General features: G+C 47.0%; 1 protein-coding gene across 1 annotated transcript; it reads right to left on the bottom strand.

The window, feature by feature from the left end:
• Positions 1-1,740: 1,740 nt before the first annotated feature.
• On the bottom strand, positions 1,741-12,005 carry upk2 (uroplakin 2). The gene is made up of 5 exons (XM_072593462.1): positions 11,693-12,005; positions 7,716-7,859; positions 7,479-7,620; positions 3,687-3,745; positions 1,741-2,976 (listed from the first exon to the last, which is right to left on the bottom strand). Exons 1-5 carry the CDS (start codon positions 11,988-11,990, stop codon positions 2,843-2,845), a joined length of 777 nt encoding a protein of 258 aa, XP_072449563.1. The 5' UTR covers positions 11,991-12,005; the 3' UTR covers positions 1,741-2,842.
• Positions 12,006-72,089: the final 60,084 nt, after the last annotated feature.

Consider the following 72,089-nt stretch of genomic DNA (forward strand, 5'->3'; position numbering starts at 1 on the left):
CACTATATTTCATTCATCCTCATAATCCTCTGAAACCTCGCAGTCCTGAAATTATTTAAATGGCTAGATTGTCAGAAGCTGTGGCTACCTGACCCCTGTGTTTTCAGTTAAAAATCACACAACACCAGGTTATAGTCCAATACCTAATGATAGCATCACCTGATGAAGGAGAGTCGCTCCGAAAGCTAGTGCTTCCAATTAAACCTATTGGACTATAACCTGGTGTTGTGTGATGTTTAACTTTGTACATCCCAGTCCAACACCGGCATCTCCAAATCATGTGTGTTCAAGTTCCCTCCATAAACCCATCCTCTAAGGATTAGATTAGATTACATTACAGTGTGGAAACAGGCCTTTCAGCCCAACAAGTCCACACCGACCCGTCGAAGCGCAACCCACCCATACCCCTACATTTACCCCTTACCTAACACTACAGACAATTTAGCATGGCCAATTCACCTGACCTGCACATCTTTGGACTATGGGAGGAAACCGGAGCACCCAGAGGAAACCCACGCAGACACGGGGAGAATGTGCAAACTCCACACAGACAGGCGCCTGAGGTGGGAATTGAACCCGGGTCTCAGGCGCTGTGAGGCAGCAGTGCTAACCACTGTTTTGTTTAACTGTCCTGAAAACTGTCCACTGATTCCTTCAATGGTTATAGTCAAATTTTGTTTAGTAATGCTCCTTTGAAGAGGCTTTGGAAGTCTTGTTGTGTTCAATGTGCAATATAAATGCAAGTTATTATTGAATTGAATGAAGTCTTATGTTCCTGAAATGTGATTTGATCGCACTTGTAATCCAAACTGTATCACCCTAATTCAATAGATGATCAGCTTTAACAAGCATCTTTAACAAGTCAGTATGTGGGGTGATGTGAAGAAAATGAGTGAAACAGAGGAATTTTTACAATGGTTTGAATTTTGGCACCAGAATTAAAATGCTCACACACTCTTTGAGTTGTGATACCATTTCAGACGCATGGGGATCTGCACGGTGTACAGACCACTTCACAGAAAATAACAATTGACAAGCGAGGTATGTCCTGTTACAATGAGGATTACATATCAAATACAGTTCAACGTTTGCAAAACTTTAAGACATTGTTAAAATCAAATAGAGAAATGCAGATACTGGAGATGTGATACAAAAACAGAAATTACTGGAGAAACTCAGCAGGTCTGGCAGCATCTGTGGAGACATAGCAGGGACATCTTGAGTCCGTTCCGGAGAAGGGTCACTGGACCTGAAACACTTACTCTGCTTTCTCTTCATATATGCTGCCAGACCTGAATTTCTGTCTTTGTTTCAGATTTTCAGTATCCACAGTTCTGTTTTATTTTAGATATTTATTACAGTAACTATTACATTCGTTATCAACTCTACATTCCACAGGCGCATCAATGTCTGGGCCAGCATTTTACAAAGACCATGCTTCAGTAGAGTGTCATGCTTCAGGAGGTCTAAGGTAAGATGGAGAATGAGATGGTGAGATGGTGAGTGTATCTCTACAAGGTTTATTGATGTACTGACCACACAATGTAACATATTTTATGGATGTTTGCCAACAACACACCACTAATTAATGCATGCACAGAGTACCCGATACACTGTTTCATTAAAATGGTATTGTTTGTAATTTGTGAATATTTGTAACTGGTTTTAGAAGAGATCTCACTGCTAATGTATAGCTATGGTTTGTAGATCATTGGTCAATGCAGAGACAAGACAAGTATCTTTGTGGGCAACAGGTTTATTTACAAGCGTTTTAAAATATCTCAGTAACCTAAAATGTCTTCCCAGGCTCAGGTTCTACAAGTTTCTGTGGTGTCTGTTTATTTTGCTCCGAGTCCACCCGAAGGCTTAAGCAATCAAGTTTGGTGGGCATAGATTAGTTAGCGTATTCACATGATCAAGCACAATACCATTGAGCATTACATATGAACTTTGACTTGCATTGAAAATAAATCATTGGCATTTGAATGAAATACTAGTGTCAGAGAAGTATCTGAGCTGAAAATGTCAAAGCCACATCCCCCTGCTCCCACCTTATCCCAGCACGGTGGCACATCTCATCAATATTTCTGCTCAAACTGATTTAAAGCATCTCCTGTTGTCCGATGGTTTCAATCAATACGAGTTCTCCACCACAAGGTACCCAGCGAGAACTTTTCACACTGGATTCTGCACATGCCACAGTCACACTCACCAAAAATTACACTCACACCAAAACCAGTCCATAGACCAAAACTGGTCATTCACAAAACGTCATGCACCCACTCACAGAAAAACACACATGCAGCAAACAGCCCACACACACACCAAACCCATAGAACTCTCTCCATGGTTTTACTGAGTGACTTGAATGAGACTGGATTATAAATATATATTTTAAATACAAATTGAGAGTACAATATAAGCGTACAGTGTTTTAATCAGGTTCAATGGAAACACAGAACCATCATTTCCACATCTCTGAGGTTCTACAATCACCCCCAGCACCTATTCCCCACAAACAGATCGATCAGAACCAAGAGATCCAGGGAAGGATCCAGTGAGGACTGGAGGATTATTTCAGAAGGGACGGAGGGTTAAAAGATTTTGGGATTATGGGATGAATAACAGATAGAGCTCAGTAAGACTCATGGGACAGAAAGATAAAATTCTCAATAATTAAAACATGGTACAGAACTATTCCATTCATAATTAGTAACTGTCCCTCCAAATTACAAATTAAATACAGAATATTTGAAAGTGCAGAGCACAATTATAAAATGCACAATTAATAAGAAGGTTCATATATAACTGATAGGATTTGATCATCCTTCAAGCCTATTGTTTAAGTTCTGACGAATACAGAAACAATCAGGATGATGATGAGCACAACCATGGCAATAGACAGCAGCACAGTAATCACGACCATCGCCCCACTCCGGCCCGAGAAACCTACATCGATGTTATTGAAATCCATCGCTGTAGAGGGAAAACATGTCAATAAGTTAACAACAGCCTCTTCCTCATGGCATCCACCATTCACACATCCTTTACACACCCATGGTGCACACTCTGATCCATACATCCCTTACACACCCATGGTTCACACTCCAATCCACACATCCCTTACACACCCATGGTTCACTCTCCAATCCACACATCCCTTACACACTCATGGTGCACACTCCGATCCACACATCCCTTACACACTAGCTGTTGACATTCTCTGAGGTCAGGATGCGGGTCAGGGAGGGTACAGATGTGGGTGGGAGAGATGGGGGTGAGGATGTGGGGTGTGGCTGGGCTGTGAGGACAGCTGACCCTCAGCACCTACCAGGACTCAGTGACTTCATGTATCAGCTGAAACCTTACACAGCATGATCCCAGCCGTGTTCACCAAAGCGTGGGGGGAAGCGAAGGAGGGGTCTGGGGTCTTACTGTTGGGAGATTACGGAGTCTGGATGAGTGGATGGAAATGTCAGACACAGCATCAACACGCCAGCCTGGCTCTTGGGCTGTGAAGCTCCCCATAGTCAAACAGCACCCTGGCACACAGTGTTGGGTGGGGGAGGGTGCGGGGAGGGTACAGGGAGATTCCTGGGGTGGGGCAGTGGGTGAACTGGGTAGCTGCTCTCCAGTGTCATGCACACAGTCTCAAATAGAAGGTGACCATTGGGAAGAATACTCACGTGAGGAGGTCATGATGCGGAGGGGGTTACTTTCCTCGCTGCCGATCCGATAAACCACACTGCAGCGAAACAGAACATAGGACAGGGGTTAAACCCAGCCAGGGAGTGAGGGTGAGATACAGAAAACAGAGGGAGACAGACAACGAGACTGACACAAAGAGAGAAAGAGAGAGAGAGAGAGAGAGAGAGAGAGAGAAAGAGACTGACTAAAAGGTAAAGAGAAAGAAAGATAGAAAGAGTGTGAGACAGACAATGACAGATGGAGGGACAGGGAGGAAGTGAGAGGGAGACAGTCAGAGAGAGATGGAGCAAGAGATGAATAAAGAGAAAGTGACAAAGAGACAGAGAAAGAGAGAGATGGTGAGATAGATAGAACAAAACAATCCTGTTGAACCTACCAGGAGAAGTGGTTCAGAGACAGACAGCTAATTCACAAGACATTCAGGGATCGGTCAATGGTCCTGTTTGTGACTAGACCAAGTTGATTGCATTTTGAACCCAGCCAGAGATTTTTGGGATAACTTGCCTGAGGAGCAGTAGCCCTTTGATCTTTCCTTCATTGCAACTTCTGTCAGTAATGTGTGTGAGCTCAAACCCCACTTTTCCACTCAAGGAGGGCTCCTGAAGAGGATTTCAGAATCCACCTCATTGTCTCCTGCAAAGGGGATTCAACCAGCTACAACTGCTCCAGAAAATACCCCAGTACCAACAGCTTATATCTGCACAATAACCTCACGGGGTCCATCTCCAAATACTACAATCATGATTTAGAGTCATAGACTCAGATGTACAGCACGGAAACAGACCCTTTGGTCCAATTCATCCATGCCGACCAGATATCCTAATCTCATCTCGTCCCATTTGCCAGCACTTGGCCCATATTCCGCTAAACCCTTCCTATTCATATACCCGTCCAGATGCCTTTTAAATAATGCAATTGTACCAGCCTCCACCACATCCTCTGGCAGCTCATTCCATACACGTACCACCCTCTGTGTGAAAACGTTGCCCCTTATGTCTCTTTTATAGCTTTCCCCTCTCACCCTAAACCTATGTCCTCTAGTTCTGGACTCCCCGACCCCAGGGAAAAGACTTTGTCTATTTACCCTATCCATGCCCCTCATGATTTTATAAACCTCTATAAGGTCACCCCTCAGCCTCTGACGCTCCAGGGAAAACAGCCCCAGCCTGTTCAGCCTCTCCCTGTAGCTCAGATCCTCCAACCCTGGGAACATCCTTGTAAATCTTTTCTGAACCCTTTCAAGTTTCATGACATCCTTCCGAATCTCCCTTTCTGAGTTTTAACTGTGACCTGACCAAAGTACTTTTACATTAACATTTTGCAGAGTTTTCAGTTTTGCTGTTTATCCTCAGGCTTGTCTTTGTTAGTTTTGGAGGAAGTAATGTTATATTTATTTGCAATTTGTTGATAATCTTTGCACCTTTGTTGAGTAAGTTTTATTTGTAATAAACCAGTTTTTCAATAAACTTCTTTCTTGACTGACTTGTATGGAACCTAGAATCCTTGCAGTGTGGAAGCAGACCATTCAGTCCATCAAGTCCCCATTGACCCTCCAAAAAGCATCCCACGCGCACACACACATACACACCCCACCCTGGACTCTAACCTTTTAACTCTACATTCCCCATGGCTAATTCGCCCTAACCTGCACATCTTTGGATTGTGGGAGGAAACTGGAGCACCCGGAGGAAACCCACGCAGACACGGGGAGAACGTGCAAACTCCACACAGTTACCAGAGGCTGGAATCAAACCTGAGTCTCTAGTGCTGTGAGGCAGTAGTGCTAACCACTGATCCACCTTGTCCACCTCAAAATATGTAAGCCATCATCCCTGGGTGGCGTCGAGCCATCGACCTTCTGGTTAACAGCTGTAAACACTGACCCATTACACCACAGACACTGGCATTAGCTAGATAGTTATGTGGTGTTATGACTCATAAAGGAGTTCTGGGAGCCACTTGATACAGCTAAGCAAGATGAGAGGTCAGGGAAGATCGAGGGCAGTGCTAGCTTGGTGAAGCTAGCTAGCCGTAAAAAAACTGGGACTGTGTCTGTCACGAATTGCTGCAGTGTAGTGTCCAGAGGAGCGTAATCCCAGGAAAGGAAGGGAACCAATCAAACCCGCAACAGCCGTGCAGACAGTCCATGACAGAGTGGAACTTCATGGAATTTTGAATTCAAGTCATCAACAGTAAACAATTGCGAAGTTTTAATGGGATTTGATGACCCACTGTGTCACTAATGTCTGGCAGGATTACTGAGATATTGGTGAGATCTGTCTTGGCTATTTAATGTATTTTGTGGGGTATTTGATCACAGTTTATTACTCATACTTACCTCCCATTGGTTGAGGGTGTTAGAATAGAAGTCATATCCATCTCAAAGGACAAGGGTGGCAGACAAATGGGAACATCACCACCTGCAAGATCCCCTCTGAGTCACTCCCCATCCTGACTTGGAAATATAAGGTTGTTGCTTCACTGTCACTGGGTCAAAATCCTGGAATTCCCTCCCGACTAGCATTGTGGATCTACATTGGTACCAAACACTGCAGCTCATTGAGAAAGCAGCTCACCAACATCCACTCAGGGGGCAACTAGGGATAAGCAATAAATGCTGGGCCCAGTTGGTGACACCCACTTCCCGTAAGTGAATAAAAACATTATATTTACTCATTGTATAGATTGTATTACTGTTCAAACTTTGTAGAATACAGTTTATCGTTGTTTGTTCAAATCTGTGGAATCTTGTGTCTTTATTTTGTCATTAATTCTCCTTACCTTCTGTCTGCTGTCTATTCGTCCCTCGCTAGATCATAACAAATTTGGCAGTGTAATCCACAATGATAACGAGAGAGAGACAACAGAGTGAGAGGACAGAGAAAGAGCAGAATGAGAGAGATGGAGAGCAAGAGGGAGCAGGGAAGAGAAAGAAAACAGAGAGAGAGAGAGAGAGAGAGAAGGAGAAAACAGTAACGGGGGAATGTTTCTGGAGAGGCAGCAGTAAAAGATGAGGGGATGGTGAAAGTGGAGGTTTGTGGGGAGTGGTGAGTATACGCTAGGGAGAGGACAAGGAGGATGTGAAGGAGAGTCGAGTAAGAAAGTTTTAAACTAAGAATTGACTTGTCCCAGGTGGAAATGACAGAACATGTTCGAAACACAAGGTTTTCATTTTGAGGAGTGGTCTGAATGATCTTCAAAATGATGAAAGATTTTGATTTCATGGAGACAAGAAATCCAATAGGGTATTCAGGAAGGGCGAAACCAGAACATGGAAAGCACTACCGCAGGAGTTCGTGAAGCAAGTGATTAGATGTACTTAGGGGGAACACTAGACAGACTAGTGGTGCCATCACTCACCTGTCAATCAAAGACCCATGTTCTGGGGAGCCTGGTTCAAATCCTGCAGTAGCACATGGTGGAATTGTGAATCCAATAAAAATCTGGAATTTGGAATCGATTGGTGATGATTCTTATATAATCCCATCTGGTTCACTAATGTCCCTTAGGGCAAGAAACTACTGGCCTACATGTGACTCCAGACTCTAAACCACCCTCTGAGGGATGAGGAATGGTCATGAGCAAGTATCACCCACATCCAGTGAATGAATTTAAAGGAACAACAGGGAGCTGAGAATGGGGTTAGTGGGGGAGTGGGCAGAGACTGAACGGTCTGTTGCTGAAAGTCTGTCCTGTGTAATCCTGCCCCCTCTGTCTCAGACAGGGGACCGTGTTTGCCCCGTGTTAATGCTGTGGATTCCGATACTCACTCGTATTCTGTGTTCGGTTGGAGATTTGTCAATTTGTAACCCAAGTTCAATGTTTGTCGAACATCATTAGCATTAGACACGATACTGATCAGCCCCCGTTTGAATCGACAGATTGGATTATCAAAACTTTTCTGTTCCGGTCCTGCAGGAGAATATGAACAAATGGTCTGAATGGGAGAGTGAAGCAAGAACACAGTGTGGAGTGTACCTGGAGGATTGAGCAGAGGGCAGACATACCTGGGCCTCCTGTATTGTTTGTAACATTGACCATCACTTCCTGATTCGAGAACCTACATTGTGGCAGGTTCACAATCGCTGACATTGAACGGACGCTTCCAACAATGCCATTGTCAGCTTTGTTCGCCAAAGAAATATTAAAAGCTGTTAATACAAAAAGGCAAAGTGAGTTTCAAAACTACTGAACAAAACTCTGGCTCCTGTGACAGGTCTCATTAAATTGCTCCCGTCTCTGGTCTCCAGACAAACAGGACTGGCTTGTGGAAGGGTTTCTAATCAAATCCTGTGAAGTGATTCAAACCATTTATAAAATTTGGAGGAGGTGTCAATGTCTTGCACGGTGACCTCCTGAGTCACATGCCTATGTAAACATGTCACACTGTAATCACAACCTCCCTGGCACCTCCTGAGCCTGCAGTGCCAGTTTCAAACTTTCCAGAAGGTGGAATGAGGCTGTTCTTTCAAGCTCACTGGCTCAGTAATCCAGGGGTCACAGGTTCAAAGCTCACCGTGTCAGCTGGGTAAATGTGAACTGAATTAAACAATACAGAAAATAAAGATGGCCTCAGCCACGGTGACAATGAAACTAACATCAACTATTATTAAAACCCCATCTAGATTCCCAATGTCCTTTAGGAAATTAAATCTGCCATCCTTACCTGGTCTGGTCTACATGTGACTCCAGACCCACAGCGACGTAGTTGACTCCGAGTTGCCCTACAGAGGCACTCAGTTCAGGGTCAGTCAGAGATGGCCAAAGATTTTGGTCTTGCCAGTGATGCCAAAACCCCACAAAAGAAATCTTTTAAAACTCTCAATCCTTTTTGTAACATTGAGTTACATCAAGGCTGTTGTGTATGTGAACTTCAGAGCCTGATTGACTCCATCACTTCAATCCCTTTCCCCATCAAAATCTCAGAACTCAAATGTTCAGGTATTTCCCCACACCCTCTAAATGTCCAGCAGATGGGCTTTTATGGAGGAGACATTTCATTGCCTGAGGCAGGGACAAATGTAAAGGTTCTTCCCCATTGGTCAGACCTTTAACCACAAACCCCTCCCCACCTCCCACCTTCTCCCGTCCCCTTGCACCAGACAAATCCATCCATCCCAACAATGTAGATAACCAGTTCCAAACTTTCAATTTGAATCTGGTTCCTGAACCAGTTCACTTCTGTGTAATAATACTGTCAAATCCAAGGGTTTTATCAGAATAAAGATGAATTGGACAATGATAGGTACGTTCTATTTAACCTGCTCAGAGATGTTATCACAGCCTCTTGGAGCAGATGGGACTTGAACCCAGGCCTCCTGTATCTGAGGATGTATCTGTCGAGCTGACCGAGTTTATAATGCAGTATGACAGAGCACTCATCCACAATCAGATGCTGTAAAAGCAACGATTAGATTGAGCTGAGGGGATAATTAAAATCCCTGGTAATCCCTGATAATTCCCGGTAATATCTGATCTTTTAGCTCTCTCTTGTGGTAGGACAGGTAAAAAGCACCTGGAAGCTACTAATTTTACAGATTTGGCATTTGTACAGAGTTCCTGAATGTCCTGAAGAATGTTATTACCAAAGGATGCTTTTTGAGCAGCTGTCCTTCAACAGGATCCTGGAACTTCCTTCATGATAACATTGTGGGTGATCCTCCACCACCAATACTCAGTAACAGCAGTGTGTACTATCCACAAGATGCACTGCAGAAATCCTTAGACAGCACCTTCCAAACACACAACCAATTCCATCTAGAAAGACAAGGGCAGCAGGTATGTGGGAACATCAACTCCTGCAAGTTCCTCTCCAAGCCATTCCCCATTCCGACTTGGAAATATATCACTGCCATTCCTTCAGTGTCACTGGGTTCAAATCCTGGGCCTCCCTCCCTAAGGGCATTGAGGGTTTACCTACAGCACATGGACATCAGTGGTCCCAGAAGACAGCTCACCCCATCTTCTCGAGGGGCAACCAAGAATGGGCGATATAATGTAAGTAACAAAGCAGCTAATTTACACACAGCAAGATCCTGATGATTTGTTTTGGTGATGTTGTGGGAGGGACAATTATTAACCAGGACACTGGCCAGGATTTTCTTGTGGGATTGACCATGAGGCCCATGTGACTGCTATTACTGAGCAGTCAGCAGAGGGCGCTCAAACTCCATTCTTTATCCAAACTCATGTTCCTCCCTCAATATCAGAAAGACCAGACAGGGAAGGGGGAGAAAGGGGGAGGGGGAGAGAGAGGGGGGAGAAAGGGGGAGGGGAGAGGGAGGGGGGAGAAAGGGGGAGGGGAGAGGGAGGGGGGAGAAAGGGGGAGGGGAAGGGGGAGAACGGGGGAGGGGGGAGAAAGGGGGAGGGGGAGAGAGAGGGGGTAGGGAGGGGAGGAGGGGGGAGAGGGAGGGGGAGAGGGGGAGGGGGTGAGGGGGGAGAGAGGGAGAGGAGGAGAGGGGGAGGGGGGGAGAGAGGGAGGGAGAGAGGGGAAGGGAGAGGGGAAGAGAGAGGGGGGAGAAAGGGGGAGGGGAAGAGTGGGCTAGAGAAGGAGAGGGGGAGGGGGGGGGGAGAGAGAGGGGGAGTGAGGGGGGAGGGAGGGGGAGAGAAGGGGAGAGAGAGGGGGAGAGAGGGAGGGGGTGAGGGGGGAGAGAGGGAGAGGGGGGAGGGGGTAGAGAGGGAGGGAGAGAGGGCAAGGGAGAGGGGAAGAGAGAGGGGGGAGAAAGGGGGAGGGGAAGAGTGGGAGAGAGGGGGAGGGGAAGAAAGGGAGAGTGGGAGAGATGGGGGGGGAGGGAGGGGGGATGGGGAGAGAGGGGACGGGGAGAGAGGGGGAGGGAAAGGGGAGAGGGAAGGGGAGAGAGGGGGAGGGAGAGGAGGAGAGCGAGGGGGAGAGGGAGGGGGGTAGAGAGAGGGATAGAGAGGGGGGTAGAGAGGGGGAGGGAGGGAGGGGGGAGAGGGAGCGAGGGGGGAGGGAGGGGGAGGGAGGGGGAGGGAGAGGGGGGAGAGAGAGGGGAGAGGGAGGGGTTGGGGGGGAGAGAGGGGGATGGAAAGGGGGAAGGGGAGAGAAGGGGGGAAGAGAGGTATGAGGGGAAGAGAGGGGGAGAGGGGAAGGGAGAGGGGGAGAGAAGGGAGGGGAGGAGGAGATGGGGAAGGGGAGGGGGAGATGGGGAAGGCGGGGGGGAGAGAAGGGAGGGGAGGGGGAGAGAGGGGAGAGAGATCATAGAATCATAGAGTCCCCACAGTGTGGAAACAGGCCCTTCGGCCCAACAGGTCCACACCGACCTGCCAAAGAGTAACCCACCCAAACCCATTCCCCTCCCTTATTATTCCACCTTTACCTCTGGCTAATGCACTAACCTACACATCTCTGAACACTATGGGGTAATTTAGCATGGCCAATTCACCCAACCTACACTTCTTTGGACTGTGGGAGGAAGCCGGAGCACCTGGAGGGAACCCACGCAGACTCCACACAGACTGTCACCCAAGGGTGGGATCGAACCTGGGTCCCTGTCCCTGGGAGTCATCAAAGCGGTGACTTCAAATTTCACCCTCGTACAGAAAAAGTCAAGTAAAACTGAATGGAGTTTCAAACAAATATCAGGAAAATGTCAAGAAGTAACCAGAAAAGATCAGTAAGGTCAAAAAAACACATCTGAATGAAGGGGAAAGGAAAGAGGGAGGGACAGAGAGAGAGAGAGAGAGAGAGAGAGCAAGGAGAGGCGGATATGGGAGCATGAAAGGGAGAGAGGAAAGACAGAGAAAAAATAAATCGAGAGGTGTGAAAGAGAGACCCAGTTGAAACCAGACACACAGAAAAAAAACAGAGGGAGATCGAGAAAGAAACGGTAGAATCAGAGAGATAGAGAAACAAGTGAGAGAACGGGAGGGACAAGATGAAAGACATTTGGACAAACACACAGAGAGAGAGAGAGAGAGATTCTCCTCAGAGTCAGTAAACCTTAGTGACTGTGAGTAAACTTACTTCCAGCGTCGGTGAAGGAGCTGAGCGCCAGGAGGATGAGGAGTTTCATGTTGAGGCTGAACTGAGAGGTCAGTCGGAAGGAGGTTTCTATGGAGGGACACTGACTGTCTCCCAATTCCTGCTTCATCCACACAGTGAGCAGAGAGAGCCTCTGCCAGCAGCTCTCTGCCCAGCTCCAGCCAATCAGCAGGCTGGCCCAAAACAGGGCAAACAGGTTCAACGGGAACTGTTCATCTCCTGAATGAGAGTCCGCACCCAAGCCCCAGGAACCTGCCACAGCCTTCACCAACACTGTCATTCCACACACTGCCCTGGCCCAGAGAAAATCTGCCAGTTACCGACCACCGTTCACATCCTCAGGAGGTTCCCAAACTGTTTCACTGCCAGTGAGCAGCAGATGCTGCAGTGTGGTTAATGTGGTAGTCAATTTGCAAACTCTCTCAAAAAGCACAAGAATGAAAGCCAATAGCTGCAAAACAGAAACAGAAACACAGACTGCTGGAGAAAATCAACAGGTCTGGCAGCTTGTGTACAGTGAGAAACAGAGTTCATCTTTGAACCCAGCGACCTGAGAACTTGCGAGATAATAAGGCCTGGATCTAACAGCAGAGCAGCACTCTCTCAACACTGACCCTCCGACAGTGCGGCACTCCCTCAGCACTGACCCACTGACAGTGCAGCACTCCCTCAGCACTGACCCTCCGACAGTGCGGCACTCCCTCAGCACTGACCCTCTGACAGTGCAGCACTCCCTCAGCACTGACCCTCTGACAGTGCAGCACTCCCTCAGCACTGACCCTCCGACAGTGCGGCGCTCCCTCAGCACTGACCCTCCAACAGTGCGGCACTCCCTCAGCACTGACCCTCTGACAGTGCGGCACTCCCTCAGCACTGACCCTCTGACAGTGCGGCACTCCCTCAGCACTGACCCTCCGTCAGTGCCCACTCCCTCAGCACTGACCCTCTGAAAGTGTGGCACTCCCTCAGTACTGACCCTCCAACAGTGCGGCATTCCCTCAGCACTGACCCTCTGACAGTACGGCACTCCCTCAGCACTGACCCTCCGACAGTGTGGCACTCCCTCAGTACTGACCCTCTGAAAGTGTGGCACTCCCTCAGTACTGACCCTCCAACAGTGCGGCATTCCCTCAGCACTGACCCTCTGACAGTGCGGCACTCCCTTAGCACTGACCCTCCGACAGTGTGGCACTCCCTCAGCACTGACCCTCTGGTGGTTGATGAAATGAAATGGAATTCTGTCATTCCCCTTCCCAAATCCCTCACTCCCTCGATGGTGGCTCTAATTTGAGCTGCTGAAGCTCCAAGTTCTGGATTTTATCCATCAATATCTCTTTGCCTTTCTCTTTCTCTCTCTCTCTCTCTCTCTCTCCAGCTTCAGATTCTCCTTAAAACCAATATTTTTGACCATGTTGTTGCTCATCTCTCTGAGCGAAAGATGGAATTTATTGGAAGAGAGTTGAGGAATTTTCGTCTGGGTGCTGCAGAAACATTACCCCATGACCACTATTTTCGGAAACAGACAATCTGCTTGTTGTCACAACCTTGTTTGTGGGATCTTGCTGTGCACAAATTGGTTTTCCTGTTTTCTTCAGGTACAATACTGACCAGAAACCTCTTCATTGGCTGGAATGTGTTTTGTTGTCAAATTTTCTTTGATATTCTCTTCAAAGAGGCACGCTGGGAGGTTTCACTGTGTCATGTGATCGGTCTCAGCATTTTTTTATCTTTTTGAGGTAAACAAAGAAATCCATCAAGATTCCAAGTTCCCTCCGCTGCTTCACCCAAATGGTCACTCACCAGCTATCGGTGTGTCCAGGCGATTTAACCTCAGTGGTATGACAGTTACAAAGTTGATCCTGGCCTGACCCAGGACACACACAAAACACACACACAACATGCACACACAACACACACACACAACATGCACACACACAGCATGCACACACACAGCATGCACACATAACACGCAACATGCACACACATAACATACACAACATGCACACACACAACATAACAACATGCACACAGACAACACACACAACATGCACACACACAATACGCACACACAAAACACACACACAACATGCACACACACAATACGCACACACAAAACACACACACAACATGCACACACACAATACGCACACACAAAACACACACACAACATGCACACACAACATACACAACATACACACACACAACACACACACACAAAAAACACACAACATGTACACACAACACACACAAAACACACACACAACATGCACACACAACATACACAACATGCACACACAACACACACACACAACATGCACACACAACATACACAACATGCACACACAACATGCGTACACACAACATACACAACATGCACACACAACATGCGTACACACAACATACACAACATGCACACACACAACACACACACACAAAACACGCAACATGCACACACAACATACACAACTTGCACACACATAACATACACAACATGCACACACAACATGCACACACACACAACACGCACACACAAAACACACATACAACATGCACACACATAACATACACAACATGCACATATATAACACACACACACAACATGCACACACACAACATACACACACACAACATGCACACACACAATATACACACATGTACACAACACACATAGCACACACATACACAAAAAACACATAGACAACACACACAAAACACATACACAACACACAGCATGCACACAACATGTGCACAACACACACAGAGCACACACGTGCACAACACACACATGAACACAACATGTGAAGGATGCACACAGTAACACAATACACATGACATAAATAACACATGTATACACTACACATGATCAACACAACATGCACAGATGACAAACATACACAACACACACAATTCGCACCCAGCACGTAGACATGACATGTAGATATAATACACATACAACATGTCCATGATGGCGAGTCACTAACCTGGTGGTGTTATCGCTAAACGATTAATCCAGAGACCCAGGTGATGTTCTGGGGACCCGGGTTTGAATCCCAGCAAGACAGATGGTGGAGTTTGAATTCAATAAAATAAATCTGGAATTGAGAATTGCTGATGGCCATGAAGTCATTGTCAATTATCAGAAAACCCCATCTGGTTCACTAATGTCCTTTAGGGAAGGAAATTATCAATCTCAGCCAGTCTACATGTGACTCTCGACCCACAGCAATGTGGTTGACTCTCAATTGCCCTCCGAAACAGCTGAGCAAACTCCTCAGTTGTACCAATCACTATAAAGTCTCAAAGTAATGAAACTGAGCAGATCAGTTGGCATTGACCTTGACATCGGAAAAGACAATGGCAGAAACAGCCCAGTCTGACCCTGCATAGTTCTCCTCACTACCATCTGGGGATGAGTGCCAACACTGGGAGAGCTGTCTCACAGACTAATCAAGCAACAGCCTGCCATGGGATCATACCTTACTAGACAATGTCCCAGACACCACCATCAATTGGATACATCCCGTCCCACCGGCAAGACAGACTCAGCAGAGGAGATAACACTGTGGGATACAGTTGGGAGGGAGTTACCCTCAGAATCCTCAATGTTCACTCTGAACCCCATAAAGTCTCGTAGTTTCAGAATAAACGCGGGCAAGGAAATCTCCTGCTGATTACCACATACCGCCCTCACTCGGCTGATGAATCAGTATTCTCCATGTGGAACAACACTTTGAGGATGACAAGGGCACAGAATGTACTCTGGATGAGGGATCTCAATGTTCATCACCGAGAGGGGCTCGGCAGCAGCATTACTGATCGAGCTGGTCGGGTCCTTAAGGACATCGCTGCCAGACTGGGTCTGTGGCAGGTGGTGAGGGAACCAACAAGAGGGAAACACATACCTGTCCCCATCCTCACCAATCTGCCAGCTGCAGATGTATCTGTCCATGACAGAATCAGTAAGAGTGACAGGAAAATCAATGTTTTGGGCAAAAGACCTTCATCAGGATGATGATGAAGGGCTTTTGCCCGAAATGTCGATTTTTCTGCTCCTCGGATGCTGCCTGACCTGCTGTGCTTTTCCAGCACCACTCTGATCTAAACACTGGTTTCCAGCATCTGCAGTCCTCACCTTTACCTAGTATCGGTAAGAGTGACCATCGCACAGTCCTTGTAGAGACAAAGTCCCACCTTCATATTGGGAAATTTTCCATCGTGTTGTGTGGCACTATCACCGTGCTAAATGGGACAAGACTTCAAACAGATCCAGCAACCCATGAGGTGCTACAGCCCATTGGCAGCAGCAGAACTGTACTCCCGCACAATCTGTAACCTCATGGTCCTGTATACCCCCCACTCAACCATTACTATTAAGACAGGGGATCCATCCGGGTTCAATGGAGAGTGTAGGAGGGCCTGCCTGGGGCAGCACCAGGTAAACCTGAAGATGAGGTGTCAACCTGGTGAGGCTACCAAACAGGACAACTCACCAAACAGTATAAGCAGTGGAGGGTACTTGGAATCTTGATGGATTTTTCTGTTTACCTCAACAAGATAAAATCTGCTGAGACCGAACACGTGACACAGTGAAACCTCCCAGCGTGCCTCTTGGAAGAGAATATCAAGCAGTAAGTGACAGACAGAGCTAAGCGATCCCACACCAACCGATCAGATCTAAGCTCCGCAGTCCTACCACATCCAGTCGTGAAATGGTGATGGACAATTAAACAACTCACTGGAGGAGGGGGCTCCCCATCCTCAGTGATGGACGAGCCCAGCATATCCATGCAAAAGCAATCTTCAGCCAGAAGTGCCGAGTGGATGATCCATCCCAGCCTCCTCCAGTGATCCCCAGCATCACAGACACCAGGCTTCAGTCAATTCGATTCACTCCACATGATAACAAGAAATGGCTGGAGACACTGGATAATGCAAAGATTATGGGCCCTGAGAACATTCCGGCAATATTACAGGAGACGTGTTCTCCAGAATTTGCTGCTCCCCTAGCCAAGCTCTTCCAGTACAGTTACAGCACTGACATTTACCCAGTAATGTGGAAAATTCTTCCTCCGCTACATTGATAGCCATGACCAGGGCCTCCAAGCCCTCCGTTTTTTTCCTCTCCAGACGTCCCCAACAGTACCCTTCCACCAACACTCTCATTCGTTTGGCCGAACTGGTCCTCACCCTTAACAATTTCTCCTTTGAATCCCCCCACTTCCTCCAGACCAAAGGCGTAGCCATGGGCACACGTATGGGCCCCAGCTATGCCTGTCTCTTTGTTGGCTACGTAGAGCAGTTGCTCTTCCGTAATTACACCGGCACCACTCCCCACCTCTTCCTCCGCTACATTGATGACTGCATTGGCACCACCTCGTGCTCCCGCGAGAATGTTGAGCAATTCACCAACACATTCCACCCTGACCTTAAATTTGCCTGGACCATCTCTGACACCTCCCTCCCCTTCCTGGACCTCTCCATCTCCATTAATGACGACCGACTTGACACCAACATTTTTTACAAACCCACCGACTCCCATAGCTACCTGGATTACACCTCTTCCCACCCTATCTCTTGCAAAAATGCCATCCCGTATTCCCAATTTCTCTGCCTCCGCCCTATCTGCTCCCAGAAGGACCAGTTCCACCACAGAACACACTAGATGGCCTCCCTCTTTAGAGACCGCAATTTCCCTTCCCACGTGGTTAAAGATGCCCTCCAAAGCATCTCGTCCACATCCCGCACTTCCGCCCTCAGACCCCACCCCTCCAACCGTAACAAGGACAGAACGCCCCTGGTGCTCACCTTCCACCCTACAAACCTTCGCAAAAACCAAATCATCCGCCAACATTTCTGCCACTTCCAAACTGACCCCACCACCAGGGATATATTTCCCTCCCCACCCCTTTCCGCCTTCCGCAAAGACTGTTCCCTCCATGACTACCTAGTCAGGTCCACGCCCCCCTACAACCCACCCTCCCATCCTGGCACTTTCCCCTGCCACCGCAGGAACTGTAAAACCTGTGCCCACACCTCCTCCCTCACCTCTATCCAAGGCCCCAAAGGAGCCTTCCACATCCATCAAAGTTTCACCTGTACATCCACCAATGTCATTTATTGTATCCGTTGCTCCCGATGTGGTCTCCTCTACATTGGGGAGACTGGGCGCCTCCTAGCAGAGCGCTTTAGGGAACATCTCCGAGACACCCGCACCAACCAACCACACCGCCCTGTGACCCAACATTTCAACTCCCCCTCCCACTCTGCTGAGGACATGGAGGTCCTGGGCATCCTTCACCGCCGCTCCCTCACCACCAGACGCCTGGAGGAAGAACGCCTCATCTTCCACCTCTGAACACTTCAACCCCAGGGCATCAATGTGGACTTCAACAGTTTCCTCATTTCCCCTACCCCCACCTCACCCTAGTTCCAAACTTCCAGCTCAGCACTGTCCCCATAACTTGTCCGGACCTGTCCTACCTGCCTATCTCCTTTTCCACCTATCCACTCCACCCTCCTCTCTGACCTATCACCTTCATCCCACCCCCATCCACCCATTGTACTCTATGCTACCTTCCCCCACCTTCATCCCCTCCCCCACTCACCTATTGTACTCTATGCTACTTTCTCCCCACCCCCACCCTCCTCTCATTTATCTATCCACCCTTCAGGCTCTCTGCCTATATTCCTGATGAAGGGCTTTTGCCCGAAATGTCAATTTTCTTGCCCCTCGGATGCTGCCTGAACTGCTGTGCTCTTCCAGCACCACTAATCCAGAATCTGGTTTCCAGCATCTGCAGTCATTGTTTTTACCCATTCTGGAAAATTGTTCAGGTATGTCCTGGACATAAAAACCAGGACAAATCCAACCCGGCCAATTACCACCCATCAGTCTCTTCTCGATCCTCAGTAAAGTGATGGAAGGTGTCATCAACAGGGCTATCAAGCAGCACCTGCTCAGTAATAACCTGCTCAGTGATGCCCCCAGGGCCAGTCAGCTCCTGACCTCATTACAGCCTTGGTTCAAACATGGATAAAAGAGCTAGATTCCAGAGGGGATGGGGGAAGGGACAGCCCTTGATATCCAGGCTGCATTCGACTGAGTGGGGCATCAAGGAGCCTGAGCAACACTGGGATCAAAGGGAATCAGGGGGCAAACTCTCTGCTGGGTAGAGTCATACCTGGCACATAGGAAAATGGTCGTGGTTGTTGGAGGTCAGTCATCTCAGCTCCAGAACATCTCTGCAGGAGTTCCTCAGGGTAGTGTCCTAGGCCCAATCATCTTCAACTGCTTCATCAATGACCTTTCATCCAACATAAGGTCAGAAGTGGGGATGTTTGCTGATGATTGCACAATGTTCAGTATCATATGTGTGTCCTCAGATACTGAAGCAGTCCATATTGAAATGCAACAGGATCTGGACAATATCCAGGTTTAGATTGACAAGTGGCAACTAACATTCGCACCACACAAATACCAGGAAATGACCACCACCAATAAGAGACAATCCAACTATCACCCCTTGACATTTAATGATATTACCATCACTGAATCCCTACTATTAACATCCTGGAAGTTACCATTGACCAGAAACCCAACTGGACTCACCACATAAATATGAGCAGGTCAGATGCTGGGAACCCTACAACAAGTAACTCCCCTCCTGACTCCCCAAAGCCTATCCACCATCTCCAGGGCACAAGTCAGGAGTGTGATGGAATACTCCCCACTTCCCTGGATGGAGGCAGCTCCAACAAACACTCAAGAAGCTTGACACTGTCCAGGACAAAGCGTCCCCCTTGATTTACACCACACCCCACAAACACCCACTCCCTCCCCCACCAACACACAGTAGCAGCAGTGTGTACTATCTGCAAGATGTGAGATGTTAAAGGGTTAATTTGTTCTGCTGACATGGAAGAAATTGGATGTCCTGGGGGGGGGGAGCTGTATTTTTCTGTCTTGCAGGCAGGATGTGACAATGTAATCCTATTCTGTAAATGCTGCAGTTAAAGGAATAACCTCATCACACACTGTTTCTGGAAATAATCTAATCACTTTACATTGTTTTTTGGGTGGCATGTGACAATGGGGGAGTGGCAGGGGGTTGTGTCTTGCGTGCATGACTGACTGTGATATAAAACCCTGTATTAAGGGAGGATGGTTCCCTTGTTCAGGGAGCCTCACTTGACATGCTCTGCAAGCATCGCAAAGAGTGTTAAATGATCCTCCAAAAGCTGGTATTTGCTGAAATGAGTCATAGTTGTCCACACAAGGTGGCATTTTGCAGTTGCATCAAGCGGGTAAAAATCTCGAGAAGGAAACCTAACAAGTGGGCGGCACGGTGGCACAGTGGTTAGCACTGCTGCCTCACAGCTCCAGAGACCCGGGTTCAATTCCCGCCTCAGGCGACTGACTGTGTGGAGTTTGCACATTCTCCCTGTGTCTGCGTGGATTTCCTCCGGGTGCTCCGGTTTCCTTCCACAGTCCAAAGATGTGCAGGTCAGGTGAATTGGCCATGCTAAATTGCCCGTAGTGTTAGGTAAAAGGGGTAAATGTAGGGGAATGGGTGGGTTGTGCTTCAGCGGGTCGGTGTGGACGTGTTGGGCCGAAGGGCCTGTTTCCACACTGTAATATAATCTAAAAAAGATGCACTGCAGAAATTCACCAAAGATCCTCAGACTTCCAAACCCATGAACAATTCCATGAGAAGGACAAGGGCAGCAGATCCATGGGAACACCACCCCCTGCAAATTCACCTCCAAGTCACTCACTGTCCTGACTTGTAAATATATCGCCATTCCTTCAATGCCACTAGGTCAAAATCCTGGAATTCCCTCCCTAAGGGCATTGTGGGTCAACCCACAGCAGGTGGACAGCAGCTGATCGCCATCTTCTCGAGGGGCAAATAGGGTTGTGTATTAAACGCTGTCCCAGCCATTAATGCCGACACCCACAAATGAATTTTTAAAAAATGACAAATACAAAGCACATACACATGACGTACATACACAAGACATTAATGTACACAAACCACACACACATGCGAGTAAGCACACTCACACAGGGATGTTATTGTTTCTATATTCGTGCCCAAGTCTGTGGGAAATATGAAAAGTTCCTGCCTCACCCTAAAGCCATTGAAAGCTCCTGTAAGCAGTTGTCTGGAGGTCACTGCAGCCTGGGACAGAGGGAGGGTGTTCAGGAAACTCTGAATGTCCCATGCTGCTGTGTGCACTGAATCTGGTTCAAATCCAGGTCCATCACCATGTATCCACCTGCTGTGTTTGTATCTGCTCATTGCAGTCGAGGTTCTACTTTCTCTCTGTCTGATATTTTTATTCAATCCCTCCCTCTCTGACTCTGAATTGCACTGAAATTACACAACAGGCCATTCAGCCCAACTGATCTGTTTTGCTGCTGTGCTCTTCAGTGATCAAGTTCCAAATTCTTGCTTGTTCCCTTAATCCCCCTTGTCTCAGTCACCTTCCGAACCTCCTATTAAAAACTGGCCTGATTCAGGGACTCCCTCATCCCATTCCCACTTTCACAACCACCTGATGAAGGAGCAGCGCTCCAAAAGCTAGTGCTTCCAAATAAACCTGTTGGACTATAACCTGGTGTGGTGTGATTTTTTAACTCTGTCCACCCCAGTCTAACACCAGTGTCTCCAAATGATTCTCCCTGAAATGAGCATTTCCTATCACCTCAGTCAAATTGCAGTCACACCCTGGTCCCCCGAGCCATGAAATGTCAATGTTTTTCAATCTCATTTGAATATTGCCCTTTGCAATCTTCCAGTGACGCTAAAGGGTGAGGTTCTTACAATCATCAACATTCCACAGATTCCTGACCTTCCTTACAGCACCTTCAGGCAGTCTGTGTAGCTCACCATTCTGCGCCTGCTTAAGAAAAGCAACTCCCTCCCTCCCTTGGTCCAACTCAGAGTGACTCAGCCTCACCCCCAGTGTCACTGTGGGACCTGGGGAATCAGAGATGCTCTCCACCATCGCCAAGGAACCTCTGTGAACTGGACATCAATCCCTGAGAAACCACGGCCACCAGTAACGAACCGGAACAGTGTGCTTTAATAAAGGTGAAACATTGTGGATGCTGGAGAAACTCAGCAGACCCGTCAGCATCTATACAGAAAGAAATAGAGTTCATGTTTCAAAACCAATTTGAGTCCTCCTCAGAACCCTTTGTTTAGTCAGCTAAGGTTTCATTTAGTTTAATTGAGAGGAGGATAGTTTAAGGTGCAGTATTAACTTAACGAAAAAAATACTCAGACACACAATCAGAAACTTGTAGTTTCAGGGCCCATTGTGGGAGTGGGAGGAGAAGTGTCAGGGAGGGGAGGAGAAGTGTCAGGGAGTGCGTAGGGGCAAGGGATTGTATGTGGGGGAGGGTGGTGGTGAAGGGAGGGGGTCAGAGTGAGGGAGGGCAGCATGTTTGAGGGACGGGTTGGGGAGTGTGTGGAGTAGGGGAGGGAGGTGTGTAGCAAGGGGATGTGAGGGAGAGTGGGGGGTGTGTGATGGGGAGGGGAGTGTAAGGGGGAGGGGGCCATGGGGAGATGAGTGGGGGTCGGGGGTCAGTGTGAGGGGGAGGGGAGTGTTGAGGGGTTCGGGGGGGAGGGTTAGGGATGGGGTCAGTGTGACGGGGAGGGGAGTGACTGGGGAAGGGGATCTGGAGCAGTCTGTCTTCATTGTCCCTTGAGGGGGGGGGGGGGAAGAGTCTCTGCTGCTCCCTGCGCTGTGGGGACCGAGACTGAAGTAGAACAGAAACCAGTCAAACAGCATTCCTATCAGAATAGGCCGAACTCCGGAAAACAAAGGAGTTACTCAAACCTGAATGAGAAACACGTTCAACAGATAAACTTCAACCAGCCTGAGGCAGACTGTACCATCACACAGGCAAAAAAACTTACATTGCTATAGCACCTCTGATAAGTTTATTGTTGTGTGGGCAATGCAGCATTCAACGTCTGTATAGCAAGATCCCACAAAGAGCAAAGTGTTAATCTGTTTCAGGGAGTTTAGTTGAGGAACAATATTGTCTTAGGACATGGGGGGGGGGGGAATGTTTTTGTCTATCTTCCAAACAGTGGCTGTGGGATTTTGAGAAAGAGCAGGAAGAGCCTCAGTTCAATGTTTCAGCTGAAAGACCAGCATCACCAACAGTGCAGCATCACCAACAGTGCAGCATCTCCAACAGTGCAGCATCTCCAATAGTGCAGCATCACCAACAATGCAGCATCCCCAACAGTGCAGCATCCCCAAAAGTGCAGCATCCCCAACAGTACAGCATCCCCAACAGTGTGGTATCACCAATAGTGCAGCATCCCCAACAGTGTGGTATCACCAATAGTGCAGCATCCCCAACAGTGCAGCATCTCCAACAGTGCAGTATCACTAACAGTGCAGTATCACCAATAGTGCAGCATCTCCAACAATGGAGCATCTCCAACAGTGCAGCATCCCCAACAGTGCAGCATCCCCAACAGTGCAGCATCCCCAACAGTGCAGCATCCCCAACAATGCAGCATCCCCAACAGTGCAGCATCCCCAACAGTGTGGTATCACCAATAGTGCAGCATCCCCAACAGTGCAGCATCTCCAACAGTGCAGTATCACTAACAGTGCAGTATCACCAATAGTGGAGCATCTCCAACAGTGCAGTATCACTAACAGTGCAGTATCACCAATAGTGCAGCATCTCCTACAGTGCAGCATCCCCAACAGTGCAGCATCTCCAACATTGCGGTATCACCAACAGTGCAGCATCTCCAACGGTACAGCATATCCAAGAGAGCAGCATCTCCTACAGTGCAGGACCTCAAACAGTAGACTATCTCCAATAGTGCGGCATCGCCTGCAGTGCAGTATCTCCAACAGTGCAGCATCTCCAACAGTGTGGTATCACCAATAGTGCAGCATCTCCAACAGTGCAGTATCTCCAACAGTGCAGCATCTCCAACAGTGTGGTATCACCAATAGTGCAGCATCTCCAACAGTGCAGTATCACCAACAGTGCAGCATCTCCAACAGTGCAGCATCTCCTACAGTGCAGTATCTCCAACACTGCAGCATCACCAACAGCACAGTTTCTCGAACAATGAAGCATCACCAACAGCGCAGCATCACTAACAGTGCAGCATCTCCAACAGTGGAGTATATCCAACAGTGCAGGATATTCAACAGTGCAGCATCTCCAACAGTGCCGAATCACCACCAGTGCAACATCTCTGAGAGTACAGTATCACCAACAGTGCAGTATCACCAACAGTGCAGCATCTCCAACGGTGCAGCATATCCAAGAGAGCAGCATCTCCTACAGTGCAGTATCTCTAACAGCAGCGTATCTCCAATAGTGCGGCATCGCCTGCAGTGCAGCATCTCCAACAGTGCAGCATCTCCAACAGTGCGGTATCTCCAACAGTGCAGTATCTCCAACAGTGCGGTATCTCCAACAGTGCGGTATCTCCAACGGTGCAGCATCACCAACAATGTAGTATCTGCATCAGTGTAGTTTCTCCACCAGTGCGGTATCTCCAACAGTGCATTTCTCCAACAGCGCAGTTTCTCCAACAGTGCAGCACTCCCAACAGTGCTGCATCTCCAACACTGCAGCATCACCAATAATGCAGCATCTCCAACACAGCAGCACCTCCAACAGTACAGTTTCTGCAACAGTACAGCATCTCCAACATTGTAATTTTTCCAACAGTGCAGTATCTCCAATAGTGCCATTTCTCCAATAGTGCAGTATCTCCAACAGCACAGCATCTGCAAAACTGTGTATCACCAACAGTGCAGTTTCTCCAACAGACCAGCATCTCCAACAGTGCAGCATCACCAACAATGCAGCATCTCCAACATTGCGGTATCACCAATAGTGCAGCATCTTCAACAGTGCAGTATCTCCAACAGCGCAGTATCTCCAACAGTGTAGCATCTCCAACAGCACGGCATCCCCAACAGTGCAGCATCTCCAACAGCACAGCATCTGCAAAAGTGCAGCATCACCAACAGTGCGGTTTCTCCAACAGAGCAGCATCTCCATCAGTGCAGCTTTTCCAACAGTGCAGCATCACCAACAGCGCAGCATCCCTAACTGTGCAGCATCTCCAACAGTGCAGCATCACCAACAGTGCATTTTCTCTAACAGAACAGCATCTCCATCAGTGCAGCTTCTCCAACAGTGCAGCATCACCAACAGTGTAGCATCTCCAACTGCACAGCATCCCCAACAGTGCAGCATCCCCAACAGAGCAGTTTCTCCAATAGTGCAGTTTCTCCAACAGTGCAGTTTCTCCAACAGTGCAGCATCTCCAACAGCACAGCATCCCCAACAGTGCAGCATCTCCAACAGTGCCATTTCTCCAATAGTGCAGTTTGTCCAACAGTAAAGAATCCCCAAAAGCACAGCATCTGCAAAAGCGCAGCATCACCAACAGTGCAGTTTCTCCAACAGTGCATCTCCAACAGCGCAGCATCTCCAACAGCACAGCATCTGCAACAGCGCAGTATCTCCAAGAGTGTAGCATCTCCAACAGCACTGCATCCCCAACAGTGCAGCATTTCCAACAGTGCAGCATTTCCAACAGAACATTTTCTCCAACAGTGCACCATCTCCAACAGTGCGGTATCTCCAACAGCACAGCATCACCAACAGTGCAGTATCTCCAACAGTGCAACATCACTAGCAGAGCAGTTTCTCCAGTCACGCAGCATCACCAACAGTGCAGCATCTCCAACAGTGCAGTATCACCAACAGTGCAGCATCTCCAACAGTGCAGTATATCCAACAGTGCAGCATCACTAACAGTGCAATTTCTCCAACAGTGCAGTACCTTCAACAGTGCAGCATCTCCAACAGCACAGCATCCCTAACAGAGCAGTATCACCAACAGTGCAGCATCTCCAACAGTGCAGCATCTCCTACAGTGCAGTATCTCCAACACTGCAGCATCACCAACAGCACAGTTTCTCCAACAATGCAGCATCACCAACAGCGCAGCATCACTAACAGTGCAGCATCTCCAACAGTGCCATATCACCAACAGTGCAGCATCTCCAACAGTGGAGTATATCCAACAGTGCAGGATATCCAACAATGCAGCATCTCCAACAGTGCCGAATCACCACCAGTGCAACATCTCTGAGAGTGCAGTATCGCCAACAGTGCAGTATCACCAACAGTGCAGCATCTCCAATGGTGCAGCATATACAAGAGAGCAGCATCTCCTACAGTGCAGTATCTCTAACAGCAGCGTATCTCCAATAGTGCGGCATCGCCTGCGGTGCAGCATCTCCAACAGTGCAGCATCAGCAACAGTGCGGTATCAACAACAACGCAGCATCTCCAACAGTGCATTATCTCCAACTGTGCAACATCTCCAACAGTGCAATTTCTCCAAAAGTGCAGTATCTCCAACAGTGCAGCATCTCCAACATTGCGGTATCACCAATAGTGCAGTATCACCAACAGTGCAGCATCTCCAACAGTGCAGCATCTCCTACAGTGCAGCATCTCCAACAGTGCAGTATCTCCAACATTGCGGTATCACCAACAGTGCAGCATCTCCAACGGTACAGCATATCCAAGAGACCAGCATCTCCTACAGTGCAGGACCTCAAACAGTAGACTATCTCCAATAGTGCAGCATCGCCTGCAGTGCAGCATCTCCAACAATGCAGTATCTCCAACAGTGCAGCATCTCCAACAATGCAGTATCTCCATCAGTGCAGTATCTCCACCAGTGCGGTATCTCCAACAGAGCATTTCTCCAACAGCGCAGTTTCTCCAACAGTGCAGCACTCCCAACAGTGCTGCATCTCCAACACTGCAGCATCACCTATAATGCAGCATCTCCAACACAGCAGCACCTCCAACAGTACAGTTTCTGCAACAGTGCAGCATCTCCAACATTGTAATTTTTCCAACAGTGCAGCATCTCCACCAGTGCAGCATCACTAAGAGTACAGTATCTCCAATAGTGCAGTTTCTCCAACAGCGCAGTATCTCCAACAGCACAGCATCTGCAAAACTGCGTATCACCAACAGTGCAGTTTCTCCACAGAGCAGCATCTCCATCAGTGAAGCTTCTCCACTAGTGCAGCATCTCCAACAGTGTAGCATCTCCAACAGCACAGCATCCCCAACAGTGCAGCATCTCCAACAGCACAGCATCTGCAAAAGTGCAGCATCATCAACAGTGCAGTTTCTCCAACAGTGCAGCATCTCCATCAGTGCAGCTTCTCCAACAGTGCAGTATCTCCAACAGTGTAGCATCTCCAACTGCACAGCATCCCCAACAATGCAGCATCTCCAACAGCACAGTATCACCAACAGTGCAGCACCTCCAACAGTGCAGCATCTCCAACAGTGCAGCATCTCCAACAGTGCGGTTTCTCCAACCGTGCAGCATCTCCAACAGCACAGCATCATCAACAGTGCAGCATCTCCAACAGTGCAGCATCTCCAACAGTGCCATTTCTCCAATAGTGCAGTTTGTCCAACAGTAAAGCATCCCCAAAAGCACAACATCTGCAAAAGCGCAGCATCACCAACAGTGCAGTTTCTCCAACAGCGCAGCATCTCCAACAGCACAGCATCTGCTACAGCGCAGTATCTCCAACAGTGTAGGATCTCCAACAACACAGCATCCCCAACAGTGCAGCATCTCCAAAAGCACAGCATCTGCAAAAGTGCAGCATCATCAACAGTGCGGTTTCTCCAACAGAGCAGCATCTCCATCAGTGCAGCTTCTCCAACAGTGCAGCATCACCAACAGTGTAGCATCTCCAACTGCACAGCATCCCCAACAGTGCAGCATCCCCAACAGAGCAGTTTCTCCAATCGTGCAGTTTTTCCAACAATGCAGCATCTCCAACACCACAGCATCACCAACAGTGCAGCATCTCCAACAGTGCGGTTTCTCCAACAGAGCAGCATCTCCATCAGTGCAGCTTCTCCAACAGTGCAGTATCTCCAACAGTGCAGCATCTCCAACAGCACAGCATCACCAACAGTGCAGCATCTCCAACAGTGCAGTTTGTCCAACAGTAAAGAATCCCCAAAAGCACAGCATCTGCAAAAGCGCAGCATCACCAACAGTGCAGTTTCTCCAACAGTGCATCTCCAACAGCGCAGCATCTCCAACAGCACAGCATCTGCAACAGCGCAGTATCTCCAAGAGTGTAGCATCTCCAACAGCACTGCATCCCCAACAGTGCAGCATTTCCAATAGTGCAGCATCACCAACAGAACATTTTCTCCAACAGTGCAGCATCTCCAACAGTGCACCATCTCCAACAGTGCAGTATCTCCAACAGTGCAACATCACTAGCAGAGCAGTTTCTCCAGTCACGCAGCATCACCAACAGTGCAGCATCTCCAACAGTGCGGTATCACCAACAGTGCAGCATTTCCAACAGTGCAGTATATCCAACAGTGCAGCATCACTAACAGTGCAATTTCTCTAATAGTGCAGTATCTCCAACAGTGCAGCATCTCCAACAGCACAGTATCCCTAACAGTGCAGTATCACCAACAGTGCAGCATCTCCTACAGTGCAGTATCTCCATCACTGCAGCATCACCAACAGCACAGTTTCTCCAACAATGAAGCATCACCAACAGCGCAGCATCACTAACAGTGCAGCATCTCCAACAGTGCCATTTCACCAACAGTGCAGCATCTCCAACAGTGGAGTATATCCAACAGTGCAGGATATTCAATAGTGCAGCATCTCCAACAGTGCCGAATCACCACCAGTGCAACATCTCTGAGAGTGCAGTATCACCAACAGTGCAGTATCACAAACAGTGCAGCAACTCCAACGGTGCAGCATATCCAAGAGAGCAGCATCTCCTACAGTGCAGTATCTCTAACAGCAGTGTATGTCCAATAGTGCAACATCGCCAGCAGTGCAGCATCTCCAACAGTGCAGCATCTGCAACAGTGCGGTATCTCCAACAACGGAGCATCTCCAACAGTGCAGTATCTCCAACAGTGCGGTATCTCCAACTGTGCAACATCTCCAACAGTGCGGTATCTCCAACAGTGCAGCATCTCCAACAGTGCAGTATCTCCAACAGTGCAGTATCACCAACAGTGCAGCATCTCCAACAGTGCAGCATCTCTTACAGTGCAGTACCTCCAACAGTGCGGTATCTCCAACAGCGCAGTATCTCCAACAGTGCAGCATCTCCAACAGTGCAGTATCTCCAACAGTGCAGCATCTCCAACAGTGCAGCATCTCCAACAGCACAGCATCCCCAACAGAGCAGTATCACCAACAGTGCAGCATCTCCAACAGTGCAGCATCTGCAACAGTGCAGCATCCCCTACAGTGCAGTACCTCCAACAGTGCAGTATCTCCAACAGTGCAGCATCACTAGCAGAGCAGTTTCTCCAGTCACGCAGCATCACAAACAGTGCAGCATCTCCAACAGTGCAGAATCACCAACAGTGCAGTATATCCAACAGTGCAGCATCTCCAAAGGTGCCATATCACCAACGGTGCAGCATCTCCAATGGTGCAGCATATCTAAGGGACCAGCGTCTCCAACAGTGCAGTATCTCCAACAGTGCAGCATCTCCAACAGTGCAGCATCTCCAACAGTGCAGCATCTCCAACAACGCAGCATCTCCAACAGTGCAGTATCTCCAACAGTGCAGTATCTCCAACAACGCAGCATCTCCAACAGTGCAGCATCTCCAACAGTGCGGTATCTCCAACAACGCAGCATCTCCAACAGTGCAGCATCTCCAACAGTGCAGTATCTCCAATTTTGCAACACCTCCAACAGTGCAGCATCACCAGCAGTGCAGTATCTCCATCAGTGCAGTTTCTCCAACAGTGCAGCATCTCCAACAGCGCAGCATCTCCAACAATGCAGCATCTCCAAAAGTGCAGTATCTCCAACAGTGCAGCATCTCCAACAGTGCAGCATCTCCAACAGTGCAGCATCTCCAACAGTGCATCTCCAACAGTACGGTATCTCCAACAGTGCGGCATCTCCAGCAGTGCAGTATATCCAACAGTGCAGTATCACTAACAGTGCAGTATCACCAACAGTGCAGCATCTCCAATGGTGAAGCATATTCAAGAGAGCAGCATCTCCTACAGTGCAGTATCTGCAACAGTAGAGTATCTCCAATAGTGCGGCATCGCCTGCAGTGCAGCATCTCCAACAGTGCAGCATCTGCAACAGTGCAGCATCTCCAACAGTGCAGCATCTGCAACAGTGCGGTATCTCCAACTGTGCAACATCTCCAACAGTGCGGTATCTCCAACAGTGCAGTATCTCCAACAGTGCAGCATCTCCAACAGCACAGCATCCCCAACAGTGCAGCATCTCCAACAGTGTAGCATCTCCAACAGTGCGGCATCACCAGCAGTGCAGCATCTCCAACAGTGCCGTTTCTCCAACAGTGCAGCATCTCCAACGGTGCAGTATCTCCAACAGTGCAGTATCTACAACAGTGCAGCATCACAAGCAGAGCAGTTTCTCCAATACAGTAGTTTCTCCAGTCACGCAGCATCACCAACAGTGCAGTATCTCCAACAGTGCAGCATCACCAACAGCACAGTTTCTCCAACAGTGCAGCATCTCCAACAGTGCAGCATCTCCAACAGTGAAGCATCTCCAACAGTGCAGTATCTCCAACAGTGCAGTATCTCCAACAGTGCGGTATCTCCAACAACGCAGCATCTCCAACAGTGCAGCATCTCCAACAGTGCGGTATCTCCAACAACGCAGCATCTCCAACAGTGCAGCATCTCCAACAGTGCGGTATGTCCAATTTTGCAACACCTCCAACAGTGCAGCATCACCAGCAGTGCAGTATCTCCATCAGTGCAGTTTCTCCAACAGTGCAGCATCTCCAACAGCGCAGCATCTCCAACAGCACAGCATCTGCAACAGCACGGTATCTCCAAGAGTGTAGCATCTCCAACAGCACTGCATCCACAACAGTGCAGCATTTCCAACAGTGCAGCATCACCAACAGTGCATTTTCTCCAACAGTGCAGCATCTGATGAGGGACAGGAATGGCTGTTGGAGGTTCCTGGTTACAGATGTTTCAATAAGATTAGGGAGGGTGGTAAAAAAGGAGGGGGGGTGGCATTGCTAATTAGAAATGGCATAACGGCTGCAGAAAGGAAGTTTGAGGGGGATCTGCCTCTGGAGGTAGTATGGGCTGAAGTCAGAAATAGGAAAGGTGCAGTCACCTTGTTGGGTGTTTACTATAGGCCCCCCAATAGCAGCAGAGATGTGGAGAAACAGATTGGGAAACAGATTTTGGAAAGGTGCAGAAGCCACAGGGTCGTAGTCATTGGCGACTTCAACTTCCCAAATATTGATTGGAAGCTCTTTAGATCAAGTAGATTGGACGGGACGGTGTTTGTGCAGTGTGTCCAGGAAGCTTTTCTAACGCAGTATGTAGATTGTCCAACCAGAGGGGAGGCCATATTGGATTTGGTACTCGGTAATGAACCAGGACAAGTGGTGGGCTTGTTAGTGGGTGAACATTTTGGTGATGGTGACCACAATTCTGTGACTTTCACCTTGGTTATGGAGAGAGATAGGTGCGCACAACAAGGTAGATTTTATAATTGGGGGAAGGGAAATTACGATGCTGTAAGACAGGATTTGAGGAGCATACGTTGGGAGCATAGGCTGTTAGGGAAGGATGTGGTGGAAATGTGGGACTTTTTCAAGGAGCAGATACGACGTGTCCTTGATATGTATGTACCGATCAGGCAGGAAAGAAATGGTCGTGTGAGGGAGCCTTGGTTGACGAGGGAGGTTGAATGTCTAGTAAAGAGGAAGAAGGAGGCTTACATAAGGTTGAGGAAACAAGGTTCAGACAGAGCAGTGGAGGGATACAGGATAGCCAGAAGGGACCTGAAGAAAGGGATTAGGAGAGCTAAGAGAGGGCATGAAAAATCCCTGGCGGATAGGATCAAGGATAACCCCAAGGCATTCTATGCGTATGTGAGAAACCTGAGAATGACGAGAACGAGGGTAGGTCCGATCAAGGACAGTAGTAGGAGACTGTGTATTGAGTCGGAAGAGATAGGAGAGGTCTTGAACAAGTACTTCTCTTCAGTATTTACGAACGAGAGGGACCGTATTGTTGAAGAGGAGAGTGTGAAACGGACTGATAAGCTAGAAGAGATACCTGTTAGGAAGGAAGATGTGTTGGACATTTTGAACAACTTGAGGATAGACAAGTCCCCCGGGCCTGACGGGATATATCTTAGGATTATGTGGGAAGCAAGAGAGGAAATTGCATTACCGTCGGCAATGATCTTCTCGTCTTCACTGGCAACGGGGGTGGTACCAGGGGACTGGAGAGTAGCGAATGTTGAGCCCCTGTTCAAAAAAGGGAATAGGGATAACCCCGGGAATTACAGGCCAGTTAGTCTTACTTCGGTGGGAGGCAAAGTAATGGAAAGGGTACTGAGGGATAGGATTTATGAGTATCTGGAAAGACACTGCTTGATTAGGGACAGCCAGCACGGATTTGTGAAGGGTAGGTCTTGCCTTACAAGTCTTATTGAATTCTTCGAGGAGGTGACCAAGCATGTGGATGAGGGTAGAGCAGTGGATGTAGTGTACATGGATTTTAGTAAGGCATTTGATAAGGTTCCCCATGGTAGGCTTATGTGGAAAGTCAGGAGGCATGGGATAGAGAGAAATTTGGCCAATTGGATAGAAAACTGGCTAACCGGTCGAAGGCAGAGAGTGGTGGTAGATGGTAAATATTCAGCCTGGAGCCCAGTTACAAGTGGAGTTCCGCAGGGATCAGTTCTGGGTCCTCTGCTGTTTGTAATTTTTATTAATGACTTAGATGAGGGAGTCGAAGGGTGGGTCAGTAAATTTGCAGATGATACGAAGATAGGTGGAGTTGTGGACAGTGAGGAGGGCTGTTGTCGGCTGCAGAGGGACTTAGATATGATGCAGAGCTGGGCTGAGGAGTGACAGATGGAGTTCAACCCTGCCAAGTGTGAGGTTGTCCATTTTGGAAGAACAAATAAGAATGCGGAATACAGGGTTAATGGTAGGGTTCTTAGTCAGGTGGAGGAACAGAGGGATCTTGGGGTCTATGTACATAGATCTTTGAAGGTTGCCACTCAGGTGGATAGAGTTTGTAAGAAGGCCTATGGAGTATTATCGTTCATTAGCAGAGGGATTGAATTCAAGAGTCGTGAAGTGATGTTGCAGCTGTACAGGACTTTGGTTAGGCCACAGTTGGAGTACTGTATGCAGTTCTGGTCACCTCACTTTAGGAAAGATGTGGAAGCTTTGGAGAGGGTGCAGAGAAGATTTACCAGGATGTTGCCTGGAATGGAGAGTAGGTCGTACGAGGATAGGTTGAGAGTTCTCGGCCTTTTCTCGTTGGAAGGCGAAGGATGAGGGGTGACTTGATAGAGGTTTATAAGATGATCAGAGGAATAGATAGAGTAGACAGTCAGAAACTTTTTCCCCGGGTACAACAGAGTGTTACAAGGGGACATAAATTTAAGGTGAAGGGTGGAAGGTATAGGGGAGATGTCAGGGGTGGGTTCTTTACCCAGAGAGTTGTGGGGGCATGGAATGCGCTGCCCGTGGGAGTGGTAGAGTCTGAATCATTGGCGACCTTCAAGCGGCATTTGGATAGGTACATGGATGGGTGCTTAATCTAGGATAGACGTTCGGCACAACATCGTAGGCCGAAGGGCCTGTTCTGTGCTGTATTGTTCTATGTTCTATGTTCTATGTTCTATCTCCAACAGTACACCATCTCCAACAGTGCGGTATCTCCAACAGCGCAGCATCTCCAACAGCACAGCATCCCTAACAGTGCAGTATCACCAACAGTGCAGCATCTCCAACAGTGCAGCATCTCCTACAGTGCAGTATCTCCAACACTGCAGCATCACCAACAGCACAGTTTCTCCAACAATGCAGCATCACCAACAGCGCAGCATCACTAACAGTGCAGCATCTCCAACAGTGCCATATCACCAACAGTGCAGCATCTCCAACAGCACAGCATCCCTAACAGTGCAGTATCACCAACAGTGCAGCATCTCCAACAGTGCAGCATCTCCTACAGTGCAGTATCTCCATCACTGCAGCATCACCAACAGCACAGTTTCTCCAACAATGCAGCATCACCAACAGCGCAGCATCACTAACAGTGCAGCATCTCCAACAGTGCAGCATCTCCAACAGTGCAGGATATTCAACAGTGCAGCATCTCCAACAGTGCGGTATCTCCAACAACGCAGCATCTCCAACAGTGCAGCATCTCCAACAATGCGGTATCTCCAATTTTGCAACACCTCCAACAGTGCAGCATCACCAGCAGTGCAGTATCTCCATCAGTGCAGTTTCTCCAACAGTGCAGCATCCCCAACAGAGCAGCATCACCAACAGTGCAGCATCTCGAACAGTGCAGCATCTCCAACAGTGCAGCATCTCCAACAGTGCGGCATCACCAGCAGTGCAGCATCTCCAACAGTGCCGTTTCTCCAACAGTGCAGCATCTCCAACGGTGCAGTTTCTCCAACAGCGCAGCATTTCCAACAGCGCAGTATCTCCAACAGTGCAGTATCACCAATAGTGCAGTATCACCAGTAATGCAATGGTGCAGAACCTGCAACAGCGCAACACCTGCAACAGTGCAGCACCTGCAACAGCACAGCATCACCAACAGTGCAGTTTCTCCAACAGTGCAGGATCTATAACAGCGCAGCATGTCCAACAGGGCGGCATCTCCAAAAGTGCAGTATATCCAACAATGCAGTATCTCCAATAGTGCAGCATCTCCAACAGCGCAGTATCTCCAACAGTGCAGTATCACCAATAGTGCAGTTTCTCCAACAGTGCGGTATCTCCAACAATGCAACATCTCCAACAGCACAGTACCTCCAACAACACAGCATCACGAACAGTGCAGTTTCTCAAACAATGCAGCATTTCCAACAGTGCAGAATCACCAATAGTGCAGTTTCTCCAACAGTGCAGTATTCGCAAAAGTGCAGTATCTCCAATAATGCAGTATCACCAACATTGCAGTTTCTCCAACAGTGCAGCATCTCCAACAGCACAGTTTCTCCAACATTGCAGTTTCTCCAACAGTGCAGTTTCTCCAACAGTGCAGCATCCCCAATAGTACAGCATCTTCAACAGTGCAGTATCACCAACAGTGCAGCATCCCCAACAGTGCTTCATCTCCAACAGTGCAGCATCTCCAACAGTGCAGCATCTCCAACGGTGCAACATGCCCAACAGTGCAGTATTGCCAACACCGCAGTGTTGCCAACAGTGCAGCATCTCCAACAGTCCAGCATCTCCTGATGATGGGCTTATATCCGAAACATCGACTCTCCTGCTCCTCGGACACTGCCTGTCCTGCTGTATTTTTCCAGCGCCACACTTTTTGACTCTGATCTCCAAAAGCGCAGCATCTCCAACCACATCTCCAACAGTGCAGCATCTCCAACAGTGCGGCATCTCCAACAGTGCGGTATCTCCAACAGTGCAGCATCTCCAACAGTGCGGCATCTCCAACAGTGCGGTATCTCCAACAGTGCAGCATCTCCAACAGTGCGGCATCTCCAACAGTGCGGTATCTCCAACAGTGCAGTATTCGCAAAAGTGCAGTATCTCCAACACTGCAGCATGTCCAACAGTGCAGCATCTCCAACAGTGCAGTATCCCCAAAAGTGCAGTATCTCCAAAAGTGCAGTATCTCCAACAGTGCAGCATCTCCAACAGTGCGGCATCTCCAACAGTGTGGTATCTCCAACAGTGCAGTATTCGCAAAAGTGCAGTATCTCCAAAAGTGCAGTATCTCCAACACTGCAGTATCTCCAACAGTGCAGCATCTCCAACAGTGCGGTATCTCCAAAAGTACAATATCTCCAACAGTGCAGCATCTCCAACAGTGCGGTATCTCCAAAAGTACAATATCTCCAAAAGTGCAGTATCTCCAACAGTGCAGCATCTCCAACAGTGCGGCATCTCCAACAGTGTGGTATCTCCAACAGTGCAGTATTCGCAAAAGTGCAGTATCTCCAAAAGTGCAGTATCTCCAACACTGCAGTATCTCCAACAGTGCAGCATCTCCAACAGTGCGGTATCTCCAAAAGTACAATATCTCCAACAGTGCAGCATCTCCAACAGTCCAGCATCTCCTGATGATGGGCTTATATCCGAAACATCGACTCTCCTGCTCCTCGGACACTGCCTGTCTTGCTGTATTTTTCCAGCACCACACTTTTTGACTCTGATTTCCAGCCTCTGCAGTCGTCATTTTCTCGCAGCACCTGCAACAGTGCAGCACCTGCAATGGTGCAGTACCAGCAACAGCGCAACACCTGCAACAGTGCACCACCTGCAACAGTGCAGTATCTCCAACAAAGCATCACCTGCAACAGTGCAGCACCTGCAACAGCACAGCATCTCCAACAGCGCAGCACCTGCAACAGTGCAGCATCTCCAACAGCGCAGCACCTGCAATCGCGCAGCACCTGAAACAGTGCAGTATTTCCAACAGTGCAGCATTTCCAACAGCGGAGCACCTGCAACAGTGCAGTATCTCCAACAGTGCAGCACCTGCAACAGTGCAGTATCTCCATCAATGCAGCACCTTTAGCAGCGCAGCACCTGCAACAGTGCAGTATCTCCAACAGCGCAGCACCTGCAACAGTAATATCAAGATGGACTGCAAGAGGCTCTTTAAATATTTCTAAAAAATAAGAGAGACCAAACTGAACATAGGTCCCTTAGAGAACGAGGCTGGTGAAACGACACTGGAATGCTATGAAATGGTAGATGAATTAAATATATACTTTCCATCAGTCTTCATAGTAGAAGGCACCTGTTCCAAAGTATAAAATAATCAAGGAAATACGGTGGCACGGTGACTCAGTGGTTAGCACTGTTGCCTCACAGCGCCAGAGACCTGGGTTCAATTCCAGCCTCAGGTGACTGTCTGTGTGGAGTTTGCACGTTCTCCCTGTGTCTGCATGGGTTCCCTCCAGGTGCTCTGATTTCATCCCACAGTCCAAAGATGTGCAGGTCAGGTAAATTGACCATGCTAAATTGCCCATAGTGTTAAGTGCATTAGTACGGAGTAAATGAATGGGTCTGGGTTGGTTATTCTTCGGAGGGTCAGTGTGGACTTGTTGGGCCGAAGGGCCTGTTACCACGCTGTAGAGAATTGAATCGAATCAAGAAAAGAAAAGGAGGGGAGGAAATGTTTACAATAATTATCACAAGAGATAAGGTACTAGTGAAACTAATGGAGTTTAAGACCAATATGTCCCTTGGAGCTGATGGGATGTGTCCAAGGATGTTAAAGGAAGTGGATGCAGATAAAGTGGATGCACCAATAGGAATCTTCCATGAATCCTTAGATTTTGGAAGAGTCCGAGAGGATTGAAACTCTGCCAATGTAACACTCCATTCAATAAAGTCAGGGAATGAGAAAACGCAGACAGCTTAACATTGGCTGTTGGGAAAATGGTAGAGGCTACTATAGCAGAGCATTTGAAAATACAACATCATCATTCAGAATCAGCATGATTTCACAAAGGAGAAATCATACTTGGCAAATTTATTAGAATTATTTGGGGAAGTAATGAGCAAGGTAGGCAAAGGGGAACCAGTAAATGTAATATATGTAGGTTTTTGAAAAGGCCTTTGATAAGCTGTCACTCATTAGGCTACTTAATAAGGCAAGAGACCATGGAGCTCAGAGTAGTCACTGTGTCTGTGCAGCACCCTGAACCCCCAGTATGAGTCAGTGTGTGTGTGTGGGGGGGGGAGCCCTGTACCCCATGAGAGTCAGTGTGTGTGTGGTGGGGGGGGGGGGAGCCCTGTACCCCATGAGAGTCAATGTGTGTGAGTGACCCCGTATCTCAGTGAGAGTCAGTGTGTGTGAGACCCTGTACCCCAGTTAGAATCAATGTGTGTACATGTGGGACCCCATACCCCAGTTAGAGTCCGCGGGTGCGTGTGACCCTGTACCCCAGTGAGAGTTAATGTGTGTGAGTGACCCCGTACCTCAGTGAGAGTCAGTGTGTGTGAGGGACCCCTTACCCCAGTGAGAGTCAGTGTGTGTGAGGGACCCCTTACCTCAGTGAGAGTCAGTGTGTGTGAGGGACCCCTTACCTCAGTGAGAGTCAGTGTGTGTGAGGGACCCCGTACCTCAGTGAGAGTCAGTGTGCGTGAGACCCTGTACCCCAGTTAGAGTCAATGTGTGTACATGTGGGACCCCATACCCCAGTTAGAGTCCGCGGGTGCGTGTGACCCTGTACCCCAGTGAGAGTCAATGTGTGTGAGTGACCCCGTACCTCAGTGAGAGTCAGTGTGTGTGAGACCCTGTACCCCAGTTAGAGTCCGTGTATACATGTGGGACCCCATACCCCAGTTAGAGTCCGCGGGTGCGTGTGACCCTGTACCCCAGTGAGAGTCAATGTGTGTGAGTGACCCCGTACCTCAGTGAGAGTCAGTGTGTGTGAGACCCTGTACCACAGTTAGAGTCCGTGTGTACATGTGGGACCCCATACCCCAGTTAGAGTCCGCGGGTGCGTGTGACCCTGTACCCCAGTGAGAGTCAATGTGTGTGAGTGACCCCGTACCTCAGTGAGAGTCAGTGTGTGTGAGACCCTGTACCACAGTTAGAGTCCGTGTGTACATGTGGGACCCCATACCCCAGTTAGAGTCCGCGGGTGCGTGTGACCCTGTACCCCACTGAGAGTCAATGTGTGTGAGTGACCCCGTACCTCAGTGAGAGTCAGTGTGTGTGAGGGCCCCCTTACCTCAGTGAGAGTCAGTGTGTGTGAGGGACCCCTTACCTCAGTGAGAGTCAGTGTGTGTGAGGGACCCCTTACCCCAGTGAGAGTCAGTGTGTGTGGGGGACCCCTTACCTCAGTGAGAGTCAGTGTGTGTGAGGGACCCCTTACCTCAGTGAGAGTCAGTGTGTGTGAGGGACCCCTTACCCCAGTGAGAGTCAGTGTGTGTGAGGGACCCCTTACCTCAGTGAGAGGCAGTGTGTGTGAGGGACCCCTTACCTCAGTGAGAGTCAGTGTGTGTGAGGGACCCCTTACCTCAGTGAGAGTCAGTGTGTGTGAGGGACACCTTACCTCAGTGAGAGTCAGTGTGTGTGAGGGACACCTTACCTCAGTGAGAGTCAGTGTGTGTGAGGGACCCCTTACCTCAGTGAGAGTCAGTGTGTGTGAGGGACCCCTTACCTCAGTGAGAGTCAGTGTGTGTGAGGGACCCCTTACCTCAGTGAGAGTCAGTGTGTGTGAGGGACCCCTTACCTCAGTGAGAGTCAGTGTGTGTGAGGGACCCCTTACCTCAGTGAGAGTCAGTGTGTGTGAGGGACCCCTTACCCCAGTGAGAGTCAGTGTGTGTGGGGGACCCCTTACCTCAGTGAGAGTCAGTGTGTGTGAGGGACCCCTTACCTCAGTGAGAGTCAGTGTGTGTGAGGGACCCCTTACCTCAGTGAGAGTCAGTGTGTGTGAGGGACACCTTACCTCAGTGAGAGTCAGTGTGTGTGAGGGACACCTTACCTCAGTGAGAGTCAGTGTGTGTGAGGGACCCCTTACCTCAGTGAGAGTCAGTGTGTGTGAGGGACCCCTTACCCCAGTGAGAGTCAGTGTGTGTGGGGGACCCCTTACCTCAGTGAGAGTCAGTGTGTGTGAGGGACCCCTTACCTCAGTGAGAGTCAGTGTGTGTGAGGGATCCCTTACCTCAGTAGAGTCAGTGTGTGTGAGGGACCCCTTACCTCAGTGAGAGTCAGTGTGTGTGAGGGACCCCTTACCTCAGTGAGAGTCAGTGTGTGTGAGGGACACCTTACCTCAGTGAGAGTCAGTGTGTGTGAGGGACCCCTTACCTCAGTGAGAGTCAGTGTGTGTGAGGGACCCCTTACCTCAGTAGAGTCAGTGTGTGTGAGGGACCCCTTACCTCAGTGAGAGTCAGTGTGTGTGAGGGACCCCTTACCTCAGTGAGAGTCAGTGTGTGTGAGGGACACCTTACCTCAGTGAGAGTCAGTGTGTGTGAGGGACCCCTTACCTCAGTGAGAGTCAGTGTGTGTGAGGGACCCCTTACCTCAGTAGAGTCAGTGTGTGTGAGGGACCCCTTACCTCAGTGAGAGTCAGTGTGTGTGAGGGACCCCGTACCTCAGTGAGAGTCAGTGTGTGTGAGGGACACCTTACCTCAGTGAGAGTCAGTGTGTGTGAGGGACCCCTTACCTCAGTGAGAGTCAGTGTGTGTGAGGGACCCCTTACCTCAGTGAGAGTCACTGTGTGTGAGGGACCCCTTACCTCAGTGAGAGTCAGTGTGTGTGAGGGCCCCCTTACCTCAGTGAGAGTCAGTGTGTGTGAGGGACCCCTTACCTCAGTGAGAGTCAGTGTGTGTGAGGGACCCCTTACCCCAGTGAGAGTCAGTGTGTGTGGGGGACCCCTTACCTCAGTGAGAGTCAGTGTGTGTGAGGGACCCCTTACCTCAGTGAGAGTCAGTGTGTGTGAGGGACCCCTTACCTCAGTGAGAGTCAGTGTGTGTGAGGGACCCCTTACCTCAGTGAGAGTCAGTGTGTGTGGGGGACCCCTTACCTCAGTGAGAGTCAGTGTGTGTGAGGGACCCCTTACCTCAGTGAGAGTTTGTGTGTGTGGGTGACCCCTTACCTCAGTGAGAGTCAGTGTGTGTGAGGGACCCCTTACCCCAGTGAGAGTTTGTGTGTGGGGGACCCCTTACCTCAGTGAGAGTCAGTGTGTGTGAGGGACCCCTTACCTCAGTGAGAGTCAGTGTGTGTGAGGGACCCCTTACCTCAGTGAGAGTCAGTGTGTGTGAGGGACCCCGTACCTCAGTGAGAGTCAGTGTGTGTGAGGGACCCCGTACCTCAGTGAGAGTCAGTGTGTGTAGGGACCCCTTACCTCAGTGAGAGTCAGTGTGTGTGAGGGACCCCTTACCTCAGTGAGAGTCAGTGTGTGTGAGGGACCCCGTACCTCAGTGAGAGTCAGTGTGTGTAGGGACCCCTTACCTCAGTGAGAGTCAGTGTGTGTGAGGGACCCCTTACCTCAGTGAGAGTCAGTGTGTGTGAGGGACCCCTTACCTCAGTGAGAGTCAGTGTGTGTGAGGGACCCCTTACCTCAGTGAGAGTCAGTGTGTGTGAGGGACCCCTTACCTCAGTGAGAGTCAGTGTGTGTGAGGGACACCTTACCTCAGTGAGAGTCAGTGTGTGTGAGGGACCCCTTACCTCAGTGAGAGTCAGTGTGTGTGAGGGACCCCTTACCTCAGTGAGAGTCAGTGTGTGTGAGGGACCCCTTACCTCAGTGAGAGTCATTGTGTATAGGTTGCTGTGCCATTTTATCCAATTGAATGAAATTGTGGTCCCATGCAGAAGGTGCCCAATTGAATAGCCTCGTTATTCATTAATAAGGCGGGTGATGAGGACTTGTCTTGAGAAAGTGCTGTGCTCTCAGTGAAGGAAGTGTGCAGCACTGTCTCCCCCCAACCCCCACTCCCCCCCATCCAGTTAGTATCAGCTGCTGGCTCCCTGTCTCTCTCTGTCTGTGTTTCCTTTCTCTCTCTCCCTGTCTCTCTCTGCCTCACTCTCTCTCTCTCTCCCCCTCTCCCCACTCTCACTCTCTCTCTCTCTCTCTTTCTCCATGTCTCTCTCTCTCTCTCTCTGTCTGTCTCTGGGAGCAGGGATGTGTGACGAGTTTGGAACAAGATGTGGGTCTGTCTGTCTGTCAGGCAGCCTCGTTTCCACACAGGAGCCTGCGCTTGATGGTTGCCAGGGAAACCATTAGGAACCTAGCAACCGCTGCATCATCCGCGCCGAGGTTCAGTTCTTGCATCTCATTAAAAACACTGCAGCTCCTGAGTGCTCCATTCAAAAAAAAATCACCAAATTATTACAGGTTTTAATTCCTCCACCCATCTGTTTGGTAATTTTCGCATTGCGTAAATATTTGACTTGTAATTATTGGTGCCTCATTAGTGCTGGGTTTTGAGATTCACACAGCAATGGGACAGTAATTGAGAGCAGTAGATCAGGAATGCCCAGTGAAGGGTGTCGAGAACATAGACAGCAGTAAAGCCCCCACTCAGTCACCACTCACCGATACACTCCCATTCCTCAGTTAGGTTTCTGGGATAGGGATGTCTCCATGAATATCTCAGCCCCACAGATATTGCAGATTCCTTCCCACTGGTGTTGGGACATGGGAGTTAATGGGAATGTGGGAATAATTAATTTACAGATTGTCTTATCGCTGTGACTGCCATATCCACAAAAGGAGGCAAAATTAATCTTTCAAAGATTTAGATTTCGGGTTTCCGTCATTAATTCCTTAATTTCCACCTCGTTAACATCTCCTGTTCCACAGAAACATTGCGGTTGAATGGATGTTTGACTTTATACTTACCTCCAAATCAGACGTTTTACTCCAAGGATTCAAGCCCAAATTCCGAACTGAATCTCCCACTGAATTACTGAAAGAGTGCTGCACTCTTAGAGGGTCACTGCTGAGGGAGTGCTGCTGTCAGAGGGTCAGTGCTGAGGGAGTGCTGCTGTCAGAGGGTTAGTACTGAGGGAGTGCCGCACTGTTGGAGGGTCAGTGCTGTGGGAGTGCCGCACTGTCAGAGGGTCAGTGCTGAGGGAGTGCAGCACTGTCAGAGGGTCAGTGTTGAAGGAGTGCAGCACTGTCAGAGGGTCAGTGTTGAAGGAGTGCAGCACTGTCAGAGGGTCAGTGTTGAGGGAGTGCAGCACTGTCGGAGGATCAGTGCTGAGGGAGTGCCACACTGTCAGAGGGTCAGTGCTGAGGGGGGGCACAGTCAGAGGGTCAGTGCTGGGGGAGTGCCGCACTGTCAGAGGGTCAGTGCTGAGGGGGGGCACAGTCAGAGGGTCAGTGCTGGGGGAGTGCTGCACAGTCAGATGATCGGTACCAAGGGAGTGCCACACTGTCATAGGGTCAGGACTGATTGAGGGCTGAAATGTTGGAGGGTCAGTGCTGAGGGAGGGCCACTTTGATGGACAGTCCGTACAGTTGGAGGGTCAGTACTGAGGGGGTACTGCACTGTCAGATCCAAAGAGCACTATGAAATTTCATCAGAAAAAGTAGCAAGCCTGAGGACTGAGAACAGTTTAGATTTTGTGAAAGCATACAAAGAGGTCGAATAAAAGGCTAAAAATAGAATATGAGAGTAAACATGCAAAGAACAAAAAAAGACGAAGGATTTCTATAAGTACATTACATAAACACAATGAAGACAAATGTAGGCACCTTACACACTTAAACAGGAAAATTGATAATAGAAAACAAAGAAATAGCAACGCAATTAACCAACTTCATTACATCTGTCTTCACAGAAGACACAAATACCATCCCAGAAATGCTAGAGAAGCAGTGTCTGTGGAAGTGTTGAAAGAGTTTGTATTAGTTAAAGAAACTTTTCAGGAAACATTAATAGGACTGAAGGCTGATAAATCCCCATGACATCACAGGATACTAAAGGAGATGGCCATTCTAATAGTGGATGCATTGGTTGTTACCTTCTGTAGATTCTGAAAAGTCCTGGCAGATTAGAACATGACAACTGTGACCCCACGACAGTATTTAAAAAAGGAAGGAGAGAGGAAACTGGGATGGACAGACCAGTTAGCCTAATATCAGTGGAAGAAGGGAAAATGCTGGATTCTACTACAAAAGATGGGTCAGAAGTCATAAAGATGTACAGCACAGAACAGACCCTTCAGTCCAACCTGTCCATGCTGACCAGATATCCCAACCCAATCTAGTCCCACCTGCCAACACCCGGCCCATATCCCTCCAAACCCTTCCTATTCATATACCCACCCAGATGCCTCTTAAATGTTGCAATTGTACCAGCCTCCACCACTTCCTCTGGCAGCTCATTCCATACACGTACCACCCACTGCATGAAAAAGCTGCCCCTTAGGTTTCCTTTATATCTTTCCACTCTCGCCCTAAACCTGTGCCCTCTAGTTCTGGATTCCTCGATCCCAGGGAAAAGACTTTGTCTATTTATCCTAGCCATGCCCCTCATGATTTTGTAAACCTCTATAAGGTCACCCCTCAGCCTCCGACGCTCCAGGGAAAACAGCCCCAGCCTGTTCAGCCTCTCCCTGTAGCTCAGATCCTCCAACCCTGGCAACATTTTTGTAAATCTTTTCTGAACCCTTTCAAGTTTCACAACATCTTTCCGATAGGAAGGAGACCAGAATTGCACGCAATATTCCAACAGTGGCCTGACCAATGTCCTGTACAGCCGCAACATGACCTCCCAACTCCTGTACTCAATACTCTGACCGATAAAGGAAAACATACCAAACGCTGCCTTCACTAACCTATCTACCTGCAACTCCAATCACTCAGAATATATCAACAGGATTACACAAAATAAACGTGAATTTACGAAAGGGAAATTATGATTGCCAAGCCTACTGGAGTGTTGTGAGCATATTAGAATAGTTGAGGGAGAATTTGGATGGTGAATTTGAATTTTCAGAAAGTTTTGACAAGTCCCCACATAGAAATTAAATGGCAAAATCAAAGTGCATGAGATTGGTGGTCATTGATTGAGAATTGGTTAGCAGACAAGAAACAGAGCAGGAATAAATGTGTCCTTTCTGGACTGGGATACTGTGTATCAAGTGGGGTTTCTGTGGGATCAGTGCCTCAACCCCAATCACTCACATGTCAATGATTTACATGAGGGAATCAAATGTAATATTTTCAAGTTTGCTGACAACACAAAACCACTTTGTATCTAACCCAGCACAGTCAATGCAACATGTCATTTCTTCATTCAGATCCATCAGCTCCACATTTGCAGCTTGCTGTTCTGTCAGCTACAGACTACAGCACACCTTTGGCACTTGAGGAAGCTGCAGAAAAATACCTGCAGCCTATGGTTTAAATCAGTGACCCTCAATGTTCCTGTCAGAGATTCTTCCTTCCTCAGTATCTCTCTCTCTCTCTCTCTCCCCCTCTCCCTTGTTCACTCGTTTCAGAGACAGTGTTGGTTAGGCTCTGTGATCCTGCCAGATTTAGAGTTGGATTCAGGAGCTGGAGCAGCTCCTGGAGAGAAATTAATGATCAAATCTCTCAGTCCAAGCCAAACCCAATCACTCATAACTATTCAGCTCATCGTCCAATCTGGTTAATATTCAGCATGGAACTTGCACAAGTTCCCAAGCAGTTTGAGGTCTGCTCAAAACAATAATTGATTTTTTTTTAGTCTGATACATTCCCACAACAGACTTATCCCATCTTCAATGTAGCAATGTGCTCATCCTTGAAGATATTTGGGAGCCATTTGTGAAGAGATTTGAAAATGGGAAAGAAAGGACAGAGAATTTGAGCATTAAATAAATGAGTAATCTTCAGTGTAAAGGGGTACAGTACATGGAGGATAGGTTAGTGATCAGCTGTTTACAATCTATAACAGGGCAAGGACTGAGTGTAATATCACCATATTTCTTGATGATACAAAGCAAGGGGACAAAGAAAATATAGACAATTAAGGATCGGGAAAGAAGGAAACAAATGGGATATAATGGGGAAAGTGTGAAATTCTCCACTTTGGTGGAAAGATTGGCGAAGTAGAAATATTTTCTAAAAGGTGGCATTCTCGTATATGTTGCTGGTTAGAGGGATTTGAGTTTCTTTGTTCATAACTCACAAAAATTTCATATGCAGGTACAAAAAGAAATTAGGTAAACCGGTGTGATAGTCTTTATTGCAAAGGGCAGAGTTTAAGAGCAAGAAATCTTGCTGCAGCTGCTCAGGACTTTATTGAGTACAGGGTCCAATTTGGTCTCTGGGGTATACTTAGCTTTATTCCTTGAGGCTATCCCTGCTCAGTACCATCATGGCTAAACGTTTCTCTCATGTCCAATTTCCTGCTCTTTCAGGTCAAAAAACCTACCAATCTCAGTCTTGAATATAATCAATGCCTGACATCCACAGCTCACTGGGGCAGAGAATTCCAATGGTCCACAGTTCTCTGAGTGAGAAAATGCCTCATCTCAGTCTCAAATAGACAAACTCTTTATCCTAAGACCATGTCTCCAATCTAGATTCGATTTGGAGATGCCGGTGTTGGACTGGAGTGTACAAAGTTAAAAATCACTCAACACCAGGTTATAGTCCAACAGGTTTAATTGGAAGCACTAGCTTTCGGAGCGATGCTCCTTCATCAGGTGGCAGTGCTCTGAAAGCTAGTGCCTCCAATTGAACCTGTTGGACTATAACCTGGTGTTGTGTGATTTTTAACTCAATTCTAGATTCTCCAGTCAGAGAGAACCAGCTTTTCAGCATTGGATCTATTTCACTGTTATCATTTCACCTTCATTACAACATTTAAAAGGCATCTGAATGGGTACATGAATAGGAGGGTTTAGAGGGATTTGGGCCAAATGCTGGCAAAAGGGACTAGACTAATTTGGATTATCTGCTCGGCATGGATGAGTTGGACTGAATGGTCTGCTTCCCTGCTGTACATCTCTATGACTCGATGACTCTTCTAAACCCGAGTGAACATGACTAATTGACTCAATCTCAGCCACTGCTTTGCTGGACTTTGCATCAGTGAGTCTGTCGGGCATCAGTCACCATCTCCTCCTTCATTCATTCTTAACTTAGACCAGAGAAGGTTAAGAGACTCCGCATTAAGGTTAGGAGGAAGTTTAGTCACTGAGGCGTTCAAACTCACTCAGGGTTTTGATAGAAAGTGAAGAAACTGAAACCGTGTCTAGTGACAGAAACTTGATACCATCCAGGACAAAGCAGCCATTTGACTGGCACCCCATCCACTTCCTTAATCATCCACTTAAGAGTCTCAAGAACAATATTCTGTACCATTTACAAGATGCATTGCAGAAATTCACCAAACCTCCTTAGATAGCACCTTCCAAACCCATGACTTTTTCCATCTAGATGGACAAGGGCAGCAATTACATAGGAACACCACAAACTGCACGCTCCCTTCCAAACCACTCACCATCCTGACTCAGAAGTGTATTGCCATTCCTTGTGTTACTGGGTTAAAATCCTGGAAGTTCCTCCCTAACAGCATTATGGGTCTACCTACAGAACATGGACTGCAGCGTTTCAAAACATCTACTCACCAGCAACTTCTCAAAGCAGGCCAATTGGAAAACTCTTACAAAGAGCTAGTAGAGGCAATGGTGGGTTGAATAGCCTCCACCTATACTATATGGTTCCAGCAGCACAGGTCAGGCTCATTCCAGGGAAAGTGAATGTTGCTCCCTCAAAGAAACACATGTGGTGTTTCCTGATCACACTCAGCTGGTGGAATATTGAGAGTGAGAGTTTGACTGCTCTCTTAGCTTTCATCATGATTCAGATGTGATTCCTGCAGTATGTCATATGCCTCACTGGCCCGATTCACAGATCCTGACGGTAGACAAGAGAATGAGAGAATAATTGACAGCTCTGAATGACTGATTCCTACCCTCACCCACAGAAGTCAAATGATATCTAGGAGGCTGCTCTTCCCAAGCTATTACAGCAACATTAGAATCAAATAAATTGAAATATAAACCTTCTTTAGGAAAAAGAAAACCCTTTGAAAGTTCAAAGTGTGTCTTACTGACTCAATCCATCTGACTTAATTGGACTCATGTTGCCAGAATTGGAACTGTTGATGGGAGCCAATGATTAAAGTGTATGGCTAGGATCACAAAGTTCAAAACTTAGCAGTTCCTTTGTGATCTTTGATGTTAATTGTAGGTTTTCCAATAATTAAAGAGGATTTATCCCTTTTCTGGGGCCAAATAGCCAGGACTAGAGGCAGGGATTCGCCTCCTCTCTGTCCATCCAGAATCTTTGCAATTAAAGTGCAGGAGAAAATCAGATTCAATTTTCTCTTCACTCTGCAGCTCAACAGGAAAACACTCCTGTTTTTTGTCATCTTGTACCATTCATCAGCTTTGAATTTAAAAAATCAGTTTTTCAAATCCTCTCTAATACCCCAAAGCCGTTCAATGATTATTATCACACATTTGTTTGGAAGAGCTTGCTGTGTGCAAATTGCTTGACAGGTTCCATACATTATAACAGCAACTACACTTCAAAACTACTTCATTGTCCATAAAGTGATCTGAAATACACTAAGTTTTCTACATAAATATAAAGATTTAGTTATTTTCATCTGCATGACCGATGAAATCTCCCATCAAAGGCCTTACATAGACTGTGGAAGATCAAAGATCAGACACAGGTGCATTGGAATAATCAAATTTGCAAGTTACTAAAACATGGGCAAGGGTTTCTGAAGTTGATGAGCTGAGGCAGGAGAGGAGAGGTAGAATTCAGAGGCCAGGGAAATCAGGCAGAAATGTACTGCTGAAGCTATATAAGGCTGTGGTCAGACCACATTCGCAATACTGTGCACAGTTTAGGACCCTGAATCTCAGAAAGGATATACTGGCTTTGGAGGGTGTGCACAGGTTTATAAGAGTAATCCCAGGGGTGAAGGGCTTGTCATATGAGGAGCTGATGAGGATCCTGGGTTTGTACTTATAGACAATAGACAATAGACAATAGATGCAGGAGTAGGCCATTCTGCCCTTCGAGCCTGCACCGCCATTCAATATGATCATGGCTGATCATTCCTAATTAGTATCCTGTTCCAGCCTTATCTCCATACCCCTTGACTCCACTATCTTTAAGAGCTCTATCCAATTCTTTCTTAAAAGAATCCAGAGACTGGGCCTCCACTGCCCTCTGGGGCAGAGCATTCCACACAGCCACCACTCTCTGTGTGAAGTAGTTTCTCCTCATCTCTGTCCTAAATGGTCTACCCCGTATTTTTAAGTTGTTAAGTTTTTAACTTGATGGAGATTAGAAGGTTGTTGTGGTTCTGTTCGCCGAGCTGGGAATTTGCCTTGCAAACGTTTCGTCCCCTGTCTAGGTAACATCCTCAGTGCTTGGGAGCCTCCTGTGAAGCGCTTCTGTGCTGTTTCTTCCTGCATTTATAGAGGCCTGTCTCTGCCGCTTCCGGTTGTCAGGTCGAGCTGTCTGCTGTAGTGGCCGGTATATTGGGTCCAGGTCGATGTGTTTGTTGATAGAGTCTGTGGATGAGTGCCATGCCTCTAGGAATTCCCTGGCTGCTCTCTGTTTGGCTTGCCCTATAATGGTAGTGTTGTCCCAGTCGAATTCATGTTGCTTGTCGTCTGTGTGTGTGGCTACTAAGGATAGTTGGTCGTGTCGTTTCGTGGCTAGTTGGTGTTCGTGTATACGGATCGTTAACTGTCTTCCTGTTTGTCCGATGTAGTGTTTTGTGCAATCCTTGCATGGGATTTTGTACACTACATTGGTTTTGCTCATGTTGGGTATCGGGTCCTTCGTTCTGGTGATTTGTTGTCTGAGAATGGCTGTTGGTTTGTGTGCTGTTATGAGTCCTAGTGATCCTAAGCATACTTAAACTACTGGACTTGTGCCTCACAACACACTTCACATTCAACAACCAAATATACGAACAAATCAACGGAACACCCATGGGCTCACCGATCTCTGGACTCATAGCAGAAGCAGTAATGCAAAGGTTAGAACAAACAGTCTTACCACAACTTCAACCCAAACTCTGAGTCAGATACATGGATGACACCTTTGTAATAATTAAAAACACAGAAATAGAGAACACACACCAGATCATCAACGGCACACTTACAGGAATACGATTCACGAGAGAGGAAGAAAAGGACAACCAACTCCCATTCCTAGACGTGATGGTACAGAGAACACCGAACGGAGAATTCACCACAAAGGTTTACAGGAAAGCCACACACACAGACCAAGTCCTAAACTATGAAAGCAACCACCCCAACACACACAAACGAAGTTGCATCAGGACACTATTCAAAAGGGCCACAACACACTGCAGCACACCAGAACTACAAAAAGAGGAAGAGGAACACCTATACAAAGTATTCGCCAAAAACAGATACCCTCGCAATTTCATCAACAGATGCCTAAGGGAGAGACAACGGAACGAGGACATGCCGCAACCCAAAGGACTAGCCACACTACCATACATCAGGAGCATTTCTGAACTGACAGCCAGACTACTGCGACCACTAGGACTCATAACAGCACACAAACCAACAGCCACGCTCAGACAACACACCAGAACAAAGGACCCGATACCCAACATGAGCAAAACCAATGTAGTGTACAAAATCCCATGCAAGGACCGCACAAAACACTACATAGGACAAACAGGAAGACAGCTAACGATCCGTATACACGAACACCAACTAGCCACGAAACGACACGACCAGCTATCCTTAGAAGCCACACACACAGACGACAAGCAACATGAATTCGACTGGGACAACACTACCATTATAGGGCAAGCCAAACAGAGAACAGCCAGGGAATTCCTAGAGGCATGGCACTCATCCACAGACTCTATCAACAAACACATCGACCTGGACCCAATATACCGGCCACTGCAGCGGACAGCTCGAACTGACGACTGGAAGCGGCAGAGACAGGCCACTATAAATGCAGGAAGAAACAGCACAGAAGCGCTTCACAGGAGGCTCCCAAGCACTGAGGATGTCACCTAGACAGGGGACGAAACGTTTGCAACACAAATTCCCAGCTCGGCGAACAGAACCACAACAACGAGCACCCGAGCTACAAATCTTCTACCAAACTTTGGAGATTAGAAGGATATAGGGATATGATTGAAATTTACAGAATGTTGAGAGACCTGGATAAGTGGAAATGGAGAAGTTGTTTCCATTAGTAGGAGAGGTTAGGACCTGAAGGCACAGATTCGGAGTGAAGGAATGACCCTTTAGAACTGAGATGAGGAGGAATTTCTTCAGCCAGTGGGTGGTGAATCTTTGGAACACATTACCACAGAAGGCTGTGGAGGCCAAGTCATTGAGTGTCTTTAAGACAGAGATAGATAGGTTGTTGATGAGTGAGGAGATCAAGAGTTATGGGGAGAAGATAGGAGAATGGGGTTAAGAAACATATCAGCCATGATTCAATGGTGAAACAGAGTCAATGGGCCAAGTAGCAAAATTCTGCTCCTATATAGAGTCATAGAGTATATCTTACGTAGAACATAGATTATAGAGTAGTACAGGCCCTTTAGCCCTCGATGTTGTCTGACCTGTGGAACCAATCTGAAACCCTACACTATTCCATTATCATCCGTATGTTTATCCAATGACCACTTAAATGCCCTTAAAGTTTGCGAGTCTACTACTGTAGCAGGCAGTGCGTTCCACACCACTATTACTCTCTGAGTAAAGAAACTACCTCTGATACCTGTCCTATATCTATCACCCCTCAATTTAAAGCTATGTTCCCTCGTGCTAGCCATCATCATCTGAGGAAAAAGGCTCTCCCTGTCCACCGTATCTAACCCCCGATTATCTTATATATCTCAATTAAGTCACCTCTCAATCTTCTCTTTAATGAAAACATCCTCAAGTCCTTCAGCCTTTCCTTGTAAGACCTTCCTTCCATACCGGGCAACATCCTGGTAAATCTCCTCTGCACCCTTTCCAAAGCTTCCACATCCTTCCTATAATGCGGTGACCAGAACTGTACACAATACTCCAAGTGCGGCCACACCAGAGTTTTGTACAGCTGCAACATGACCTCATGACTCTGAAACTCAATTCCTCTACCAATAAAAGCTAACACACTGTATGCCTTCTAAACAACCTTATCAACCTGGGTGGCAACTCTCAAGGATCTCTGTTCATCTACATTACCAAGAATCTTACAATTAACACAGTACTTTATTCCTTTGCTCCTTCCAGAATGAATCACCTCACTTTCCCGCAGTAAACTCCATTTGCAACCACTCAGCCCAGCTCTGCAGCTTATCTATGTCTGTCTGTAACCTATAACAGCCTTCGTCACTATCCACAAGTCCACCAACCTTAGTGTCATCTATAAATTTATGACCCATCCTCGTAAGCCCTCATCCAGGTCATTTATAAAAATGACAACCAGCATGGGCCCAAAACAGATCCTTGGGGTATACCATTAATAACTGAGCTCCAAGATGAGCATTTCCCATCAACCACCACCCTCTGTCTTCGTACAGTAGCCAATGTCTAATCTAAGCCATTAAATCACCCTCAATCTCATGTCTCTATATTTTGTGCAATAGCCTATCATGGGGAATCTTATCAAACCCCTTACTGAAATCCATATACACCACATCAACTGCTTTACCTTCATCCACCTGTTTGGTCACGATCTCAAAGAACTCAATAAGGTTTGTGAAGCATGACCTACCCTTCACAAAACCATGTTGACTATCCCTAATCAATTATTCCTTTCTAAACGATTATAAATCCTATCTCTTATAACCTTTTCCAACACTTTGCCCACAACCAAAGTAAGTCTCACTGGTCTGTGATTCCCAGAGTTGGCTCTACTCCCCTTCTTGAACAAGGGAACATTTGCTATCCTCCAGTCTTCTGGCACTATTCCTGTAGATAATGATGACATAATGAACAAAGCCAAAGGCTCTGCAAACTCGTCCCTGGCTTCCCAGAGAATCCTAGAATAAATCCCATCTGGCCCAGGGGACTTATCTATTTTCACATTTTCCAGAATTGCTAACAGCTCCTCCTTGTGAACCTCAGTCCTGCCTAGTCTAATAGTCTGTATCTCAGTATTCTCTTCAACAACATTGTCTTTTTACAGTATGAGTACTGGCGAAGAATATTCATTTTGCGCTTCCCCATCTCCTCGGACTCCAAACACAACTTCCACTATTATCCTTGATTGACCCTAATCTTACTCTAGTCATTCTCTTATTCCTGATATACTACAGGAAGTTTTAGGGTTTTCCTTGATCCTATCTGCCAATGATCTCTCATGTCCCCTCCTGGCTCTTCTTAACTCTCTCTTTAGGTCTTTCCTGGCTAACCTGTAACTCTCAAGTGCCCTAACTGAACCTTCACGTCTCATCTTAACATAAACCTTCTTCCACTTGACAAAAGATTCAATTTCTTTAGTAAACCATGGCTCCTGAGCTCAACCACTGCCTCCCTGTCTGACAGGTCCATACTTATCAAAGACACACAGTAGCTGTTCCTTGAATAAGCTCCACATTTCAATTGTGCCCATTCCTTGCAGTTTCCTTCCCTATCCTATGCATCCTAAATCTTGCCTAATCGTAACATAATTGCCTTTCCCCCAGCAATAACCCTTGCCCGGTGGTATATAACCATCCCTTTCCATCTCTAAAGTAAACATAATTGAATTGTGGTCACTATCACCAAAGTGCTCTCCTACCTCCAAATCTAACACCTGGCCGGGTTTATCACCCAGTACCAAATCTAATGTGGCCTTGCCCCTTGTTGGCCTGTCTACATACTGTGTCAGGAAGCCCTCCTGCACACACTGGACAAATACTGGCCCATTTAAAGTACTCGAACTATCGTATTTCCAGTCAATATTTGGAAAGTTAAAGGCCCCCATAACAACTACCCTGATACTCTCACTCCTATCCAGAATCATCTTTGCTATCCTTTCCTCTACATCTACATGTTATGGTTTTATGTCGAGAATTATGCGTTCAGAAGCTCACCTTAGAGTCAAATATAACACCACGGTTAAAAAATGTTGGCTTCAGCAATGGAGAGGGAGTGACATGGGGTGGCTTCAAGGACAGACAAAAACTATAGCCTCTGAGAAAGCTGGAGAAACTCAGCAGGTCTGGCAGCATCTGAGAAACAGAGTTAACGTTTTGAGTCCAATGTGACTTCTTAGCAACATCCATTTGGAAAAAAATTCTGCACAAAGGTTGTGAAGGTTTCAGGAAAGAAAGAACAAAAGGGAATATTTGTGATGGGTACTGGGCAGGAAAGAGTAAATCACAAAAAAATAATGATGGTTGAAGGCAAAAGGAGCGGATATTACAACAAGGCACAAGAGTTGTGTGCAGAGGAGCAGAAATGATTCAGATTGTATGAGAGGGAGAAAATGGGAGCAGCGACTCAAATCGAAAGAAGGTTGTGGTGTTAATCTCTGGGCTTGGAGTGGTGTAGGAGGGATGCCGAGGAACGAGAGAGTGTGTGAAAGAGAATTCATTTTGCACATCAGTTTATATACCAGCAGGGGTCAGTGGATAATAGTCAGGAGCAGGAAAATTGACTGATAGTTTCCCTCCTCCTCCCCCACCCAGGGTCTCAGGTTAAGTAAAACCCAATTCCTGCTGCAAATCCTAACCCGCCCAGTGAGGAGAGGAATGTGTGAATGAAGGTTGGGCAGTGATAGCAGCGAGACCCAGTCTGAATCAAACAAAAGGGCAGGTCTGAAGAGAGTTCTTTGAAAGCTGGCGGAGAAACAGAGGACTGAGAGACGGGGGGGGGGGGGGGGGTGGGTGGAATATCTGCTCCTTCCAGCTTTCACATTGCTGTTTCCCCCAGCCCCGGCTCTCTCCTGTTGGGGATGTTGTCCCGGACAGACAGTGAGGGTTCATGTTGAGGAATGTGTTTACTCTCTCTCTCTCTGAGAAGCAGCCCAGGCTTCCCCCTTCCTCAAGTACTAACAGCCTCTCTCTTTATCCTCTCTGTAATTTTCCTCATGTAAAAAAAATCTGAGCGGTTTTTTTTTTGCGCTTGTGCAGGATCCGCGTTTATTATATCATCGAGCGTTTGGAGCCAGTCTGCTCCCAGTTTCCAAATCTTCCACTTCACATTAAAAGTCCCCGCTACCCCCTGGCCTGGAGCGGCTGCTGAGGATTAACTCCTCGTTCGCCAAAGCTCCCCGCGCTCAACAACACTGTGCTGCAAATTCAATAAAAGCAGGAACAGGCTGTTCAGCCCGTCCATGCTGTTGCTCAAGGCAATGAGCATCGACTTTGTTCTCGGACTTTGTGCAGGACAATAACTGGTGTGATACCCAGCCTGTGTCACTGAGCAGAGTGATCAGCAACTTGTGCACAGCTTCACCAATTCTTCTTTTACATTGCCCCAGACCCACCATTCCCCAGATACAGCACCCCAGACCCATCACTCCCCTGAATACAGTCCCCCTAGTCTTCTGCTATTCCCTAGACACAGAGCCCCACAGCCACACCATTCCCAGTATATATTTATCCACCCTCAATTTGTTACGTACCAGCTCTAACACAGTTCTAGTTTTTTGAATGTAGATGTGAGTAATTTGCACACACTCTTTGAATTACAATGAACAATTTCAGTCTCCGTATCACAAAAGCTATGTAGAAACACTGAAGAAGGTGTGACAAATGACCTGAAAGAATAATGCCAAAACTGAGAGTTCATGTCTATCATCAAAGGTTGATCAAGCTGGAGATTTCTTCTCTAGAAGAGGGGAGACTGAAGGGTAATCTTTTATAATTACAAAAGGTTTTGACAGGGTAGACGTATGGAGATGAAGTTTTCACTTGTGATGGCATTCAAAAATAATCCATAAATATAAGACAGTCACAAATAAATCCAATAATTAAGGTGGAAAGGAGAGGGAAGATATGTTGAGGTAGTGCGATGAAGGAGGGTGGGTGGGGTCACAAGTGGAGCAGAAACACAGTTGAGCCAAATGGCCTGTTTCTGGACTTTAACCTTCAAGTATTACACAAACAGAGAGTCTAAACTTTGCTGAAACCTCAATCAGATCATGTGGAATGTTGGGAGGAAATGTAGACTAACAATGGGTCAGCAGAGATTCATAAGGATGCTGTCTGTTATGAGGAAATATAAAGATGGAACAGGATTTGAAAATACAGTCCTTTTAGAAAATGAAGATGAACCATCAATAAGACTTAAAATATTGAAAATAATATTTAAAATATTTAAAATAACAAAAAGGATGGGGAAAGATGAATAAAAACGGGTTGTTTCTAATAGTTTTTGTTTCTGCTGTAGTTCTGTCAGCATCACAGACTGCTGTCTGTGTTTCGCCAACATTACTCTGAGTAGCACTTGCTAAACCTGGCGTAAGCTGCTGATCCTGGGACCTGAAGCATTTAAATCGAGAAAATCTAAAGGTGGGTCTTGAAGATTTTGAGTGATTTCCTCCGGCAATTTGTTCCATTTCATTGTTCTTCGGAAGACAGTTTGTTGGAAACAAATGATCTTTGTAGTTTGTGAGAATGTTTGTAGTTGAGAGATCTGGAACCATGGTCTGCAGATTCAAATTTAATTATAAAAGATTTAGAACAAGGGCAGGAAAAACATTTTTGTCGAGAAATCTCTACAATTGCAACATTTAAGGGGTATCTGGATGGGTATATGAATAGGAAGGGTTTGGAAGGATATGGGTTGGGTGCTGGCTGGTGGGACTAGATTGGGTTGGGATATCTGGTCGGCATGGACGGGTTGGACTGAAGGGTCTGTTTCCATGCTGTACATCTCTATGACTCTAAATCTAATGGCAAGAAAGGAGTTTGAACAGCAGTGTCCTCTCTGCGCTAACTTACACATCATTGAGGCACTAATCACTCAAAGACAGTTCCACTGGGAGGGACATGTCTTTGAGACACAGATACCCAAAAGCCCACCACCCTGTGGCTGACCACTTCAACTCCCCTCTTACACCCCAAGGACTTGCAGGTCCTGGGCCTCTCCCACCTCCAAATCCAAGCCACCTGACAACTGGTGGAAGAATACCTCATCTTCTGCCTAACCACAGGGCATCAATGTCAACTTCACCAGTTTCCTCATCTCCCCTCCCCCCACCCCATCCCAGATGCAACCCTCCAACTCAGCACCGTCCTCTTGACCTGTCTTACCTGTCCATCTTCCTTCCCACCCATCTACACTACCCACCCATTGACCTATCACCATCACCCCCTCACCTGCATTCACCCATCGTCTTCCCAGCTACCTTCCCTCCTACTAAGCACACAATCCTTTTCCTCTGTATTCTCTCTGTGTCATTGTTTGAGATCTGACCTATAATGCTAGTGTCATCTGCAAACTTGCAAATGGAGTTGGGGCAGAATTTGGCCACACCGTGGTGAATGTATAAGGAGGATAGTAGGGGACTGAGTGCAGGGCTGTATTGGTGTTGAGGATTATGGTGGAGGATCAGGGAGCTGAGACCTAGGTTAGAGATGAATTTGTTTGGAATGATGCTATTGAAGGTAGAGCTGTAGTCAGTAAGTAGGAGCCTAGTGTAGGTATCCTTGTTACCCAGATGTTCCAGGGATGAGAGTAGGCTCAGGGAGATGGTGTCTGCTGTAGACCTGTTGTACCAGTAAGCGAATTCCAAAGGATTAAAGCAACATGATAGGCTGGAGAGGATAGGCTGAATAGAAACTGGAACAATGTTTAAGATTAGATTGAAGACGTTTTTGAAGAGGGTGCCCTAGAAGTGGATAAAGGTCCAATCTGTGCCTCAGCCAATATCCACTCAGGCATTTTCCTTCATCAGTCACTGATGGTGATCAGAAAGTGGACTCGTTACTGATTTTCTCTCCATCCCAGTGGCACTGAGACAGATACAGTGCGGCCTAACTGGGTCTATTTTACAGAAATCCGACAGAGTCTCTCATCCTCACTGTCCTGTTCAGCAGTGTCTACTCCTTCCCCCATTTTGTCTGAATGCTGCCACACCTCCTCACTGCTGGCTGGACAGCCCCGAATGAGGAACCAGGTCTGCTGAGGACCGTGTTTGATTGACGGATGATCTGCGGTTCTCCCTTCAGACGGTAGATTCTGTTTCAGACACTCGCCCCCATGAACTGGGCGATTGTTCATAAACTCCGTTCATCGGTTCCCTTCCACAATCTCCAACCTTCTCCATACTCGCTCGCTCTCACTGGCTCTTACTGGATTTTACCAGCTCCATTCTCTGTCCTTCTCTCTCTCTCTCTCTCTCAGTTCATTCCCCCCCCCCAGGGCAGTTTAAACTTGGCTGGGACGGAACTGCTAAATATAACAGGGGCCTGATGTAGTGAGTTTCACTCAGTGTTGAAGGTTTGTCCAAAAGTGAAGATGATTTCTGGGGCTGCAGGTTTTCCTGTCAAGATTCACTGGTTTTGCTCCGACAGCTGTGACTTTCTGATCGACCCCTTCTGTGACTGTTTCAAAATGTTAGAAACTTCGAATCCTGGAGCAGAGGAATCCAACATAGTAACCACTGCACCTCCCCCACCCAAGTCTAGCAACATAAAAGTCCTTTCCCCGTCTCTCTCTCTCTCTCTCAATGTTTCCCTCATCTCTCTCGCCCTTTTTTTTCGCTTTGTGCGTCTATCTCTGACTTTAACCCACTGACAATCTGGTTCTGTCTGACTCTCCAACCCTGGCCTCTCTCTCTCTCTCTGTGGGATACCGCTGCCTCTTTGTACTTCCCCTGTAGCTGTCATGTTCATCTCCCGCTCCCTCTCTCCTGTCATTTGTTCAAGGGCCACTCTTCATTGTGTGCACCAGGTAGTCGAGTGTGACAATTACACACACAATCAGTATCGGGATCGTGCTGAGCAAGACCAGGAGGTACAGGAACAGAATGAGGCCATTCGGCCCATTAAGTCTGTTCCACCATTTGATCATTCTCCCACCTTCTCCCAGTGACTCTCCATCCCTTTACTCATCAAGAACCTATCTGTCTCAAATCCACTCAATGATTCGGTCTCCTCGACCCTCTGTGGCAATGTGTTCCACAAAGACATCAATCTCTGGCTGAAGAAGTTCCTCCTGTCTTCAGTTATTTAATCTGAGACCATGTCCCTGTTGCCCCAGTCTCTCTGAAAACTGGAAACATCTTACGGGCGGCACGGTGCCTCAGTGGTTAGCACTGCTGCCTGTCAGCACCAGGGTCCCAGCTTCGATTCCAGCCTCGGGTGATTGTCTGTGTGGAGTTTGCACCTTCTTCCAGTGTCTGCGTGGGTTCCCTCCGGGTGCTCCAGTTTTCTCCCACAGTCCAAAGATGTGCAGGTTAGGTGAATTGGCCATGCTAAATTGCGCATAGTGTTAAGTGCATTAGTCAGAGGGAAATGGGTCTGGGTGGGTTACTCTTCGGAGGGTCAGTGTGGACTTGTTGGGCCGAAGGGCCTGTTTCCACACTGTAGGGAATCTAATCTTCTCCATGTCTAGTCTATTCAGGCCTCTCAGTATTCTGTATGCAATTCTCAAAGAGTCAAGAACCACTTTCTGGTCATAGGATTGCAGTTGGTGACAACTACACTGGTTAGCTCATGGAGAAATAGACGGTATGGAAAATACCTTCATATCCATGTGAGAGGCTTGAGAAATACATACAGGTGTCAGCATCCTGTCAGCACTGCCCCATTGTAGCATAACCTTTAGAAACCTGGGCTCTAAACCCTGAAACCCTCTCTAAAGCCCTTCACTTCTCTCTCTAATTTGCTCTTCAAACTCCTACCTTTGAACAAATTTTCGGTCACTTCAGAGTCATACACTGATAGAGATGTACAGCATGGAAACAGACCCTTTGGTCCAACTTGTCCTTGCCGACCAGATATCCCAACCCAATCTAGTCCCACCTGCCAGCACCCAGCCCACATCCCTCCAAACCTTTCCTATACATATACCCATCCAAATGACTTTTAAATTTTGCAATTGTACCAGCCTCCACCATATCCTCTGGCAGCTCATTCCATACACGTACCACCCTCTGTGTGAAAATGTTGCCCCTTTAGTGACTTTTATATCTTTCCCCTCTCACCCTAAACCTATGCCCTCTAGTTCTGGACTCCCCGATCCCAGGGACGAGACTTTGTCTATTTATACTATCCATTCCCCTCATAATTTTATAAACCTCTATAAGGTCACCCCTCAGCCTCCGACGCTCCAGGGAAAACAGCCCCAGCATATTCAACCTCTCCCTATAACTCAAATCTTCCAACCCTGGCAACATCCTTGTAAATCTTTTCAAAACCCTTTCAAGTTTCACAATATCCTTCCGATAGGAAGGAGTCCAGATTTGCATGCAACAATTCCGAAAAAGTGTTCTAACCAATGTCTTGTACAACCACAACATGACCTCCCAACTCTTGTACTCAATACTCTGACCAATAAAGGAAAGCATACCAAACACCTTCTTCACTATCCTAACTACCTGCGACCCTACTTTCAAGGAACTATGAATCTGCTCTCCCAAACATTGTCTGATGAAGTTTCAGTAAAATGCCTTTAGGATGCTTTACAGGAGTAACAAACTGATACATATGTACATTGGGAAGGTTCTTGTGGTGCAGTGGTAGTGTTCCTACCTTTAGGCTAGAATATTTGGGTTCAAGTCCCACCTGTGCTTAAGATGTCATGGAGTTTTTACAACATGGATAAAGACCCTTTGGCCCATCATGTCTTCATTGGTCATCAAGTACCTATCTATTCGAATCATATTTTTCAGCACTTGGCCCATAGCTTTGTATGTGATGTCATTTCACGTGCTCATCTAAATACTCTTGAAGGCGAAAGTGTGTACTGCAGAAGCTGGAGATTAGTGTCAAGATTAGAGTGGTGCTGGAAAAGCACAGCAGGTCAGGCAGCATCCAAGGAATGTGTCCTGATGAAGGGCTCCTGCCCGAATCTTCAATTTCCCTGCTCCTTGGATGCTGCCTGATCTGCTGTGCACTTCCAGCACCACTCTTGAATACCACCTTTCAAGTAAAGAGTTTCAAGTAACCACAACCCTTTCAGAATCCTTCGAAACCTCTTGTTCCTTACCTTAAATCTCTCCCCCCCGCCCCCCCACCGTTATTGATTCCTTTGCAAAGAGGGTAGGTTTCTCCCTATCTGTGCCCCTCAGAACTTTGTACATCTCAATCAGATTCACCCCTCAGCTGTCTCCGTTCTAAGGAAAGCTTCTAACTTGTTCCATCTTTGGTTCTCTGGTGATGAACTTTGAAGAAAGTTGAGCAAGAGGCAGTTGTGAGAAATGGGGACTGGGAATTCAGGAAACAGAGTAGGGTGTCGAGGAAACCTCGCTGTGGGTGTGGAGATCACCCCAGGCTAGGCTGCCCTCCTCCACACACACACACACACACACACACACACACAGTCCCCTGGTCTCTCCCCCTCCCCAGGGGCCACTGCTCCAGTTTCTGGTGAGGATCTTATAAAATGCATCCAAATAAAATGAGGATTTGTTTAAAGTTACAAATCTGCCTGAGATCTCACAAGACTTATTTTCCTGTTCTTTGCTGAAAATGTGTTGCTGGAAAAGCGCAACAGGTCAGGCAGCATCCAAGGAGCAGGAGAATCGACGTTTCGGGCATGAGCCCTTCTTCAGGAATCCTTTTCCTGTTCTTTCCAAAGGTCCATGCAGGTGCCAGGGAACACTCTGCCAGCAAGGCTAGGCCTGTCACTCACACCGAGGGAGAACTCTCCATTTCTGGTGAGAGGAGTGGGGAGCAGATTGGGGGAGAGCTCCCGGGCCCGGGCCCACCCAGCCTCCATTTGATGGCCACAGTGTGCAGCTCAGGGAATTTTGTCACTTTGTTTGGCTTTGATTTTGATGGTGACATCAAGTCAAGGTTGAGGCCACAGCCGTGGGCAGGGGGTGGGGGTGGAGGAGCAGCAATCCCAGGGGGAGGGGTGTGCAATCCAAGCTGATGAGAATACCCAGGGAGGGGGCATAGCCCGACAGGATGGGGGCTGCCAATCCCCTCTCCCTGCCAATGGAGCCTGTTTCACCTCATTGATATTTCAAGACATTTGCTGGAGCATTGGACAGAAAGATCCCTAAATAATCCAACCCTGGGAACAAAAGAAACATTCCACTCAGATTGTCCCTCACTCCCTCTCTTGGAGGTGCTGACTCTCACTGGGGTGACACACTAAAGGAGTTACCAAGCTCCTTAATCCTCATCCGATTAAAATTTTCTTTCGGAATAATCGGAATTTGCTCCCAGCTTTGTTTTGTGTCAGAGTTACCTGTTCACTGAATATTTCCTCCAATTACCAACTCAGCACCAGGATATGTGGCCTTTCCAAATTCCTCTTTAACCTGGAGGCTCTGAACCAAGTCCTCATAGTGACTCTCTCGTGACTAAATCAAACGAACCCGTGTTTCTTCTTTCAGCGATCTGTTCAGCAAATTGTGGACCTGCAATTGAACACATAGTGAGGGAGCTCTCAGTGACTTGGCCAACATGCCCCCTCTAACACCTCTACTGCAAAGAATGAACTAGTCATTCACTGCTGATGTTCTGGGATCTTGCTGTGCACATGTTGTCTGCCACTGGGAGAGAAACCGCACCTTTGAAGTGATTCACGGGCTGTGAAGCATTTAGAGAGTCCCTGACCGTGTGGAAAGTGCTTTATCAATGCAAGTCCCTTCTCCCTGCCCAGCCTGTGACCTGAGTCCTGGGCTGCAGCACATTTGGTGAGGGTAGGGAATGGGGCACACAGCAGTTTCTCTGTCAGCTCTCAGTGTGTCAGAGATTAGAGGGTAGCAGCCCTCAGAGAGCTAGCACCATCTCAGAGCCAAGAGTGTGTCCCAGTCAAGCTGCCAATCCGTTTGGAACTGGCAGCTGTGAAAGTAAATTATCGACACACACGGAATGAGCTGAGTGCATCCATTCAATGAGCAGAATGTTCTGGAAACCGTTCACTTAGTCTATGGAAAATTTAATGAATAAAACAGCCTTGTGAGTGTTGGTGAATTTATCCATTAGAAAGAATATTATTCTGTTTCCTGTCAATGCCGCTGTCAAGAAATTGCCAGTTCAATCTCTCTGTTTCTAAACATTTTCCACATTGAATTATCCCAATACTGTGACCCTGTCACAGTGCGGGAAGAGTGCATTCAGTACATGTTTGTGCGCCAGAGCGAGGGTGCATTCAGTGTGTGAGTGTCACAATGTAAGTGTATTAGTGTCCAAGTATTGAGTGTGAGAGTGTGTGTAAGCATTCAGTGTGTGAGTGTCACAATGTAAGTGTATTAGTGTCCAAGTATTGAGTGTGAGAGTGTGTGTAAGCATTCAGTGTGTGAGTGTCACAATGTAAGTGTATTAGTGTCCAAGTATTGAGTGTGAGAGTGTGTGTAAGCATTCAGTGTGTGAGTGTCACAATGTAAGTGTATTAGTGTCCAAGTATTGAGTGTGAGAGTGTGTGTAAGCATTCAGTGTGTGAGTGTCACAATGTAAGTGTATTAGTGTCCAAGTATTGAGTGTGAGAGTGTGTAAGCATTCAGTGTGTGAGTGTCACAATGTAAGTGTATTAGTGTCCAAGTATTGAGTGTGAGAGTGTGTGTAAGCATTCAGTGTGTGTCACAATGTAAGTGTATTAGTGTCCAAGTATTGAGTGTGAGAGTGTGTGTAAGCATTCAGTGTGTGTCAGTTGTTACAACCAGGTGAAGTTCCCCAATTCATTCTGGTTCAAGTTCCAGATGAGAAGAAATAAGCCAGTTCCCATTCCTTAACCATGTGTCCCCTCATTTGGTCGCAATAGGTTCCATTTAAAAAGGATCCTTTCTCCTGTAGATGTCTTTTTCCTAAGCCAAATGGATTTATGTTTCAGAATCAGCCCATTTAATGAAGTTTTCTCAAGTTAATGAAAGAGTGAGTTTATTAGCTACTAAATAGGAGAAGAAATGAGAACAAACAAACTTAGACAAAGGTAAGAAATGTGAGGTGAGTCCAAACAAAATATAAAAATTAAAAAAGATATACAGGTCAGTTCTGTGAAGTGTAGATGATGGACCATTGAGCTGTTACCATGAGGCCATAAGAAACTGGAGAAGACTCTTTGGCCCCTCAAGTCTGTTCCACCACTTGATAGAATCCAACATTCCTCCCACCTATCTCCCTGTGTTTTCTCCATAACCCTCAATTCCCTTATTGATTAGGAATTTATCAATCTCTGTCTTAAATATACACAAGGACTCCCCCACACAGCTTTCTGTGGCAAGGAACTCCAAAGACTCACACCTCTGAGAAATGAAATTCCTCCTCACCTCACTCTTAAATTAGTGCCCCTTTATTCTGAGACAATGCTGTCTGGAGTTTAATGTGGAAAAGTGTGAGATGATTCACTTTGGAGGGAGTAACAGGAATATAGAGTATTGAGCTCATGATAAGATTCTTGGTAGTGTGGATGAGCAGAGAGATCTTGGTGTCCGTATGTATAGATCCCTGAAAGTTGCCACCCAGGTTGCTAGGATTGTTAAGAAGACGTGTTAGCTTTTATTGGTAGATGGATTGAGTTTCAGAACCATGAGGTCATGCTGCAGCTGTACAAAACTAAGGGCAGCATGGTGGCATAGTGGCATAGTGGCTAGCACTGCTGCCTCACAGCGCCTGAGACCCGGGTTCAATTCCCACCTCAGGCGACTGACTGTGTGGAGTTTGCACGTTCTCCACGTGTCTGTGCGGGTTTCCTCCGGGTGCTCCAGTTTCCTCCCACAGTCCAAAGATGTGCAGGTTAGGTGAATTGGCCATGCTAAATTGCCCGTAGTGTTAGGTAAGGGGTAAATGTAGGGGCATGGGTGGGTTGCGCTTCGGCGGTTCGGTGTGGACTTGTTGGGCCGAAGGGCCTGTTTCCACACTGTAATGTAATCTAATGAAAAAAAAAATCTAATGGTGTGGCCATACTTGGAGTATTGTGTACAGTTCTGGTCACCACATTATAGGAAGGATGTGGAAGCTTTGGAAAGGGTTCAGAGGAGATTTACCAGAATGTTGCCTGGTATGGAGGGAAGGTCTTACAAGAAAGGCTGAGAACCTTGAGGCCATTTTCATAGAGAGAAGAAGGTTGAGAGATGATTTAATTGATAGATATAAGATAATCAGAGGGTTAGATAGGGTGGACAGTGAGAGTCTTTTTCCTCTAGCCAGCACGAGGGGACGTAGCTTTATATTGAGGGATGGTAGATAAAGGATAGATCTCAGAGTTAGTTTCTTTACTCAGAGAGTAGTAGGGGCATGGAATGCCCTGCCTGCAACGGTAGTAGACTCTCCAACTTTAAGGGCATTTAAATGGTCATTGGATAAACTTATGGATGGAAATTGAATAGTGTAGGATAGATGGGTTTCAGATTGGTTTCACAGGTTGGCACAACATTGAGGGCTGAAGGGCCTGTACTGTGCTGTAATGTTCTATGTTCTATGGACCTAGACACTAGAAGCATCCTCTCAGCATTGACCCTGTCAAGCCCCTTAAGAATTCAATATGTTTCAATGAGATCACCTCTCAGTCTTCTAATCCCCAGTGAGTAGAGTCCCAACCTGTTTTACCTTTGTTTGTGAGACAATCCCTCCATACTGGGGATCATCATGTTTCTTCCCTGAATTGCCGGCAGTGAAACAATACATTTTCTTAAATAAGGATATCAAAACTGCTCAAAGTACACCAGATGTGCTGAGATATTTATATCATCAATAGTCACAGGTGAGGTGCCAGAAGACTGGATGTTGGCTAACGTGGTGCCACTATTTAAGAAGGATGGTAAGGAAAGGCCAGGGAACTATAGACCGGTGAGCCTGACGTTAGTGGTAAGCAAGTCTTTGAAGGGAATCCTGAAGGACAGGATTTACATACATTTGGAAAGGCAAGGATTGGTGGGGATAGTCAACACAGCTTTGTGTATGGGAAATCATGTCTCAATAACTTGATTGAATTTTTTGAAGAAGTAACGAAGAGGATTGATGAAGGCAGAGCGGTGGACATGATCTATATGGACTTCAGTGAGGCATTCAACAAGGTTCCTCATGATATACTGGTTAGCAAGGTTAGATCACGTGGAACACAGGGAAAACTAGCTATTTGGATACAGAATGTGCTCAAAAGTAGAAGAAAGAGGTTTGTGGTGGTGGGTTGCCTTTCCAGCTGGAGGCCTGTGACCAGTGGAGTGCCACAAGGATCGGTGCTGGGTCCACTGCTTTTCGTCATTTACATAAATTATTTGGATTGAACATAGGAGGTATAGTTAGTAAATTTGCAGATGACACCAAAATTGGAGGTGTGGTGATAGCGAAGAAAATTACCTTGGATTACAACGGGATCTTGATCAGATGGGCCAATGGGCTGACGAGTGACAGATTTAGTTTAATTTAGATAAATGCGAGGTGCTGCATTTTGGGAAAGCAAATCTTAGCAGGACTTATACACTCAATGGTAAGGTCCTAGGGAGTGTTGCTGAACAAAGAGACCTTGGAGTGCAGGCTCATAGTTCCTTGAAAGTGGAGTCCCAGGTAGATAGGATAGTGAAGAAGGCATTTGGTATGCTTTCCTTTAATTTGTCAGAGTATTGACTATAGGGGTTGGGAGGTCAAGTTGCGGCTGTACAGGACATTGGTAAGGCCACTTTTGAAATATTGCGTGCAATTCCAGCCTCCCTCCTATCGGAAGGATGTTGTGAAACTTGAAAAGAGTCAGAAAAGATTTACAAGTATGTTGCCAGGGTTGGAGGATTTGAGCTATAGGGAGAGGCTGAACAGGCTGGGGCTATTTTCCCTGGACCGTCGGAGGCTGAGGGGTGACCTTATAGAGGTTTATAAAATCGTGAGGGGTGTGGATAGGATAAACAGACAAGGTCTTTTCCCTAGGATAGAGTTGACCAGAACTAGAACACTGTTCTGACTGTGTGGAGTTTGCACATTCTCCCTGTGTCTGCAGGGGTTTCCTCTGGGTGCTCCGGTTTCCTCCCACAGTCCAAAGATGTGCAGGTTAGGTGAATTGGCCATGCTAAATTGCACGTAGTGTTAGGTGAAAGGGTAAATGTAGGGGAATGGGTCTGGGTGGGTTGTGCTTCGGCGGGTCGGTGTGGATTTGTTGGGCCGAAGTGTAAGCAATCTAATCTAATCTAATCTAATCTAGAAGGAGTAGGTTTAGGGTGAGAGGGGAAAGATATAAAAGGGACCTAAGGGGTAATTGTTTTCACACAGAGGGTGCTGTGTGTATGGAGTATGGAGATAAGGCAGGAACAGAAACAGGATTCTGATTGAGGATGATCAGCCATGAACTTAATGAATGGTGGTACAGGCTCGAAGGGCAGAATGGCCTACTCCTGCACCTATTGTCTATTGAATGAGCTGCCAGAGGAAGTGGTGGAGGGTGGTACAATTACAGCATTTAAAAGGCATCTGGATGGGTATATGAATAGGGAAGGTTTCGAGGAATATGGGCCAAATGCTGGCAAATGGGACTAGATTAGGTTGGGATATCTGGTTGAGTTAGACCAAAGGATCTGTTTCCGTGCTGTACATCTCTATGACTTTATGGCTCTGTGTGGTCTCTCTAGCACCTTGTACAGTTGCAGTAAGAGTTCCCTATTCTTATACTCCAACCTCCTTGAAATAAGGGCCAACATTCCATTAGCCTTCCTGATCATATTCTGCCCCTTTGTGCTAGCTTTCGGTGTTTCATGCACAAGTATCCCCAAGTCCCTTTGTGCTGCAGCTTTCTGCCATTTTTCTCCATTTCAATAAGACTTTCTTCTTTTCTCCTCCCTTCCAAAATGAACAACCTCACATTTCCATTGGCCGATAATGCGGCATCGATGTTGGTAGGCGAGTAGTTGATTTTGAGATGCTTACATTTGCAGGTCAGCTGAATGCTGTTTGTCCCATTTCCTCTTGACTTCAATTTCCCTTTCTGTCTGATTTGCAACAAAGAGAGAGAGAGAAAAGTTGTCCTGTCTTTTTACCTGCAGTGCAGGGATGATTATGCCTTTTCAGGGCTATCACCCTACAGCACACATCTTCGCTTTTAGCACATACAGACTGTGGATGAAAAAGATTTAAACCCCTCTTCTGCATATCTTACCTGGACTGCTCTCTTTTTCCCATCCTGTTCATGGTCTAAGGTAATTCACACAATATTATAATTCACTTACTGTGCATTTCTCCATTTGAGGTCCTTCTCTTTGAAGCCTCTTTGCCACCCACCGGGTATGACATTCCATGGATAACCTCAAGGACCAGGATAATCCACACAGCCCTTTCAGACTTCCATTGAATTACATTATTCAAACTTAAATTCTCAGGGTTTTTTTTGGCTGTATGTTCATTGTTTAAAAATAAGGTATTGTAATTAAATGTTCATTATGTCTGTAGGTAATCCATAGCTATGCATCTGCCATCATGACCCTGAGTGGGTTTGCGTGTTCAGTATCTATCAGCATGTGGGTATCTGTAAATGTGTCAATGTATTCTGTGAATGAGTGCATGTCAGTGTGTGTCAGTATTTGGTGTGTAAATGTGTGTGTACATTTTGTGAGTGAGCATGTGTCACTGTGTGAATGAGTATTCAGTTTGTGTCAGTGTGTGAGCATATATTCCATGTACCAGTGTGACTATGTATTTAGTGTATCTATGTCAATGTGTGTTTACTGTGTGTGCCAGTATTATTTGTGTAAACTAGTGTGTACTGTGGGTGTCAGAGTGTGCATATTCAGTGTGCATATATCTCAGGATGTATATCCTGCATGTGTGTCAGTGTGTGTGTGTATCAGTGTGAGTGTGTACTGTGTGTATGTCAGTGTGTCTTGCATGTGTGTCAGTGCACATGTATCAATGTGTGTACTGTGTGTGAATATCAGTCTGTGTGTCTTGCATGTGTGTCAGTGTGTGTATATCCTGCATGTCTGTATGTGTTTATTCTGTGCCTGTCAGTGTGTATTTTCAGTGTGAAAGTGTGCAAATCGTACATGTGTCAATTATGTGTACTTTACGTATGTCAGAGTGAATGTGTGTATGTGTGTGTGTGTGTTTTTGTCAGTGTGAATATTCAATGGGTATGTGTTCTGTACATGTGTCAGTGTATGTGCTGTGTGTGTACTCTGTGAGTGTAAGGTTGTGTGCCTGTTTCAATCTGTCAATTCTGTGTCAGTAAATGTCTGTATTGTATTGGCCACAAAGGCAATTCACCATATTCCATGTCCATAAGACCATAAGATATAGGAGCAGAATGAGGCCATTCAGTCCATTGAGTCTACTCTGCTATTTGATAATGGCTGGTATGTTTCTCAATTCTATTCTTCTGCCATTTCCCTGTAACATTTAATCCCCTTATCAATCAAGAACCAAACTCTCTCTAAACGACTCGGCCTCCACAGCCCTTCTGCAACAATGATTTCCACAGATTCACCACCCTCTGGCTGATGAAATTCCTCTTCATCTCAGTTCTAAAGGGTCGTCCCTTCACTCTACCTGCAGGTCCTAGTATCTCCTAGTAGTGGACACATCTTCTCCACGTCCACTGTATTCAAGCCCTTCAGTATGCTGTAACTTTCCTTCATACTGTACTAAGGACTCTCCACCCACAAAGAGCTATGTGATCTCATGAGAGCACGGAAAACACCAGGTTAGAAACTTAGTCCAATTGCTCTTTGAGTGCTACTCTGGCCCGGGAGTCCCAACTCTCTGCCTGGTGAACATTACCCAGGTGGCACCCCCTTGTAAATGGAAATATCCATGCTAACCAGAACGAGGCTGTTTCCTCACATAGTCAATCAGTTCATTCACGGGTTGACAATGTCACCTCCTGCCAAGTAGCCTGGATCTAGCCTTGTACTGGATTAGTGGTGCTGGAAGAGCACAGCAGTTCAGGCAGCATCCAACGAGCAGCGAAATCGACGTTTTGCCCGAAACGTCGATTTCGCTGCTCGTTGGATGCTGCCTGAACTGCTGTGCTCTTCCAGCACCACTAATCCAGTATTTGGTTTTCAGCATCTGCAGTCATTGTTTTTACCTTGGATCTAGCCTTGCACAGCCTTACACTCACGGATTTGGTCTGGATGTATTGTAGTAGCTGTACGTCACATGTCAGTGTATTTGTGAACTGACTGCAGGAATATTTTGTGTTCACACATTGTGTACTCAGGGTGTTCAGTGCATTAGCAACACAGGATTAGGAAACCATTCAAGCCCTCTATAGCCTGTTCCATCAGTCACATTACAACCAGTTTTACACTAACTCTCTATATCTGCTTTGGTTCTGTAATTCCTAATACCCAAGCCTAACATGGACCGACAGTCACAGTTTTCAAATTCTTCATTGACCCTCACTATTCAGCTGCAGAACCTTTCAAATAGGAATTCCAGGTTCCCCACTCCCCTTTGTGTTTTCTGACATTAACCCTGGACGCTCTGGGTAAAGAATTAAGGTTCAGGCCCCCTTTATGTAGATTCTCCAGCTCCAGAGGAAATAATTTCTCTTTACTGGCTCATCTCAATCCTTTAATTATATTAACAAAAGGCCTCAAATAGATCAACATTTACTCCACCATATTCAAAGCAGTACAACTCCAGCATAAAGTGAAGACTGCAGATGCTAGAGATCAGAGTCGAGAGTGTGGTGCTGGAAAAAGAGACAGGAAGGCTGTCTGGGACAAAGCTCACTGTAACCACAGTCTGCTCATTAAATGCACACACAGACAGCTCTCACACCTTGATCATGAAACACTTTGATCGTAGGTAGTGAGTCCAGCTCATGCACTGTGTCCAGTCAGTACAGCAACAGTGATCCTGGATGCTTAGATATTTTTAGTGTAATATAACATACCAAGAACTTGGAGGAGCAGAAAAACAAAATTTGAATCAGAGCCATATAAAGAGATATTTGGGCAGATTAATTGCTAAAATCTTGGTACTGGCAGTAGATTTTAAAATGGAAGGAGCTGCTCCAGACATAGCCCATCCTCTCTGGCATGTTCTGTTCAGTTCAGGACAACCCACCTTGAGAAGGATGAATTGGCTGGAGGGAGCTGCTGATTCACCACAACACAAATAGGACTGAAAGGGTTAAATTGTGAGGATAGGCTGCGTATGTTAGAGTGTGGTGCTGGAAAAGCACAGCAGGTCAGGCAGCATCCGTGGAGCAGGAAGATCGACATTTCAAGCAAGAGCCATTCATCAGGAATGAGAGGTTATTGAGCAAACTAACGTTGTTTAATGTAAAATAAGAATTGTCTGTCTGTGTCGTGAAAAGTGACCAGACTGTGTTTAGAATTAATTTAGTGAGCAGACTGTGTTTAGTGCATGTTACAGTACAGCAGGAGGCCATTCAGCATCATCCTGTCTCTTATCAATTGGACTTGGTGCCAATTTCTTGCCTTTTCCTGTAACCAAGCACATTAATTCAATTTAAATACCCTCCTGAACCTGCCTCCATCACACTCCCAAGCAGTGCATTCCAGACTCAGTGTGTGAAAAGATTCTGCTCACCTCACATTTGCCTCTTCTGCAAAACATGTTTAAACTGTGCCCCCTGCTTCACAATCAGTTTACAAGCGGGAACAGTTTCTCCCTTTCCACTCTGTGCAGACCCCTTGTGATTGTGAAAACCTCTATCATTCCTTCTCTCTGCCTTGTTCTCCCAAAGGAAAACAGTCCCAATCTCTCCAACTTTCCTCAAAACATGAGGAATCTCATCCTATGAACGTTTCTCATATCTTCTGCACTTTTCCAACGCATTCACATCCTTGCTGTAATGTGCCACCCTGAACTGTAAACAATACTCCTGCTGAGGTGTGACCCATTCCTATATCAGTTCATCACAACCTCCCTGATGTCATACTCTAGGCCCTTATTGACAAAGCCTGGAATGCTGATGCTTTACCTGTCCTGTCACCTTTAATAACATCTGTACATGTACACCCAAGAGTCTCTGATCCTGCACATCCTTTAGAATGCTACCCTTTATTTTATAGTCTCTCTCGCACTCACTTTCTCTACTTGTTGTGTAGAAATGTATCACCTCACACTTCTCTGCAGTGAATTTTATTCACCAATTTGTCAATGCCCTTTTGAAGTTTTACACTGTCCTCAGAACTTACAAGGTCTCAAATTGTGTGTCAAATGCAAACTTTGAAATTGTTCCGTATACACCAAGATAATCTGTGTATATCAGAATAAGCAAGGGTCTCAATACTGGCCCCTGGGGAACTCCACGATAAACTTTTCTTCAGCCATAATTCTCCAATTCCTATTCTTCAGCCAACTTTGTATCCACATCACGGTTGTCCCTTTCAATTCATGACTGACAGCTTTCCACACAAGTCTGTTGTGTGGCACTGTACAGAATGTCTTTTGTAAGACCATGTAGGACACATCAACAGCATTACCCTCATCATCCCTCTCTGTTACCACTTGTGGTGTCACCCTTGAAACCAGGGGAGTTTGAAAGATTACTCCCAGTGTCCCTGCCTTTTCCATTTTATTCCCTCCAACATCATTAGATGTATCTCATCTGGTCGCTGTGCCTTAGTAATTTTAGAAAACTACAGCTTATCCAATACCTCCTCCTTATCAAGTTTAAGTCTTTCTAACACAAGCAAAAACAGAAACTGCTGGAAAAGCTCAGCCGGTCTGGCAGCATCTGTTGCAGAGAAATCAGAAATCCAGTGACCCTTTCACAGAACATACATTAAAAATCTTTCTAATGCGGAG

Source organism: Chiloscyllium punctatum, chromosome 23, assembly GCF_047496795.1.
Source record: "Chiloscyllium punctatum isolate Juve2018m chromosome 23, sChiPun1.3, whole genome shotgun sequence".
NCBI lineage: Eukaryota > Metazoa > Chordata > Chondrichthyes > Orectolobiformes > Hemiscylliidae > Chiloscyllium > Chiloscyllium punctatum.

Bases quoted from the DNA above. Each gene is read 5' to 3' on its own strand.
- upk2 (XM_072593462.1), bottom strand. From the start codon at position 11,990: ATGACAGTGTTGGTGAAGGCTGTGGCAGGTTCCTGGGGCTTGGGTGCG. The intron at 3,746-7,478 runs GTGAGTATCGGA...GTTTCGCTGCAG, and splicing joins CAACCGAACACAGAATACGA to TGTGGTTTATCGGATCGGCA. The intron at 2,977-3,686 runs GTGAGTATTCTT...TTCCCTCTACAG, and splicing joins CCGCATCATGACCTCCTCAC to CGATGGATTTCAATAACATC.